The 72089-nt window shown below is 42.1% G+C and overlaps 1 protein-coding gene and 1 non-coding gene across 2 annotated transcripts; one reads left to right on the top strand and one right to left on the bottom strand.

Annotated features, from left to right (window-relative positions):
* Positions 1 to 36507: 36507 nt before the first annotated feature.
* On the top strand, positions 36508 to 36613 carry LOC141654563 (small nucleolar RNA R71). The gene has a single exon (XR_012548119.1). It is a non-coding gene; the product is annotated as a small nucleolar RNA R71 (small nucleolar RNA).
* Positions 36614 to 43127: 6514 nt separating this feature from the next.
* LOC141651806 (uncharacterized) lies at positions 43128 to 44024 on the bottom strand. Its single transcript, XM_074459503.1, has one exon. It carries the CDS (start codon positions 44022 to 44024, stop codon positions 43128 to 43130), a length of 897 nt encoding a protein of 298 aa, XP_074315604.1.
* Between the last annotated feature and the right edge of the window lie 28065 nt (positions 44025 to 72089).

Here is a 72089-nt window from a genome sequence, read left to right as displayed (position 1 = left end):
AACAACTAGTTATTGACCGAGTTCTCCATTCCTTGAATTGCATCAAAGCATTTGTGCGGTTTAGGGTAAACTACAATATGCAAAACATGAAAACCTCTCTCCATGAATTACACAACTTGCTTGTGCAAGCCGAGAAAGACATGGGTCTCAATGTGAGTGCGACTAAGGATGTGCTAAATATTAATGAAAAGAGCAAAGGGAAATTCAAGAAAAGCGCAAGATAAGTGGCACTATGTTGTGAAAGCTATTGGGAATAGCTCTTCCAAGCCGAAAATGGGTGCATCTTCCGAAGATAAGTGTCACTATTGTTGTGGTACGAGCCATTGGAAGAGAAATTGTCCAAAGTATCTTGGAGATGTTAAAGCTGGACGTGTGACTCCAGTAGGTAATAAAGTCTCTAATCTATTATGTTATTGATATAAATCTCAACTATGGTATTTAGATACAGGTTGAGATTCTCACCCCCTTTAAATGTGATATAGGGCATGTGAGCAAAGACAAGGGCAAGGACAAGCAAGCTTGAGGATGATCTTCGACAAGGGATGCTAGAGTAGCAGCCCATAGTAGAGGACCTATGGAAGCTTGGCTTTTTATTTTGTATTGTCTTCTTATTATTGTTGTATTTTAACTAGTTGTTTTAGAACTTCTTCTAATTTCCAAGTTCGACATGGAAATTTGTTTTATTCCATTTTGTAAACAATGGTTGTATGAATTTTTATGACTTGGTTTTCAACCCAAGTCATTCGGTTTATGGAATTTTCTTTGTTCTAAAAACTTGTCATTATCCACCTTTCACATCAACCACATAAATTGATTTGACTTAAATTGATCATAAAAGAATTACAACGATTGGATCATTGTAATAAGTTCATAAGTCATGAATTTGATTCCCTATTATACTTTTATGACCAAATGTGGACATGGCCCACCTGCGGGTCCGGTTCGATCTGCGGACGCGCAGCGGTCTTTTGAAAGCCACGCTCGGCGGCGTAGAAATGCTTTCGACCGGATCGTTTTGGATCGGTCGGTTTCGTCTCGGTAAGGGTCTCGAAACGATTAGAGATGTTCGGAGTCGCCACCAAGCATTTGTGCGTTGCTTGGAACCCGTTCGAAATCTACTTTATACCTCGGTCAAATCGAAGCATAAAGCGGCGTTTGACATAGGTACTAAAGATAAGGAAATCGTCCCTCTTTAGCATCCTATCTCTAGAATGACTCTCGTACGCCCTGGATAAGGTCGTCCACTATCCAAAGTTTCTGAGTAAGAGGTGAAGGTACGTATTGGGAAGCCCTTTAATTAGACACCCAATCCTGCCCGCGGTAGTGGCCTCTACTGATCGATCTTGGTTGGTTGAATGCAAAAGTTGATAAAACGGTTTAAATGCATGCATGCGCATCCAATAATTTAAACCTAACATGTGAGAGCTTTCTAAGTCGGTTGATTTAATCCAAGTATCAAGTATAAGATGTCGAGTTGGATTAATGGTTGATTTGCATGCAATACGAAAATTAAACATCCATTTACCGTATTAGGTTTATGGTGCATAACGTGATCCATTTGTCTTAATGAAGCATTTTGCAAATATGATTTTGAATGAGCAAATAGTCGTCTGATCCGTTCTATATCCGGGCTAACCGGAGTTGGGATCGTCCTAGACTGATGCTGGACAGGGAACAGGCCCTGCACCAGGCGACCACATGATGCGCGAGCCTGTGGGCAGTGTAAGGGGGTCTCCCCTGGTTTTGGAAATAAGAAAGAAGGGGCCTGTTTAGGCGCGGGTCAACTAACGGTTGTATGCCATGTTCTGACCTTTTGAAAAACGTTTATACAACGTATTGAGAAATGGGTATTTGACCCGATTTGGTTTGAAAGAGTCGTTTAGACCGCATTTGTTGATATTCGGTGTCGGGTTCGACTTTGACAAACTTGACATGAATGGTTTTGAAAATAATTATGAACTAATTGTTTTAAGTTCATTTGAATATCATTAGTCGATACTCATCATCGTACCCGGGATAAAATCCGACATGGTATGTAGAACCAAGGATGAGTTTGTGTTGGTGACTAATATGCTTGTTTTGAAAATGTAAAGAAATGATGAAAGGCTTTAAAATACCTCCCAAAAATGAAATAAAAGGCTTTAAAATACCTTTTAAATGTTATTAACCAAATATTATCACCGAAACACGGATTTAACCGTCATGGTATGAGGAACCAAGGGTGAAAAATGTTTTATGGTTAAAACAAATGAAATAAAATAAAAAAGGGTTTGAAAATATTTGAAATGGTAAAAACCGATTACAAATATGAAAATGAATTAAAAGGGAAAGACGAGAACAAACACGGTTGAGTTCTGACCTGGGCACCCCATTGAGGCACGAGCCTTTGTGCACAATAAGGGGCTTCTGCCTCAGGCCAAAACTCAGTTTTGGCTCTTTTATCCCATGTTTTGAATCATGTTATGCATGTTTTAGCATGTTATAGTCATGAAACAAATGAAGACATGATAAAAGAAGGATTTTTACACCCTCATACTTACATGTTTGGTTATGGCGAAAAACCGACGTAAGTGTAACAATTCGTTTGGTCGGAAAAGACTCGGTTTAAAACCGTTTTGGTAAGTAAAAAGAGTGTTTTATTAAGATTAGCGACGGTGTAGTGGTCGAAGTGGTCGGTCAAGTGATTTAATGCACGATGACGGTACCAAACAATGTGTAAGGCTTGTATTTACGATCGGTAGGTCGTAAATACGCGTCGGATTGTGACTTAAGAAGTCGAGTCGAGAATTTTAAAGGAGAAAAGAGGGGGCGGACACTCACGTAAGTTCTCAAATAGGGGCATTTGAGGGGTATTTATAGGAAAAAGAGTTGTTGTGTGAGTTTTGAGCGACGTGGCCACCTGGGCTGCTCAAAGAGGCGCGAGCCACGTCGCGGGTCTTCGAGTTGTCCTGTCACTTTCACACAAGTGCAATCATGATTTGTTCTATCCTAGGATTTGTAGTCACATGTTTAGTACTTGACCATTCATGAATCCGGGAAATCTTAGTATAGAACATTTGAAATGGTTTGTTTTTTTGTGGTTGACTCGGTTTGACTCGTTGTTGGAGTCGGGATTTGAATTTTTTAGTCGGTTTTTGGTCTGGTGTCGGTTTTGACTCTAGTCAGTGTCATTGCGACCCCACCGTCGTGCATTAAACACTCTAGGTACTTTTGAAAAGTTTTGAAATTTTTTATTTTCGAAATCGTTTTAAGTTTTCCGACTTAAAGTTGTACACAAACTGTCGATCAAACACCGCAATTCCAAAACATGTTATAGTCCGATAATCATCGGGTGTTTGTTGGAGTCTCAGCAGATACTGGGTATCTACAGAGCCCCAACTTTGACTGAGGCTTGGACAGGGCGAAAGTCAAAGTAGAGTCCCCAGGTCAATCAAAGATTACAACCTGGAGACCTAAGCGACGTCGAGGCGGCTCGAAAGGATTCGGGCCCAGGACCTGCCGTCGGGAAGGGCAACGCCAAGGTGACTCGAGGGTACGAGCCAAGGACCTGTCGTCGGGAACAGTTTAGAGTCTGTCGACTGTTTGTGCGGGTCGTTTAAAGTCCGTTAGACTACGTACAAAGGCTCGCCAGCCACAAGAAGGAGTCATACCTGAGGCATCTTCGGATACGTCCTTGCATGTTTGCGGATAAAGGCTCGCCAGCTGTGGTGCATATCTGAGGAGGGTTCGCCAGCCGCGACGCGTTGTAAGGCTCACCAGCCATGGTGCGTATATGAGGAGGGCTCTCCAGCCGCGATGCGTAGTAAGGCTCGCCAGCCATGATGCGTATATGAGGAGGGCTCGCCAGATGCGATGCGTTGTAAGATTCGCCAGCCATGGTGCGTCGGTTAATTGACCGTGAGAATAGCCGCGTCGAATGGGCTTGTTTTGAAAGTAGCGGACTCATGATGCCGCCGTGAAAATAGTGAATTTTGAATTTCACTATCAATGTTGTTGAAATAAGCGGGTTCCGCGAGGAAGCCCCCTGTTGACATTTGAAGGAATAGTGAATTTGAACTTCCACTACTCGTTTGTTTGAATTTTTGAACGAAATAGCAAATTTTAAATTTCGCTATTACGACTGAGGTGACGGTTTATGTGCCACCGTTGACATGTGATATAAATAGTGAATTTGGAATCTTCACTATTATGTTTGAAGTGACGGTTTATGTGCCACCGTTGACATGTGAAGGAAATAGTGAATTGGGAATCTTCACTATTACGTTTGAAGTGACGGTTTATGTGCCGTCGTTGACATGTGAAGGAAATAGCGAATTTGGAATCTTCACTATTGTGTTTGAAGTGACGGTTTATGTGCCGTCGTTGACCTGTGTGGTGAAAATAGTCAAATTTGAATTTCCACTATTATTTCGAAAATGACGGTTTTAATCGTCATCGTTTGAATTTTGACGAAATAGTGAATTTTGAATTTTTCACTATTATTCTCGCAATTGAAAATAGAAGAAATAGTAAATTTTGAATTTTCCACTATTATTTTGAAGGAAAATGGCGGTTTTGATCGCCGTTTGTTTGAAATTTGAAGAAATTGTGAACTTTGAATTCACTATTATTTTTGAAATGACGGTTTTCATTGCCGTCGTTGAATTTTGAAGAATTTGCGTAGGAAATTGGGCCAAAGCCCAAATTTCGCTGAATAAAGCAAAGGGAAGCCTCGTTGAGGCGCGAGCCCTTTGGCGATAGAAGGGGGCTCCCCTATTTTTCTGTAAAAGACGCGAGGCTTGGCTGCTCGTCATTCATCATTCATTGCCTTCAACCTTTCGCAAAAATCCGCCATTGAAGAACCTTTGTTTGCTTCCATTCGTGCTATCAACAATAATGGCATCTCAAGGTATGTATTTCCTCTTGAATCCATTTGAATTTGTTGATTTTTTCAGCTGAATTGAATTAGGGCGAGATGTTTACCCTAGAAAATCGATTTGGGCGCGTTTTTGATTGAGCCCATTTCGAGTGAAATTGATGATTGCATTAGGTTAGAAACTTGTTTAGGAGTATAGGGGTGCTTTTAGTTTGCATTTTGGTCCCCGTTCCCGCTCCTTATACTCGAAAAACGTGAGTGAGGTGGAGAAACTGTCTCATCTCACAAGGCCAAGTTTATTTGCTTGGGTAATGGGTCCCACTAGGTTGCATTGTAGTCGGGAAAGACCGTATTTGCCATTGTGGACCTTTTGTTGGGTATTGTGGGCAAAATTGGAATTTTTGCCTTTTGTGACGGTCTTATATCTGACAAAATAAGCGCCTGTTTGGGCTTGAATTGAGTCAGTTTGCCTTGAAATAGACCTTATTGGTAGTTTAGGTCGCTTTGAGGCGTGATAATATCACGTTGTCTCGTCGTGGTCGTATTTTGAATTTTTGACCGGTTTGTACTCAAATTGGCATATAAATTGCCTTTTTGAGCCGTAGAAAAATTCCCCATTGCATTGGAAATGCACTTTGGTTTGTTGGCGGACCTTTTGTGGGTCTTGGGGTGCCGTTTTTTGTTGTGGTTGTTTTGACTCGTCTTTTGCTTGAAAAGAAGGGCGAGTCATTTTTTTTTTGTGCGTTTTTTGTGAACTGTTTTTTTTGTTTGGTTGGATTCGGGCGGGGTTGCGCTTGCTTTGCTTTGCAGGTTGTTTGTTTGTTCTAGGTTTTTCCGATTTACGCCGTCATAATGCCGAAATTTCAGCTGACGTTTTTTGTTCAACCTTGATCGCATGGGACCATGTGGGACCTATGGGGTCCATTGTTGAGGAATTGGAGGAGGATGATCCCGGAGGAGGAGAGGCGACTGTTTTTTGTTACAGGCTTGGTTTATTTCTCCCTGGCGGCCTTTGCCCGGCCAATGATCGGTATCGGTCGTTGGTCGTTGTCTGCAGAGGTTCGGATGCCCGATGAGTGGGGTTCAATACGGGCGTGTTATCCCATGTTGCCACTTTTGCTCGTTGTCGAATTCTGGTGATTAGAGGTCAACATCGAGGTAGTGTCCATTGTCATGGTCCTCACTCTTGAATTCTGCTGATTGGAGGCCAACGTCGGGGTAATGTGGTGAGTTATGATCCTCGGTTATAGTGTCGTCCGAAGTCTGCCAGGCATCATTTTTCTTTTTGTCGTGGAGCAGGAACGAGGTGTTACCGTTATGGTAACCACCTCTGCTTCCGTTGTTGCTCCTCTGTTTCTTGTGTTGCTCCCTCTCTTTTCCGTTTGAGAGAATAGAGAGTGCTTAGTTCGGTAGGTGGCGGATAGCCCCCAGTTCGTTGACTTAGGCCAGTGTCTGTATGATAGATGGTTGTTTTAGGCCAGTGTCTGTATGATAGATGTCTGTACTGGATCCTGTTTGTACGGTCAGTTGTCCGTATTAAACGTGTGTCGATGTATTTTGCGTGAGGCGGTTTGTATATATGTGTTTTTGGATTGTGGCTCATTTTGTGATTTTTGGCTTTTTTTTGTGTTGTGTTTCAGAGGAGCGCTGTCAGCTGTCAATTCTCCTTTTGCTTTGCACTGGTTCCTGCATCGTTAGTGTAGAAAATAGGCAACAGGTAGCACGTACGCATAAACGTAAACACGTAAAAGCATTTGATTGAAAACAAAATTAACCAAGATGACTTGAAGTTAAAATTGAATTTTGAAAATTGAAATGAATTTTGAAAATTTTTGCGACAAGTCGTCACGTTTGGATTCCCAAAGGGAATTAATTTGAAAATTGAGAAATTAACTCGTGTCGTGAATTAAATTGCGTGAAATTGATTTTTGACTCGAAAAATTCAAATTCAATCCGCCGGGGAAGAATTCTAGAAAAGATCTTTACGAGTGTATTTGATTTGATTTTTTGAGGTCAAGACTCGAATTTGTGAGTGCTTGAATTTTGAGGAAAACTGATGTCGTTTTATCAATTTTCGATTTTTATTTTGATGGAAAATTGTGAAAAGGCGAAAAATTTTCGGAGAAAAAGCGTAAAATTTTCGGAATTTTGATTGACATGGGAACGATCCGTCGCGGATCGGGCGACTAGCCCCCCCCCCCCCGTAATAAAAGAAAGAAAAATCCGTATGTTTAAAGCTGCGTCATGGAAACCGTGTCGGATTTCGTAAAACGCGAAAACAAGGAAATGTGAGTGTGAGAAAACACAAAATGTCCCGGATCATCCCAAAGAGGCGCGGGCGTTCTGGCGGGAGGTTTGAGGTGTCAGGAGAAAACACAAGTTGAAAGAGACAAGTCAAAGCGGGAATCCTGGGAGAGGGCCTAAAGAGGCGCGAGCAGCTTGGCGATGGGAGCCAGCTTTCCCCTTTTACTGAAAAACGCGCTGATTGTTTTTGTATAAATAGTGATGTTTGCGCTTCATTGTTTCATCATCCGAAACACAAAAACATCTCTATAAAACCTCTTCTTCTTCTTCCACAAAAATATTTCATGGATGCCTTTGAGAATGCATTGCGACAATGGTGTCGGGATTTGTCACCTCCCGAAAAGTATCAACTCATTTGCATGGGAGTTGGTCAATTGTTGGTGCTCCGTCAAGTCAAGGTAAAATCCTCATTTCTCGAAGCATGTTCTTGGTTTTGGGAATCGAAACACCATATTTTCGTTTTCCCGAAAGGTGAAATTTGTCCACTTGCCGAAGAAGTTGGAGCCATTGGTGGGTGGCCGGGTTGTGTTCCGATGCTTCCTCTGACTCGGTTGTGCTACAAGGAGAAATTCCGTTCCATGTTGGGTTTGTCGACAAGTCAAGTCAACTTCCCTCTTGCTCCACATGGTGTGGATATGTTGGCTCTTATCAACATCTTTTCCAACCGATTAGATGCCAATGTTTCGGAGGTGGCTAGGAGAAGGGCTCATGCCTTTTGCCTTATCCATGTGTACCTCTTTGTTAATGTTTTGAATAAGGAGGGGCCGAAATGCTATGGTAGCATGACCCTTGTTCATGTGGTCGAGCAAATGGAGCATGATAGAGATCCATCGTGGTTGGTGCTTGGAGAGATCATCCAAGCTTTGGACAAGGAAGGTTCTTGTGGAGAAGCTCCCTCATTCGGATCCCCAAGGATCCTCCAAGTGTGGCTATTGGAGAGGCTAAGGTATGTAGAGCCTCCGTTTGATTCTTCTTCTTATTCCTTCCGTCACCTTACCATGAGGAAGAAGTTGTACTCGGATAGTTTTGCTTCTACTGAGGGTTATTGGGCCGCAAGATTGGCGGAGGAGGGTTGTCCTCACATCCGTTGGGTGGTGCCATGGTGGCAGTTGAGGTCCTTCACGGGGTTGCCCGTTTCGGGTGCTAGTCCTCGTTCTTTGATGGTGGTGGGTTTGAAGGTTGCTTCCTTCATTTATCCCGAAAGGCTTATGAGGCAAATGGGGCGTCAGCAAAAGGTGCCCGCTCAAGATACCCTTATCCAAGAGAATGTTTTCCGGAACTCCGAGCTTGTGGAGGTCTTCGAAAGATGGTGGGCCACTCGGTCGCTTTGGGAGGTACCAAATCCCGTTGCCACGACATGGGTGACTTCCGCTTATGTCAAGTGGTCAAGAGCTCCGTCCTTGGAAGAGAGGTCCAAATTCCGTAAGGACGAGGTCGTCGACTTGAAGTATCGAGAGGTTGGCAAGGACAACCGTGCCTTCTTCGAGGAGTATGTTGATGGAGCTATCCCGGATGTGATGAGACCACCAAAGAGGAGAAGCTCGGGTCCCAAGAACATGGTGGGCCGTGCATTGGCTCGTTTCGGGTCGAACATGGGGTCTTGTGCTAGACCGGAGGCCGTCGCCATCTTAGATCCGTTGAGGATCCATTCCGAGGAGGAAATCCATGCTAGGCGGGCCAACAAGAAGAACAAGGGGAAGATGTACCCCGAGGGAAAAGGCAAGGGTAGAATGGAAGATTGCAGACCTCCATTACCCACTTTATTATTATGTTGTATTAGTGTTGTGAGTTGTTATTATGTTGTACTAGCTAGTTATTGTGTGTTTTGTTCTAGTTTTATTATGTGAGGTGTTTTAGTCGACACCTTAGCTTTGACAAGTTGTAGACTCGTCGAGCTTTATTTGTTGTTGAAATTGTAATCCCTCCCATTATTAATTAAATAAGAGGATTACTCGTGTCGAAATTGTGAACGCTTGTTTCTTCCATCCATTTTGTAAAGGCAATTCGATTTGAATCGTCCTAAACGTTTGCACTTGGGAAAGTGGGATTTTTGTAGGAAGGGAGAAAGGCTTAATTTTTTATTTTTGTTGGAAAGGGAATGGTTTTCCCTTTTCTCCTTTTTTGATGGGGATGTTTTTTTTTGTATGTGGGTGATGTTTTTTTATTATGGGGATGGTTGTATCCTTCTTGTGTAAGAAAGTACTGCCTACGTATCCACCTGAAGAGGTGAAATCAAACTATGATCGTAGTTCGAAATGTTTTGTAAATTTTGATTGGGTTTTGTGGTTGTATCCCTCATGTATAAGAGGAACTGCCTACGTATCCACCTGAAGAGGTGAAATCGAACCATGCTCGTAGTTCAGGGGTTTTTGGTTATTTTAGTGATAATGGACGTTGCCTTTGACAGATCAAAGGACATTCAAAACGGGCAAGGTGCCGCAACTTAGACTCGATAAAACATGCAATTTCAAATCAGAACGCGTTTGAGGAACTTAACTTGAAAAGGGTTAAGGTGGACGCTAGTTGTAAAACTAGGCTTGGATCGTTAGTTACTATGGTTCAAGGGTATTATTTTTTAAGTTGGTCTACGTTGGTCGGGTTTGTAAAATCTTCCCCGTCTAGGTCACTCAGTCTCACTGCGCCCCCCGAAAGTATTTTCTTGACCAGGTATGGGCCGACCCAGTTGGGTTTGAATTTTCCCCTCGGATCGATGGGTAGTGGTGCTCGGACCGACTTGAGGACCAAGTCGCCTCCTTAATGTTCCTGGGTTTGACCCTCTTGTTGAATGCCCGTTGTATACGTTGTTGGTATAGCTGGACGTTGTGCAAGGCGTTGAGTCGCCGTTCGTCTAGAAAAGTGCGTTGTTCGTACCTTCGACGGGTCCATTCCGCCTCGGGGACTTGACTCTCCAGTAGGATGCGTAGAGAAGGGACCTATAACTCTACCGGTTGAACCGCCTCCATACCGTGTGCTAGGTAGAAGGGTGTGGCGCCTGTCTGTGTTCGAATGGAGGTTCGGTATCCCCAGAGTGCGAATGGGAGCTTGCTCGGCCAATCGCGGTAGTTATCTTGCATTTTCTTGATAATGGTGACAAGAGTTTTGTTCGCTGCCTCCACCGCTCCATTAGTTTGGGGACGGTAGGGGGATGATCGATGTCGTTTGATCTTGTATTTGTCCAGCAAGGTCTAAGCTTCCGCCCGGAAGTGAGAGCCTTGATCGCTGATGATTTCATGGGGTACCCCATATCTGCAGATGATGTTGTTCTGGATGAACTTGGCCACTTGTTTGGCGGTCAAGACTGCATATGTCTGCGCTTCCACCCATTTGGTGATGTAGTCGATAGCGACGAGGACGAAACAATGTCCCTTGGTGCCCACCGGGTTAACTTTCACGATGATGTCGATGCCCCAGGTCGAGAAAGACCAGGGTGACGTCATAGTGTACAAAAGGGATGATGGTATATGTTGTATGTTGGCGAAGATTTGACAATTGTGGCAATGTTTGATGTAGTTATGGCAATCGGCTTCCATGGTGGTCCAGTAGTAACATAGCCGCATGATTTTTCAGGTAAGCATCATTGCGCTCATGTGAAGGCCACATTCTCCGTCGTGGACCTCTCGCATGACTTTTTTGGCTTTGTGATGGTCAATGCAAAGGAGGAGAATTCCCTGGGTGTTCTTTTGTATAGTTGATTTTGGTTTATCACGAATTTGGATGCAAGTAAACGGATGGCTCTTTGTCCTCTTTGGTCAGAGTTAGGAGGGAATTCGTTTTTGGTTTTGTAGTTGAGGATGGCTTGGTACCAAGGTTCGTCATGGTTTTCCTCGTCGTTGTTGATGGCACCAATGTGAGCTGGCTCGCTCCTTCTCTCGACACATAGGGGCATCGATGTCATGTCGTCAGGTATGTTGACAAGCGCGGCAAGTTTTTCCAGGGCGTCAGCAAATTGATTTTCTTCTCGTGGCCAGTGGAAGTAGTCGACTTGGTCGAAGAACTCGGCCTCTTGATTGATCTTTGCTCGGTAGGGAGCTAAGCTGTCACTTCGGATTTTCTATGATCCGGACACCTGATTGATGATGAGCGAGGAATCGCCGTGGACCCTCTGTCTCTTGATACCAAGTGTGATGGCTGCTTGTAGGCGGATGAGACATGCTTCACATTCAGCGGCATTGTTGGTGACGGCGAAGTCCAGTTTGACCGAGATCAGAACATGTTCTCCCTCTGGTGATATTAGAAGGATTCCTACCCCGAAGCCTCTCAGATTAGATGCACCATCGAAGTATAGGTCCCATGCGTCGGATTCGGCACAAAGCATGTCTTCGTCAGGAAGTGACCAGGTGTCGGTCGTTAGATCCTCATTGACGGGATTCTCTGCCAGGAAATCGGCGACTGCTCTTCCCTTGATAACCTTGAGGGGTACAAACTTGAGATCGAACTCGGACAGCATGAGCGTCCACCTAGACAGCCTTCCGTTTAGTACGGGTTTTTCGAAGATGTATTTGACCGGGTCCATCTTGGAGTAGATGTGGACCGTGTAGCTGAGCATATAATGCCGCAGCTTCTTTGTTGACCATACTAGGGCAAGGCATGTCTTTTCCAGTTGGGTGTACCTTGTCTCGTATTCGATGAACTTTTTGCTGATGTAGTAGATGGATCGTTCCTCGCCGTCGATTGTTTGTGCTAGCATTGATTCCATGGCTGTGTCGGTAACAGTCAGGTATAGAGATAAAGGAATCCCCGCTTGAGGTGGCATGAGGACAGGAGGTTTGGATAGGATTTCATTTATCCTGTCGAAGGCTTTTTGGCAGTCGTCGTCCCAATCGGTGTGATCGGAGGCGCGAAGCTTCTTGAATATTGGTTCACAAATCATGGTGAGCTTGGCAATGAAGCGGCTGATGTATTGGACCTGACCGAGAAATCCCCGAATCTCCTTCTCGTTCCTAGGTCGTGGCATTTGTTGAAGGGCTTTGATTTTGGTTGGATCAATCTCAATGCCTCTTTTGCTGATGACATGTCCCAAGAGTTTTCCGGAGGTGACCCCCGAATGCACACTTCTAAGGATTTAGTCTCATGTTATATTTCCGCAGACGAGCGAAGAATTTTCGAAGGGCGCTGATGTGGCCGCCCGTTCTCTTGACTTGACAATCATGTCATCGACATAAACCTCTACCTCATTGTGCATCATATCATGTAGGAGAGTGGTAGCGGTTCTTTGATAGGTAGCCCCGGCGTTGATGAGTCCGAAAGGCATGACTGTGTAGCAATATGTACTCCACTGTGTAGTGAAAGTAGTCTTGTGCATGTCTTCCTCAGCCATTTTAATCTGGTTGTATCCGACATACCCATCCATGAATGATAGGAGAGCATATTCAGCACTGTTGTCTACCAGAATGTCAACATGTGGCAAAGGGAAGTCGTCCTTTGGACTCGCCTTGTTCAGATCCCTGAAGTCGACGCAAACCCGAATTATCCCGTCTTTCTTCGGTACAGGAACAACGTTGGCCACCTAGTCAGAGTATTCAGACACTTTGATGAAACAAGCCTTGAATTGTTTATCCACTTCTTCCTTGATTTTTAGGGCCCATTCAGGACGCATCCGGCGTAACTTCTGCTTCACAGGTTTAGCTCCGTGCTTAATGGGTATCCGGTGCTCTGCAATTTACCTGTAAATCCCAGGCATGTCTCTGTAGGACCAAGCGAATACGTCTTTGTATTCGTGGAGGAGGTCAATGAACTGTTGTCTTTCCGAGGGGTCCAGGGTTGTCCCTATCCTAAGTTCTTGAGGTGCGTTATTGGTCCCTACGTTAATAGGTTCGTTCTCCTCAATGATGGGGGTTATGGTTTCCCGTTTGTCAAGTTCTTTGGCTAGGTGAGGTGGGTAGTCACTCAAGTCAAATTCCTCATAGTCATTCAGAATTGCATTGCAGTTAAATTGAGACGAGTCATAAGCAAACTTAGCGTTCATTAAGTGGACACGAGCAAAAAGCTCAGAGAGGACAGACATCTCATGGTCGGTCAGAGGCGACACAGCAGAGGAGGTGGCCCCTGGAACAGGCTCCAGGTTGTCACCTTTTATGGGAGTGGGGGTGACCCTAGTAGACTCAGCCTCTGAATCAGCCACGACCTTGTGATAAAATAGCGGGAAGGGGACCTTGACTGGGACATCGGGATTGTTAGGAGCTATGACAGACTCTGACTCTGACTCAGACTCAGATTCAGATTCTTCGCCACTTCCTTCTTTGAACATAGGGGCTTCTCCAGTTGTGATCTTGAGAATGCGGCCTCGACGATCGGTCCACTTGACGGTTTTCCTCCAGCCTTGTGCGGCTTTCTCCGGGTCAGTGTCGGAGATCAAAGCAGTTGGGTCAAATCGGTTGTCCTTCAGGGCGATGTTGATAATGTCCTCATAGTCGAGGTGCTTGATGTTATCCTCTCCAAAGAGGAGGGTGACAGCTTGTCCATCGAGGCATGACGACGGCTTAGACTCAGTTGATGCATCTTCGGTGTTGTCGAGGATGAAGTAGCAATCCTGGAAGACTTCCATACCCGGGTACCTGGCCTTGGCTACAGAGTCATAGATCGGCTCCGGAAAGCCATGGTAGAGCTCTGATTCTCCCTCGGGGATAAAGTATCCGTTGAGGGTCAAATGATAGGGACGGAGGATAACACCGTGCTTCTTGCGTTTTCGAACTAGGAGGTTCATCTCCTGGATATCTTCATTGGTAGGCTCATATCCCAGTCCGAAGGGAATGTTGGGGACCTTAGCCTGTTTCAAGGGAGGTAAGGTGCTCTTCAGTGGATTGAGAGGCAAGCCCGGGAAGTAACCCTGACGCATCATGATGCGGTTGACTGTGAGGTTGGCGAACGGGTCACAATCAAAGAGTGTTGATTCATCAGTTATGGCATTCACAGCTTGGAATCCCCACATTTCATTATCGTCTTCCTCAATGGTCTGGGAGGTTATTCCCTTCCTCATGGCAGCTTTGATCGGGGAAGCAGGAATTGTGATCGTTTTCCCGTTGAAGGGGACCCTGATCTTCTGGTGGAGAGTTGAGGTAACTGCCTTGACGGCGTGAATCCAAGGACGTCCCAGGAGCATATTGAAGGAGGCGTCGATGTCGACCACCTGAAAATTGGTTTGCCTTTCCAGTGGTCCGGTTGCGACAGTCAGAGTGATGAGCCCCGCGACCTTGCGACGAGTGCCGTCGTAGGCGCGTACTCCTTGATTTGTTGGGACCAAATTAGCTTCCTTAATACCCAGCTGGTGAGCAATCTTGAGGGGAATGACATTTATCGCGGATCCGTCATCTACAAGGACCGTGGGTACATTCTTCTTAAGACATTGTACGGTAATGTACAGGGCAAGGTTATGATTAGCTCCGAAGGGAGGGATGTCTTCGTCAGAGAAGACGACTGGGTTGTTCAAGTCAGGGGCGTCCCTCGTCACATGTGTCACTATTTCTTCAGGGGAAGAGGTTGAGGGCACAGTTAATTTTCCCAAGGCCTGTAGCAAAACCTGTCGATGCTCAAAGGATGTCGCGATCAGTTGCCAGATCGAGATCTCGGCTTTTTCCTTCTGAAGCTGCTTGAGGATCGAATTCTCAGGAGCTCTTGGTTGAGTGTCTACTTCCAGGATGACTTGGTCGTTTGGAGCGACTGCTGAATTGTTCGGGTTCTGATAGGGGCGTCCAGACCGGGTAAGGTGACCGATCTCTTTCGCCCGTTTCTCTTTCCCTGGGACAATATAGACATCTTCAACATCATCTCTCCAGATGCCAATGATTTCAGGATCTCGAAGGCGCCTTGGAGGGGTATTCTTTGGTAGGCAATTTTTGTGAAGGATATTTCTGTGAGGGTAGTTTTTGTGGGGTTGATTATTGTGAAGGAGATTATTGTGAGGATGATTATTGTGAGGTGCATGCCAGAATGGTCGCGGGAGCAATCCGTCCTGGTGAGGGTAGTTTTGGGCGCTCGGGAGACTCTCCCTCGGGCGTGGTAGTGGAGGATTGAAGATAAGCCGGCGGTAGGCATCGTCAAGTCGGGTAATCCTCTCGAAGAGGTCAAGCTATGGCTTCCTCAACCTGTTGGAACATGGTGAGCATAGTTGCGGCACTAAACACAAATACCCCGTCCGAGGGATCTTTCTCCAAGGTGTTCACCTCATCATCAATTGGCAGGATGAGGTGAGAGCAGTCCAGAGTTGGTTCATCATTGGAGATAGCGTGGATTCCGAGAGAATTTGTTTTGTTGTTCGGCTTAGTTGGTGGGGGTAAAGGCAATTCCCCTTTCTCAATCATGTCTTGGATGATGTGTTTGAGTTTGAAGCAGGTTTCTGTATCATGCCCTTTCGACAATAGGCATTGGGGTTCCGGAAGCGGGATTTCTTAGCATCGGTCGGATCCGGGGTGGGTCCGATTGGTTGTAACTTACCCGGGTCCATGAGCCTCTTCAGGGGACTTGCATAAGTTGACCCTATATTTGTGAACACTCTCTGGGGGCGCTCAGCTCTCTTAGCAGATGGTTCAACGAGGTTGACCTCATCGATCTTATCCATTTGACCATAAGGGCGACATCCTCCGAGGTGGATCCTTGGTAGCTTCTGCTAGTGGTCTTGGCCAAGACACTCTTTCGGAGGTCATCTTCAATGCGTGTCCCCATTTCCGATCCTGGAAGGTCTTAATATTTTGATACCTCGAAGTTGGCATACACTTTGGGGAGATTGTTGACGAACTTTTCCACCAAAGTTGATTCACTCGGCTTGGCCGACCACCGATTACTTACCCTCCTCCAATGGGTTAAGAACTCGGTGAATCCCTCCTTGTCGTTCTGGGTTAGGACCTCAAGGGTACGGGTATTGGCTTGGATTTCAACATAGGGGCTTCTCCAGTTGTGATCTTGAGAATGCGGCCTCGACGATCGGTCCACTTGACGGTTTTCCTCCAGCCTTGTGCGGCTTTCTCCGGGTCAGTGTCGGAGATCAAAGCAGTTGGGTCAAATCGGTTGTCCTTCAGGGCGATGTTGATAATGTCCTCATAGTCGAGGTGCTTGATGTTATCCTCTCCAAAGAGGAGGGTGACAGCTTGTCCATCGAGGCATGACGACGGCTTAGACTCAGTTGATGCATCTTCGGTGTTGTCGAGGATGAAGTAGCAATCCTGGAAGACTTCCATACCCGGGTACCTGGCCTTGGCTACAGAGTCATAGATCGGCTCCGGAAAGCCATGGTAGAGCTCTGATTCTCCCTCGGGGATAAAGTATCCGTTGAGGGTCAAATGATAGGGACGGAGGATAACACCGTGCTTCTTGCGTTTTTGAACTAGGAGGTTCATCTCCTGGATATCTTCATTGGTAGGCTCATATCCCAGTCCGAAGGGAATGTTGGGGACCTTAGCCTGTTTCAAGGGGAGGTAAGGTGCTCTTCAGTGGATTGAGAGGCAAGCCCGGGAAGTAACCCTGACGCATCATGATGCGGTTGACTGTGAGGTTGGCGAACGGGTCACAATCAAAGAGTGTTGATTCATCAGTTATGGCATTCACAGCTTGGAATCCCCACATTTCATTATCGTCTTCCTCAATGGTCTGGGAGGTTATTCCCTTCCTCATGGCAGCTTTGATCGGGGAAGCAGGAATTGTGATCGTTTTCCCGTTGAAGGGGACCCTGATCTTCTGGTGGAGAGTTGAGGTAACTGCCTTGACGGCGTGAATCCAAGGACGTCCCAGGAGCATATTGAAGGAGGCGTCGATGTCGACCACCTGAAAATTGGTTTGCCTTTCCAGTGGTCCGGTTGCGACAGTCAGAGTGATGAGCCCCGCGACCTTGCGACGAGTGCCGTCGTAGGCGCGTACTCCTTGATTTGTTGGGACCAAATTAGCTTCCTTAATACCCAGCTGGTGAGCAATCTTGAGGGGAATGACATTTATCGCGGATCCGTCATCTACAAGGACCGTGGGTACATTCTTCTTAAGACATTGTACGGTAATGTACAGGGCAAGGTTATGATTAGCTCCGAAGGGAGGGATGTCTTCGTCAGAGAAGACGACTGGGTTGTTCAAGTCAGGGGCGTCCCTCGTCACATGTGTCACTATTTCTTCAGGGGAAGAGGTTGAGGGCACAGTTAATTTTCCCAAGGCCTGTAGCAAAACCTGTCGATGCTCAAAGGATGTCGCGATCAGTTGCCAGATCGAGATCTCGGCTTTTTCCTTCTGAAGCTGCTTGAGGATCGAATTCTCAGGAGCTCTTGGTTGAGTGTCTACTTCCAGGATGACTTGGTCGTTTGGAGCGACTGCTGAATTGTTCGGGTTCTGATAGGGGCGTCCAGACCGGGTAAGGTGACCGATCTCTTTCGCCCGTTTCTCTTTCCCTGGGACAATATAGACATCTTCAACATCATCTCTCCAGATGCCAATGATTTCAGGATCTCGAAGGCGCCTTGGAGGGGTATTCTTTGGTAGGCAATTTTTGTGAAGGATATTTCTGTGAGGGTAGTTTTTGTGGGGTTGATTATTGTGAGGGAGATTATTGTGAGGATGATTATTGTGAGGTGCATGCCAGAATGGTCGCGGGAGCAATCCGTCCTGGTGAGGGTAGTTTTGGGCGCTCGGGAGACTCTCCCTCGGGCGTGGTAGTGGAGGATTGAAGATAAGCTGGCGGTAGGCATCGTCAAGTCGGGTAATCCTCTCGAAGAGGCTGGCTATGGCTTCCTCAACCTGTTGGAACATGGTGAGCATAGTTGCGGCACTAAACACAAATACCCCGTCCGAGGGATCTTTCTCCAAGGTGTTCACCTCATCATCAATTGGCAGGATGAGGTGAGAGCAGTCCAGAGTTGGTTCATCATTGGAGATAGCGTGGATTCCGAGAGAATTTGTTTTGTTGTTCGGCTTAGTTGGTGGGGGTAAAGGCAATTCCCCTTTCTCAATCATGTCTTGGATGATGTGTTTGAGTTTGAAGCAGGTTTCTGTATCATGCCCTTTCTGACCATAGGCATTGGGGTTCCAGAAGCGGGATTTCTTAGCATCGGTCGGATCCGGGGTGGGTCCGATTGGTTGTAACTTACCCTGGTCCATGAGCCTCTTCAGGGGACTTGCATAAGTTGACCCTATATTTGTGAACACTCTCTGGGGGCGCTCAGCTCTCTTAGCAGATGGTTCAACGAGGTTGACCTCATCGATCTTATCCATTTGACCATAAGGGCGACATCCGGTTGAGGTGGATCCTTGGTAGCTTCTGCTAGTGGTCTTGGCCAAGACACTCTTTCGGAGGTCATCTTCAATGCGTGTCCCCAGAATTTGCAGATCCTGGAAGGTCTTAATATTTTGATACCTCAGTAAGTTGGCATACACTGGGCGGAGATTGTTGACGAACTTTTCCACCAAAGTTGATTCACTCGGCTTGCTGACCAGCTGATTACTTACCCTCCTCCAATGGGTTAAGAACTCGGTGAATCCCTCCTTGTCGTTCTGGGTTAGGACCTCAAGGGTACGGGTATTGGCTTGGATTTCAACATTGTCAGCGTATTGCATAGCAAATTCAACCGCGACCTCATCCCAGGTATTAAGGTTTTTCGGGTCAAGGGAGTAGTACCATTGGCGAGGGATCGGTTCCAAGGATGATGAGAAGATCCGGGTGAAGATCTCCTATTTGACCCCTTTTATGGCCATGTAGTCTTTGAAGGCACGGATATTATTGAGCGGGTCCTCCACTCCTTTGAACTTAGGTACATCAGTCAGGGTAAAGTTGTCAGGTAATTGATCTCCAACAGGTTCAAACCTTCGGTTGTTCTCAAGATGGATATTGTTACCTCGGGCTAGGAGCTATTCTTCCAAAAGCTTTAGCCTCTTCTCAGTTTCAGTCAGAGGTGGAATATTATGTTCTCTAGCTTCTTTGTTTTCCAGGGTGTCGATACGGGTCTCGACACGATCCAGGGTGACCTTAAGAGCGGTGAGCAGGCTGGCTAGCTGAGCAGTCGTGACATCTCTGTTGTTATCATTGTTGTTGCTGATGACAGACGAAGTTGAAGACGGGGCCATCACTCTGAAGCAGAAAAATGGCTCACATTACAACTCAATCCGACACGGTTCGAAGACTGAACGGAGACAACACAAAGGACGAGACAAAGATCAGACTCAACAAAACGAGGATGACCGTGTGTGGTTCCTCGGTACTTACCCGATTTATGACGTGACGGTGTTGACCGAACCTTTGACACGTGTCCAATGTAACGGCGTGACGCCATTGGACAAGTCTCGTGGTGAGACGACTCATAAGTAAAGACCCATAAGTACGTTTGCTTCGACTCGATAGACACGAGGCGGAATTGGAATGGTGGACTGAAGTTTTCGAAAATCAAAATTTTCAAAAAGATTCATTCGTCGCTTTGTGGACGGCTTCGGAAGATAGAGATCTCCTCAAGTCGGTCAGTTGAAAGGGTTGTCTTAAGTTTATTTGTAAAAGACGGTTTGAGTTTGAATCGGCTCGAAAACAAGGCACTGCCTCCCAATACGGTTTTTTGAAATTCAAAATTGTATGTTTTGAAAATCAAGTTTGAAATGTTTGAAGAGGTCTCGGGGACGGTGCATGGTCCTCGAGATCTCGAAAGTGTCTCGAGAAGAGGGTGTGTGCTTTTCTCAGGTTTTCAAAGAGCCATTGTCGGCGCGAGACGGGTTAAAATCCGTGTCTAGACGCGGCGAGTATAACGGCGTAAAAAGGTGATTTGAAATGGTTGTAGGAAACCGAGTTTGAAAATCGTCATTACGACGGCCTAGAAAGGCGTGTTGAAATGGTTATAAAAACCGGGTTTGAAAATTGTCATTACGACGGCCTAGAAAGGCGTGTTAAAATGGTTATAAAAATCGGGTTTGAAAATCGTCATTACGACGGCCTAGAAAGGCGTGTTGAAATGGTTATAAAAACCGGGTTTGAAAATCATCATTACGACGGCCTAGAAAGGCGTGTTGAAATGGTTATAAAAACCGGGTTTGAAAATCGTCATTACGACGACCTAGAAAGGCGTGTTGAAATGGTTATAAAAACCGGGTTTGAAAATCGTCATTACGACGGCCTAGAAAGGCGTGTTGAAATGGTTATAAAAACCAGGTTTGAAAATCGTCATTACGACGGCCTAGAAAGGCGTGTTGAAATGGTTATAAAAACCGGGTTTGAAAATCGTCATTACGACGGCCTAGAAAGGAGTGTTAAAATGGTTATAAAAAACGGGTTTGAAAATCGTCATTATGACGGCCTAGAAAGGCGTGTTGAAATGGTTATAAAAACCGGGTTTGAAAATCGTCATTACGACAGCCTAGAAAGGCGTGTTGAAATGGTCTTAAAAACCGGGTTTGAAAATCGTCATTACGACGGCCTAGAAAGGCGTGTTAAAATGCAATGGTTGGCAAAAGACCGAGGTTTCAAAGGGCCATTATAACGGCATAAAAAGGTGTTTTGAAACGGTCTTAAAAGTCGAGTTTGAAAATCGTCATTACGACGGCCTAGAAAGGCGTGTTAAAATGCAACGGTTGGCAAAAGACCAAGATTTGAAATGGCCATTATAACGGCGCAAAAAGGTGATTTTGGAAGTTTGAAAATGACGCGGAAGGACTTATGATCAAGTAGCACATAAGCACTCACAGTTCATTATATTATGCATAATGCTGACACGGAGTTTGGCTTAAAAGGGTGGGTTACACACCAAGCAATCAAACCCCGATTTTCGAGAGGGATACCAATCCAAAAAAAATGTGTAAGGAGGGTGCCCTAGCCTCGTGCTCAAAAGTGATGAAAGCTCTTTGACGAAACAGAAATGTGTAACGTCAATGGTATGCTTGACTCAATCGGGATTCAAAATGCGGGGATGAGAAAACTCACGCCGACGAGACGAGCCAATTGGTCGATAAAGGTTTGGTTGTGGGCCCGGACAAGGAACCCGACTTATGACCGTAATATCAATTAATGCACTTTAACCACGACCTGGTTCGAGTTTCACCTCTAAGGATCACAAAGACACAAGTGTCCTAGTTCTCCCCAGCGGAGTCGCCAATCTGTGGACATGGCCCACCTGCGGGTCCGGTTCGATCTGCGGACGCGCAGCGGTCTTTTGAAAGCCACGCTCGGCAAGGGTAAGGGTCTCGAAACGATTAAAGATGTTCGGAGTCGCCACCAAGCATTTGTGGGATGCTTGGAACCCGTTCGAAATCCACTTTATACCTCGGTCAAATCGAAGCACAAAGCAGCGTTTGACAAAGGTACTAAAGATAAGGAAATCGTCCCTCTTTAGCATCCTATCTCTAGAATGACTCTCGTACGCCCTGGATAAGGTCGCGTCCACTATCCAAAGTTTCTGAGTAAGAGGTGAAGGTACGTATTGGGAAGCCCTTTAATCAGACACCCAATCCCGCCCGCGGTAGCGGCCTCTACTGATCGATCTTGGTTGGTTGAATGCAAAAGTTGATAAAACGGTTTAAATGCATGCATGCGCATCCAATAATTTAAACCTAACATGTGAGAGCTTTCTAAGTCGGTTGATTTAATCCAAGTATCAAGTATAAGATGTCGAGTTGGATTAATGGTTGATTTGTATGCAAGACTAAAATTAAACATCCATTTACCGTATTAGGTTTATGGTGCATAACGTGATCCATTTGTCTTAATGAAGCATTTTGCAAATATGATTTTGAATGAGCAAATAGTCGTCTGATCCGTCCTATATCCGGGCTAACCTGAGTCGGGATCGTCCTAGACTGATGCTGGAAAGGGAACAGGCCCTGCACCAGGCGACCACATGAGGCGCGAGCCTGTGGGCAGTGTAAGGGGGTCTCCCCTGGTTTTGGAAATAAGAAAGAAGGGGCCTGTTTAGGCGCGAGTCAACTAACGGTTGTATGCCGTGTTCTGACCTTTTGAAAAACGTTTATAAAACGTATTGAGAAATGGGTATTTGACCCGATTTGGTTTGAAAGAGTCATTTAGACCGCATTTGGTGATCTGAGGAACGAGACTCGAATAATCATCATTATTTTGATGATATTCGGTGTCAGGTTCGACTTTGACAAACTTGACATGAATGGTTTTGAAAATAATTATGAACTAATTGTTTTAAGTTCATTTGAATATCATTAGTCGATACTCATCATCGTACCCGGGTTAAAATCCGGCATGGTATGTAGAACCAAGGATGACTTTGTGTTGGTGACTAATATGCTTGTTTTGAAAATGTAAAGAAATGATGAAAGGCTTGAAAATACCTCCCAAAAATGAAATAAAAGACTTTAAAATACCTTTTAAATGTTATTAACCAAATATTATCACCGAAACACGGATTTAACCGTCATGGTATGAGGAACCAAGGGTGAAAAATGTTTTATGGTTAAAACAAATGAAATAAAATAAAAAAGGGTTTGAAAATATTTGAAATGGTAAAAACCGATTACAAATATGAAAATGAATTAAAGGGGAAAGACGAGAACAAACATGGTTGAGTTCTGACCTGGGCACCCCATTGAGGCGCGAGCCTTTGTGCACAATAAGGGGCTTCTGCCTCAGGCCAAAACTCAGTTTTGGCTCGTTTATCCCATGTTTTGAATCATGTTATGCATGTTTTAGCATGTTATAGTCATGAAACAAATGAAGACATGATAAAAGAAGGATTTTTACACCCTTATACTTACATGTTTGGTTATGGCGAGAAACCGACGTAAGTGTAACAACTCGTTTGGTCGGAAAAGACTCGGTTTAAAACCGTTTTGGTAAGTAAAAAGAGTGTTTTATTAAGATTAGTGACGGTGTAGTGGTCGAAGTGGTCGGTCAAGTGATTTAATGCACGATGACGGTACCAAACAATGTGTAAGGCTTGTATTTACGATCGGTAGGTCGTAAATACGCATCGGATTGTGACTTAAGAAGTCGAGTCGAGAATTTTAAGGGATAAAAGAGGGGGCGGACAATCGCGTAAGTTCTCAAATGGGGGCATTTGAGGGGTATTTATAGGAAAATGAGTGGTTGTGTGAGTTTTGAGCGACGTGGCCACCTGGGCTGCTCAAAGAGGCGCGAGCCACGTCGCGGGTCTTCGAGTTGTCCTGTCACTTTCACACAAGTGCAATCATGATTTGTTCTATCCTAGGATTTATAGTCACATGTTTGGTACTTGACCATTCATGAATCCGGGAAATCTTAGTATAGAACGTTTGAAATGGTTTGTTTTTTGTGGTTGACTCGGTTTGACTCGTTGTTGGAGTCGGGATTTGAATTTTTGAGTCGGTTTTTGGTCTGGTGTCGGTTTTGACTCTAGTTAGGGTCATTGCGACCCCGTCGTCGTGCATTAAACACTCCAGGTACTTTTGAAAAGTTTTGAAATGTTTTATTTTCGAAATCGTTTTAAGTTTTCCGACTTAAAGTTGTACACAAAATGTCGATCAAACGTCGCGATTCCAAAACATGTTATAGTACGATAATCATCGGGTGTTTGTTGGAGTCTCAGCAGATACTGGGTATCTACACCAAATATGACATCTTATTTGAGATAAGATAGAATGATTAAAAAGGCAAATAGAGTTGTTTGAACTCTAGGTAGAGAATTTTAGAAACCAATTGAGAACACCACTTATAAGACTCCATACGAGTTATGCGACGTCTTAAGACCCTTAAATTGTACTAGACATGGATATGAGTCCAATCCTTCATCTTATGGAGGTTTGTCTATCTTACTACGAGATTACAATGTCATTACAAGAGGGTCATCGATTAAGGTCATAATGTGCGACATTTACTCTTGAGAATTGTTTGTTGCTTACATTGCTATATTTCGATAAAATAGGCGTATTTTTCAAAAGATAGAGTGGGAGAAAATTAGCAACAAACTCAAGACCAGTGAGGAGACCAAAAGAAAGCTTCTTAGGTCAAACTCAAGACCAGTAAGGAGACCAAAAGAAATCTTCTTAGGTTAATCTCAAGACTAGTGAGGAGACCAAAAGAAAGTGTTCTACAATAAATATTATGAAGTGTTTATATTTAGTAATTTCAAGTTTTAATTTAGTTAAGAGCCTAACGAACCAATGTGAAGTCTATGCATAAAAGTTGCATAGATAGACATTAAATTGTCCACAAAGCTAAGTTAAAGGATAACTACGCTAAGATCCATATCATCATTGCTACATCTCAAAGTGTAAATAATCAAGTTAGATGTTAAGACCTATTTCTAAATAGGTAATTATAAAGGGTGTGAGTGTGTGACATTAACACAAGGTTTTAATCAACACTTAGAAATTGCAATGATCATCTCAAGTTATGTGATAAGAAAATGGTTTTACTCGAGTTGTCGAGAATCCGTAAGTATACATGGATTTAAGTGGGAGTCAATATTGTCATGTTTAGACATGGAGATCAGTGGGAAAAATTGTCTTTCATATTAATATCATTGAGGATGACATGCTAACACTACCGTTAATGAAGGAGTGTTTTCTGTTTTCAATTCTCGATAAAAGAAGACATGTTGCATTTTTAAAATTCCAAATCTATCATTGTATAGGGATTTAAGTTGGCACGTAGATAAGTATCTTATGTTGATAAGATACATTATCTATTTAATATCAACATAGGTTGAGGAGGTTATTCATTTAGATGAAAGTTGAATTACTATGATAGAGTCATAGTCATTCACTGAACCCCATGAGTTGTTGATCACATGAGAACGATTGCTAATGTTTCCGCCATTAGAACGATCAATTATGTCAATGTATGCACATGTCATGATAAATCAATGTGCTTGGAGCATAATGAGTAAATGACAAGTTATTTTGTATAAAAGTCATTTGAAAGCCTTCAAGAACATCCATTATAATTCTTGAGAAAAATTGAGGATCCGTTCTTGTGTTTGGATGACATACTAAGTTGTGTGTTGAAGGGTTACATAAACTTTAGTTTCCAAACCTATAAGGATTTAACGAAATCCTAGGCTAATATTATTGACTCAGGAGTAAGTGACTAGAAAAATGTCTAGTATCAATCATTGCAAGTTCTACAAATGGAGTCTAAGTACGTTGTGATATGGTGATTAATAAAGGAACTATGGGTAAATCCTTTCGCCAAGAATTTTATCACATGTTATATGATAACAGTGGGAGCATTTTACGAGTTAAAAGGCCCAAGTCTATGAAGAAAAATGACATTGAATAGAAGGAAAGAGTGATTCATAAAGTTGGACTAAATGGATACATGGTATATCCACTAACCAAGCTTTTATTGCACCTTGATAAGTATATATACACTTTAGATTATAAGGTATGAAGTAGTAATATGGTATTGACTATTCATATGTGATAATCGCATTTATCGTTTGAGTTTCTTAAACTCATTTTTACCTTGTTATATCCGAATAGGTTGTTAAGACAACATTGAACCCTATTAAAGTGACCTAGATTAACATAGTAATTGCCCCTGGTTACTTACATGAGGTGACGTCTCCAAGTAACTAGAATGTGAGTCGATTGATGGCAAGTTCAAGTGCCATAGGGTCAAAAGAGATGACTAGTCGATCGCATAGGCAGACTGTAAGGGACACTCTCTCGGGCAGTGACCGCTTATAGAATTCTGGTAATTCATATAGCCTGGTCGTGGCAAGAGCTACTATAGTATTCTTTTGAGTCAATTCTTTGACTAGAGACTGTTCGCCCCAGTTGGCACAGTTTCTGAGTAACTTTAAATTATGCTCTACGACTTTCGTAAATGAGGTCTAATGGGCATCTTTTGGGTTATGATGAGTTGTGGCTGTACAAAAGGAATAGTACAATAGGAATTGTCCATCCCCTTGTCAGGGTTATTTAAAAATCTCAGGGCTACTAGAGGAGTAGTAAACTGAAAATGCGTGGCCACGCTCGGAAGGTATCTACGGTAGATAATTCCAGCCAGACAGTTACTCTCCAGATCGAGGAAACCACTCTTGATATGATCACTTGCAAAAATGACATGCAAGACACATTGCATTGAGTGGGAGATTGTAATAGGACAAGAGAATTGGTGACGCACACTTGTCTCGGACAAGTGGGAGATTGTTGGAGGATGTGTCCTCGACAATAGTGCGATCACATTATTAAAACTCATAACAAGAATACGTAAAGGGATGATTCATTTTTATAACTGATCAATATTAATCGGTAATGATTTGATGACTAGAGTTTGACATTACTGTCGTTTGACGATAGTGATCAGTTGATCCCTTAAGGTCACACCTAAAGGACAATTCCCTTAATAGATAAAATTAATTAATTGTATAATGATACGGTTAATTAATTCCTTAAAATAGAACAATTCACGAATGTGAGTAAGAATATGAATCTTATTGTAATTCGATTAAATGAGATTCATTTTAGTAAGTAAGATGTTATATTACTAAAATTTTGTTTATGAAACAATTAAATTAAGAATGAACTGTTAATTATAATTGCAATATGTTATAGATTATATTAACATGGACCATTTTATTTACATGTAATTGGGAATTACTAATCAATTATTGTATATAATTAAATTAATATATGTAATGATATTTAATTGTTAAATATGCATTAATATTATTAATAACATGTTACATATTACATGTTACACATTATATGACAAAGTGACAATTGACAAAAAAATAAAATGGACTCCATATTATAAGGGCCACCGGTTTTTAGAAGGGAAATGGGTGATTTGGTTAAGTTGTTTTAATTAGTGGAAAATATAATCATTACAATACTTAACCTAATCTACACCCTATTTTATTTTGAGAAGAACCATCTAAAAAGGAAAGGAGCATGCATTGGCTCCTCTTTTCTCCCTCCTAAAACCGGTTTCCCCCTCCCCCTTTACAATGAGAATTGTTCCTATTTTGATAAAAAATTCTTACACAACTCAACTTCTTACTCTTCTTTCCTTTTCTCTCTAAAATAGTGTTTTAGAAAAGAAAATCAAATTGTTCAAAATCTTATATTTAGATTACTAAAAGTAGTAATAGAAATAATAACAAGATTACATATATCTAGTTAATATATTAATTAGTATTAAGGGTTGTCTTGGTGCAATTGAAAGGAGGATCTCATAATATTGGTACAAGGAGGATCATCCAAATAATTTAAGCTCAAGAACAAGTAAGAAAGGAGTTCTTACTTGTGACCTTATAAACCGTTTTTCTTAAGTAAGGCACATTTTCTTTACTTATCTAGTTACATATTGTTATGCATGCATAAGATCATCACAATTAATTAATGAATAATTAAATATAAAATTAAAAGAGTTTAATTTGAGGGTTAATGAATTCTTTCAATCAGTACCCATTCGAACAATTGATGAAAGTTTACAAGGATTACACATCTAATAGGTATCCTCCAGAGGGGTGTATTGATGAGCCTCTCCTTGGATGAGTTAATTGGAGCTCCTACGAATCGTCATAGTGACTGGATGAATGGAAAAGGTGTAAGGGATCGTGTTTCTAAGGATATGTCATCTGACATGCGACATAGAGCTCATACATATGTTCTATTTAATGATGCTCATGTCCAGCCTTACAGTATGGAACACCAGAGGTACCTTAAGGGAAAACACCCTCATAGGAACGAAAGGTTGTATGCAAATTAGCATTACAAGCAATTTAGTGACTGGTTTAAGGATACTATTTATGATGATGACAACCCAATTTATGATTGCTCAACCAGCCTACGACATCTCGCTTTCGGTCCTGATGCTCGTGCAACTTTTTATAGCGGGTATGCGATTAATGGGTACTAACAGGGCTGTCGTATACCTATCAAAAATAACTAACTAAACTAACAATATAGCTAGGGAAGTCAGATCGATCTCCTCAGGGACGTAAGATATCTATAAAGGTCCGTCTATTTGGTCACAAATGGGGGGGTTTTGTAATTGGTTTCCTAACCTAAAGGTGTAAAAGGAAGAGAAGCAAGGAAAGAGCAATAAAGACAGAAAATGAGATTAAACTATCAATAGAGAAGGGACATGTAAGGATTTCGGTTCACTACGGTAGTCTAGTGACTCAACTGTAAACAACTTAGATAAATTACTGCGAGACGGATATGGAAAGGTCCTTCCGGTCCACTTTCTATCCTAAATTACCACTAACTTAACTTCCGTCCTCGTCAGGGTAGTCTACTGTTCATAGCATGTCTATTTAGTCTAATCTTTCAATCCAGGATTAAATTTAACCAGATTAAAAAGGTGACTCAGAAGCGTGCACTCAACTAAGTCGGTAAATACAGTTATATTGCTATGGGGACAGAATCTCACAATTAATTCATCTAACCTATTTACTACATCGTCACATTTCTACCGTAGATCCCCTAATCCCAACATGAAATGATTTAGCTACTCATATCGCTAATGTTGTCAATAATAACAATATTGAAATAACTAATAATAAGCATAATGAAATAATAATTAAAATGCATAAACAAAGATTAGGGAAGAAATTAAGAAAGAGCAAAACAAGCAGTTAAGATGAACAAATGAAAGATTAATATTAAAAAGGGAGAAAGATATTACAATCGCAAGAATCCGGCGTAAAGAACAAACAAATCCGAGCTAAATAACCCCGAAAACAAAGTTACAGTGAAAGGAAAAGAGAAGCGCAGTCTTTACTGTGAAAGATGAAAAGTAGGATAAAACTTGACTAATGAATAGAATAGATGATAATGACCTAGTTATGCTGCGTTTAAATAGAAAATTAACTAAGTCCAAAATCTAAAACACACTCACGGACTAATTAAAGCCCATGACAGCCAAAATCACTCGATCGAGTAGTCTGAAACAACTCGATCGAGTAACTCTCCAAAACATCTACTCGATCGACCAAAATTGTTACTCGATCGAGTAACTCCTAATTCCAGCTCCTCTTGATCGAGTATAATACTACTCGATCGACCAACCAATGCCATAGAAACCACTCGATCGAGTGATAAAACAGCTCGATCGAGTATTCTTCCTCCAAAACAGCTCAAACTCGTGACCGACTGCTCCGTAGACCGTTTCTTCACGCATCCCAATTCAAGATCTCACTCTGAACAATATCGTCTCCTCGAAATGAATGCAAAAAGGGACGAAAATGGTACGATTCCACTACTTCCGCGTTCATTTCTACAAAATGGACAAAACGAACCAAAGTAGCCAATTCGGGGCATAATACTATATAAACAGTACAAAAGTCCATGGAAATACGTGCTGAAATAGGCTAAAAAGACTATACAAAATGCACGTATCAAATCTCCCCAAACCGAACCTTTACTCGTCCTCGAGTAAACAAAAATGCAACTAATGGAATGGAAATGAAAACTCAGAGCTAACTTAACTTGTCTACTTGAACCAATTTAATGCAACAAAAATTAACAGTTATAGCTATGCAGTCAATACGCAAACGAGTTATAAGTTGTTTAGAAACATAGCCGACCTATCGACCTTGCATGACCAACAAAATCGGACTCTCTCGTGGTCACTCTTCTCTCATGAAGCAAAGGGTGAATAATATATGTGAAAGAGAGAGAGAAAGACAATCACTCACCTAACTGCGACCTACATAGCATGCATGCAACAAAAATGAAAGACGATTCAAGTACTAATGCACACACTCCAACCAATAATGTCCGTCACAGCCGAGGGCTTACAAATAATATGGGAATAGTGAGACTCAGGTGAGAGAAGGCAAAACAAGTTATGGTAATGTGGAGGTAAAAGCGCCAAGCTATCTCCTAAACAGGACCATATAAGACCGTTTGAATCTCAACTGACTGAGAAATAAAGTACAAGTGCCCTTCATTTGGCACACAGCTCACTAATCATATACACTATCTCCTTAAAAATATGGAATAAAACGGAGGAGTGAGACCGTCACAATATAAAAACGAATACAGACGGACTCAAAAGGCAAACCAGCTCAAATTTTTTGAAACTTTTCTCTCAGGTTCTTCACTGTAAACGTGATTTCTTCTTTTTTTTTCATATATTTTTTTTCTTTTTCTCTTTTCACATTTTTCTTTTATTTTCAATTTCAATTTTTTTCAATTTTTTTTTTTTCATTCTCATTCTCCCTTCCTTTATTTACACCAACTCCAATCAAAATGATACGGGCCGAACTGCAGACGGAAAATCATACCACAAAATACATGCTAAACTAGATTGACTAGGCAGACTCAGTTTAGGATGCAGTTAATGGGTCAAAAAGGCAAGTTTTGGCTTAAGTGGAGCTAAATGGGTGAAGAATATAAGAAAAGGGGAGAATTTGCAAGCACCTCCCTGCATGTGACACCGACCACAAACCCGAATGTGTGCATTTGACAAGAAATCGAATGTCATAAAAGTGCAAAAATGATGAACATGCTATGCAAGGAGTACTACTCTCAATTCCTAATGAACTGGTCATGAATGTCACCAGTTATGGGCTCTAAAACTCAGAAATTGTAAAGTAGGTTGCCAATTTATCAGGTCAAGTCTAAATAGTCAGCTATATTTGAACAAAAACTCATAGATTATGCGTATGACAAAGCTAATAACCATCAACAAAAGTGCAAGGCTCAAGTAAAATGACAAGTTATAGTGCAATATCATCACGGAAATCAACTGTTCTGACTCAACCTATATGCAAAAATAAACGTGAATTTTTTTGAATTTTTTCAAATTTTTCAAAAAAAATTTTGGTTTTTTTATTTTTAATGAAATAAATAAACAATGCAAACTGAAATAAATAAACGTGAGTGCAAAACAAATGCAAATGCAGACTCAAAAGGATGCAATACCCTCCTCAAACCAAACCGGACAACGCCCTCGTTGTCCTCCAGCATACACCATCAGATATATACAGGGGAACGGGAATATACAACCAATAAAGAATGAAAAACAATAAAATAAAAAGGAGACAAAATAAATAAAAGAGCGAGAATAAACATACAAAACACGAACTTCCCCAAACCAGCCAGAAAACTGGGAAAGTGAGTAGATCAGCAGTTACTCGTCAGCCTCCTCGTCACTGTCACGCACGTCCTCCACTGTCACCGTGAAGTCCGGATCTACCTCCTGCTCTCTCCTCCTCCTCTGCTCAGCTCGAGCTCTCTCCGTCGCCGCCTCCGGGTCCTCGTCCTCCTCCTCCTCCTCACTAGCAGACTCCGGGTACCCCCCAGCTGGCTACCGGTAAAAGGAAAGGTGTGGCCAACCCTCTGAGATCGGACGGTGTTGCCTCAAGTGATACTCGTATAGAGGGAACAAAGTCAAAGCTATGTCCCCCTCCATACGATCCTGTCTCTCTGCAATCTCAACTATCAAACCGTCACGGCGCCCTTGGTCCATGACCAAGGATGCCTCAAAGGGTGGTGGAGGTACAAAATTAGCCGGTAGGACCGGCTGTGTCTGTGTCTGGTCGGCGGATGCGGGACTAGGAGTAGGAGTAGGAGTCGGGATGGGAGTAGCTGTGGAAGGCTGGACACTCCCAGAAGGTGTGGATCCCTCTCCGGTCTCAAGTCTACGCTGCTTCTTAGCGGGGGGTAAGGTAGTAGGTGGGCGGACCTGGAGGTGGTACTGAGGTAGAGGTGGTGGTCAGGCGCCCCGTGCAACAGTGGGCAACGGGGCTAGACGAGGCAAGGTGTCACAAAGAAGGTCAGCGGATAGGGAATCGTCTATCTTCCATGTCCGGTAGTCTGTGGTCTGCCAAGTCTGAGAGTGCATGGCAGCTAGGCTCAGATACCTATCACCGTCTATGTAAGGTAAGTCACGAGGCAAGACGGTGAGGAGAGAACGGGCAAGAAAGGTGGCTATGCCACCGCAGACGATAGTGCCCATGAGCTTCTCTCCCTGAGCCTGGAAGTACCTGGCGGCCAAATAAGCGATGTTGAGGGTAAAGGGACCCTCGCCGTCGATGTTCAGGTAACCACCTAAGATGGAGAGCTCGTTGTTGTTGATGTTGTTTGGCTCCTTTCGGCCAAAAATAGTGCTCCCCATCAGTCTAAGAAAGTAACGGGCGGGGGGTAGGTGGACCTGAGCGAGCTTTCGCTCGTGAAAAGAGGTATGTGCCAAAGAAGACTAATGACCTTCCTAGGGGCAACAGTGGTGCCCGTAAAGCAAAGGCCGAGTCGGGTACCAAACTCCTCAAGTGTCATAGAAAAGGTTCGGTTATACAACCGGAAGGACACAGAAAGACTAGTAGGGACAGCGTCGTGTGCCCCTGAGGAGAAGGTAAAGGAGCTGAAGAACTCAAGGCTCAGCTCCCTGAAAGTGTGGCCACTCATAGTGATGAGTCCGGCCATCCTCGTGCCCCGTAAAAGCTCACAAACTGGCTCGTAGAAGTCGAGCCTCTGAAGTGACGTACGGCAAAGAAAGCGCGTAGGAAGAAAGTCACAGTCAACCAAGTTAAAAAACCTCTCACGATGAATACCATTAATAAAAGTTACCTGCGGGTACTCAGGGTAGGAGTCAAGAGTGTCGTCCGCTCGGATCGTAACACAACCAGCAGCGGGTGTAGCACGACCACGACCGCGACACCGGCCTCTAGAACCTGAAGTAGAAGACCGTCCACTGATGGTACGAGGAACTAGAGCCGCCCGTAAAGCAGCTGCGACTGCGGGTGAGTACGCCACAGGTGTGCTCACCGTGGCTGAAATAGAGGCTGTGGCTGCAGCTGTGACCGCCACTGAGGAAGAAAGGCTAGCAAAGCAGATAGCGTGCGAGTAGTGGTCCGTGGATCGAGGTGGTAGTCAAAACAGGGCTAGCAGCAGTGCTAGCAGCGAAAAAACAAAGCATCGAAGCAGAGACTATGAACACGGGAGCTGCGGTACTAACAGAAGTGGAGGCGGTTGTGATAGCAGGGTCCACCGTCTCAGACAAGGACGAACTAGAAGTCGAGGGCATAGAGCTAGAATCCATCCTAATCAAAAAGGGCAGGGGAAAAGCGATAAGAAATCAGCGTGAAAACAGCATGAAGCTTCCCCTAAACAGTCGAAAAATTCGACTACAACCCAAAAATTCCCAAATTACCTCAAAAAAATTCAATTGATAGCGGGTAAACAACGATAGGGGAAGGGTAGCAGATGACAGAAGCAGAAAATTAAGCAAAAATTGAGGCCAATGAGGCCTAACCAGCAGTAAAGACACTATAACAGTCGAAAATTTCGACTGAAATTACCCTTAATCGCAAATTTCACCAAAAATTTGAATTAAACATGTGAATCATCAATGAGGTAAGGGATTCAGCATCAAGTAAGACAAATTAGCCATTGAATCAAAACAAAAGTCGAAAAATTTCGACCCAAAATGAATTCCGAGACCCTAGTTCCTAATTCACTTCAAGAAAGGCAAAATTAATGAAATTAAAATGCAAGGAAGTGTAGGAATTACTTAATTGATGCTAAAGAACCTACAAAGAGCAATTAATCGACAATCGACAAGCAACAATGGCGATTTTTGATCGAAAAATCGCGAAACCCTAAAACCCTTAATTGACCGTGTAAAGCAACAATGATCAAGGGGAAAATAGAGGGCAAATGACGATTAATTTGCAATAAACAAAATGTAGGTGGTGGATTTGGTAAATGGGCAAGAAAAATGGAGGATTTGGGGGCTTTTTTTTATCGCAAATAAGGGGAAAAGGGGCGAAATAATGAAGAAATAATGAAATAACAAAACAAAGGAAGGAGTTAAAGAGACTCCCTGCGTGTAATTTCCAATTTCACTCGATCGAGTGGTTTAGAACTGCTCGATCGAGAACTTCTTGTATTCATCTACTCGATCGAGTAAAAAGTTACTCGATCGAGAACTCCCCTTTTCAGCTTTAGTCGATCGAGTAACAGGAAACCATTTGATCGAACAAATTCCTCGTGTAAGCTCTTGAATTTGCGTATAATTCCCCAATCCTGTATAAAAACACTCGCAAAAATATCCCAAAATACCAAATACGAATAGTAACAATCTATAGTCTTCTAATCTATGCTAAAAATGTCTAAATTCTAATTGTCCTAAATAAAAGAGATAAACAAGTCCGACGGAAATTAAAATTGTTTATACAAATTGGTACACGGGGCATTTCCCCGCTCATTTCTCAAAGCAATTCAGTAGCCCCTTGGAGGGCTCCTGACTAGAGGACGTCATCTCAACAACATTAATCGTCCTCTTCAATTTCCACGAGCTTGAACTTGAATCGTTAGGAGGAGAATAGTTGACGTCCACATACGTGCGAACTTTTCTCATCCATACTCCTTTCTCACCAGCTTTAACATCATCGCTCCCACTTTAACTGACATTAATTGCACAAAAACCATTGACAGCTCTTTCATTATTTTCATCCGTACCTGCAACAAGGAAAACAGACGAACTTTCCTCCGTTTTGCTCTCACCCTGAGGCGGAGGGGTCACGACAGCAGCACGATGTTCCAAATTTTCATTTGGAGTGTCAATAAGAGGGTCAATAGAAGAGAGGGCATTGCAAGGCTGAGCTCGCATAGGAGCCCTTCGGAACTTAGACTGATGGAATATCAATTCCTCGTCCCCAACCTGAAAAGTCAATGTCTTGCCCCCGACGTCTATCACTACACGGGCAGTAAATAAAAATGGTCTCCCTAAAATTATACGGGTATGGGTATCTTCGGGGATGTCAAGTACAATGAAGTCAACGGGAATAAAGAACCTCCCGATCTTAACAGGTATGTCTTCTATGACACCTAGTGGCCGTGATATGCTACAGTCGGCCATCTGAACAGTCATATTTGTGCAATTAAACTTGGTCAAACCAAGTCTCTTAGCCAGAGACAGCGGTAAGACACTCACGCTAGCGCCAAGATCGCATAACGCGTTATCAATTAAGTGGGTACCAATATGACACGGAATCGAAAAACTATCTGGATCTGACTGTTTGGGAGGTAACTTATTCTGAACTAGGGTCGTCCCTACCTCGGTCAAATCTACCGTCTCATGGTCGTTAATGTGCCTCTTACGCGATAAAATTTCTTTCATAAATTTAAGGTAAGAGGGTACTTGTGTCAGCAATTCGGCGAATGGCACAGTGACTTGCAAGCTTTTCAGGAGTTCGGCAAATTTGCCGAATTGTTGATTAGCCTTAGTACTATGCAAACGCCTCGGGAAGGGCACCGTGATGGGTATCTCGAGCCCTTTGTTCCTTTCTTCCAATGTATCAACCGGATCAAGCTCTAAATCCTTCGAACGAGACTTCTTTCCTCTCGAACGTGGTCTTTCAGGTGACTTTTTACTCGATCGAGCACTAGCAGGCTCTCGATCGAGCTGTTCTTTATCTTCACTACTCGATCGACCAAAAATGTCATTCGATCGAGCAGATTCTTCAGCATATTCACTCGATCGAGCAGTTTATTTACTCGATCGAGCTCTTCTTTTCCTGTTCACTCGATCGACTAGAAATTCCACTCGATCGAGTCCTTTCTTCAGCAGTTTTACTCGATCGACCCCCAGAAATTAGTCGATCGAGTACTTTATTTATCGTGAGCTCTTTTTCTTCGACTTTGCACTATTCATCAGCAGTAATTACCTTCCCCGGGTCTGATTTCGGTCCTTCATATGAATGACCGCTCCTCAAATTAATTAAATTCACCGTCTCATGTGGATTCTTATCGGCTTGTGACGGTAAATGTCCCGGTTTCCTTATGGACTGGTTCGCGGCTAACTGGGCAACTTGAGTTTCAAGTGCCTTGATAGATGCATCTTTTTGTTGATCACTCAGCTGCCACTGCTTTGTCAAAGACTGTAACATCGTCTTCAACTCACCTAGCTCACTTACCCCACCAGAAGATGATGCACCAGGTGTAGCAAAGGAAGGAGGCTTCTGAAAGCCTTGTTGAGCCTAATGAGGAGGGACATATGGTTGTTGCTGCTGCGGAGGAGGGGTAAGATTGAGCACATTTTGACTTGTCCACCTCAAATTGGGATGGACTGCCCCTTGGTTGTTATAATAGGAACCCCCTCCTTGCCTGTATTGTTGAAAAGCAAGGACCTGTTCCTTCTCCGTAAGACAGCCAACAACAGTGTGACCGTCGTTGCTCCCACACCTCTCACATGTGACAGTCTCCCCTCTAGTAAGCAAATGGACCGTCTGAGGCTCCCCAGCAGAATGCAGCTCCAGCTTATCAAACCTAGCATTCATGGCTTCCAGCTGAGCCACAACTTGCTTATCGACTGCTGAACTATTCTAATACCATCCCTCGGGTTTCCATACTCAGCACAGTGGGTCGCCATCTCTTCAATAAGAGCCCAACTCTTATCATCGTCAGTGTTCTTTTGGAATCTTCCGTTAGATGATGCATCAAGTATGGCTCTGTGATCATCGTATAGCCCATTGTAGAACTGATTGGACAGGAACCATGGATCAAAACCATGGTGAGTAATAGACCTCACCAACCTCTTGAAACGACACCATGCTTCATAGAAAGTTTCATCAGGTGCTTGCTTAAAACTAGTAATCTTGGCCCTCAGCTGATTAGTGCGCTGCGGAGGGAAATATCTCTTATAAAAAGCAAGAGCAAGGGTCTCCCAGTCTGTGACCCCCGCGGCTGTATGGTCCAAATCGATCCACCACTCCCCGGGCCGAGTCACCAAAGAAAAAGGAAACATAACCTCCATAATCTTGTCTTGAGTTACCCCCTTTGTGGCGGGGATAGTAGAACAGTAGTCCGTAAAGACCTCCATATGCTTCCTTGGGTCTTCACCTGCCACACCTCTAAAGAGATTTCTCTCCACCAGATTGATATAGGAAGGACGGATGTCAAATGTATTCACATCCTCAGTCTGGAGGTTGAAACCTTTTGGAATAGATGATGTTTTAGGCTCCGAATGACTAGCAATATTCGGCATCTTTACTGGTTGATTTACAGAACTGAAAGTGTCTTCTTCAAAAGATGGATTTTCTGTAAAAAGGAAATGCTGAAGTTCGAGTTCGAAAGTACTCAAGGCTTCCTTTCGTGATTCTCTTTGCAGACAGAGTCTATGCTTGAACAGCCTCTGTGGTTCAGAATCAGCTGAAACTAACTCCAACCTGTGTGACCTGGGCATACACAACACTAAAAGAAAATGAATAAGAACTGCCTCAAGGAATAAAAATTCCATAAGACGGAGAAAATAAACGAAACAAAGACAGATAGGGCAATTGCCTCCCCGGCAACGGCGCCAAAATTTGACAGGACTGTCGTATACCTATCAAAAATAACTAACTAAACTAACTATATAGCTAAGGAAGTCAGGTCGATCTCCTCAGGGAGGCAAGATATCTGTAAAGGCCCGTCTATTTGGTCACAAATGGGGGGTTTTGTAATTGGTTTCCTAAACTAAAGGTGTAAAAGGAAGAGAAGCAAGGAAAGAGCAATAAAGACAGAAAATGTGATTAAACTATCAATAGAGAAGGGACATCTCAGGATTTCGGTTAACTACGGTAGTCTAGTGACTCAACTGTAAACAACTTAGATAAATTACTGCGAGACGGATATGGAAAGGTCCTTCCGGTCCACTTTCTATCCTAAATTACCACTAACTTAACTTACGTCCTCGTCAGGGTAGTCTACTGTTCATAGCAGGTCTATTTAGTCCAATCTTCCGATCCAGGATTAAATTTAACCAGATTAAAAGGGTGACTCAGAAGCATGCACTTAACTAAGCCGGTAAATACCGTTATATTGCTATGGGGACAGAATCTCACAATTAATTCATCTAACCTATTTACTACATCGTCACATTTCTACCGTAGATCCCCTAATCCCAACATGAAATGATTTAGCTACTCATATCGCTAATGTTGTCAATAATAACAATATTGAAATAACTAATAATAAGCATAATGAAATAATAATTAAAATGCATAAACAAAGATTAGGGCATAAATTAACAAAGAGCAAAACAAGCAGTTAAGATGAACAAATGAAAGATTAATATTAAAAAGGGAGAAAGAGATTACAATCGCAAGAAACCGGCATAAAGAACAAACAAATCCGAGCTAAATAACCCTAAAAACAAAGTTACAGTGAAAGGAAAAGAGAAGCGCAGTCTTTACTGTGAAAGATGAAAAGTAGGATAAAACTTGACTAATGAATAGAATAGATGATAATGACCTAGTTATGCTGCGTTTAAATAGAAAATTAACTAAGTCCATAATCTAAAACACACTCACGGACTAGTTAAAGCCCATGACAGCCAAAATCACTCGATCGAGTAGTCTGAAACAACTCGATCGAGTAACTCTCCAAAACATCTACTCGATCGACCGAAATTGTTACTCGATCGAGTAACTCCTAATTCCAGCTCCTCTTGATCGAGTATAATACTACTCGATCGACCAACCAATGCCATAGAAACCACTCGATCGAGTGATAAAACAGCTCAATCGAGTATTCTTCCTCCAAAACAGGTCAAACTCGTGACCGACTGCTCCGTAGACCGTTTCTTCACGCATCCCAATGCAAGATCTCACTCTGAACAATCTCGTCTCCTCGAAATGCATGCAAAAAGGGACGAAAATGGTACGATTCCACTACTTCCGCGTTCATTTCTACAAAATGGACAAAACGAACCAAAGTAGCCAATTCGGGGCATAATACTATATAAACAGTACAAAAGTCCATGGAAATACGTGCTGAAATAGGCTAAAAAGACTATACAAAATGCACGTATCAGGTACACTTTCTACACTCATATTCAAGATGAGGCGAGCACAATGCAAAACAGTGGAGTTTGCATAGATTCTGAGGCAATATACTTTGCTAGTTCAAAGGATAAAATCCTAATTTGGATACAATGCAATATTATGGAGTTATTCAAGAGATATTGGTTTTAGACTACATGGATTTTGGGATACCTCTATTTCGGTGCAGGTGGGTTGATAACAACAATGGCGTTAGAAAGGATGATTTAGGATTGACATTAGTAAATTTTGACAAGGTTGGAAACAAGGACGATCCTTTTATATTAGCGTCACAAGCAAAACAAGTGTTTTATGTTACCGATCCTGTGGATAAGAAGTGGTCAGTTGTTCTATCTTGCCATCGTCGAATTCCAGATGGTGAAGACATCGAATTTGAAGGACTTGATCATAGTGCTATATCGCAATTTGGTAATGATGTTGAAAATGTTAACATTCCAAACATATATACACGAGATGATCATGATGAAGGTATTTGGGTTAATGAAGAGACTAGCAAATCCAAAAAACGTTCCCGACAGCCGTGAAAATATCAGCAATCTAATCAAGATATCTTACGTCATGTGTAATTATTGTCTTGCTATTATATATCAAATTGCTGTTGTAAATTTTTTCTGCTGTTGCAGCAGGAGGGTTAGGAAAAAATCGTATCAAACAAAATGAATTATTAAATAAAACGGTTATACCTAAACCGTTGTTCAGGACGTGTACAGTTATAACGGTTCAGGCCGTTGTTATCTATATGAAAATGATGCTTTATTTCTTGGCGGTAAAATCAAACACAATGAAATATAAAGTAAAACGGTTATACCAAACCGTTATTCAGGACGTGTACAGTTATAACGGTTCAGGTCGTTATTATGTATATAAAAATGATGCTTTATTTCTTGGCGGGAAAATCAAATAACATGAAAATATTATAGACAACGGTTATTTCAAACCCGTTGTAGATTGTACTAATCAATTACGGTTTAAAACAAAACTTTTGTCTGTTTGGGAACAAAATACAACGGTTTTTCTTATACCGTGTTTATTACTTTCCAATAAATAAGGTCTTGCAAGTGTTGTACTATTCACACATATATACTCTGAGCTTCCCCTCCCATGTAGCCTCAAACATTGAGCTTCCCCTCAACCACCAGACTACCCCATCGTCGTCGCAGTCTTCGTCATCATCGCCATTGCCGCCGCCCGATCAATCCGGATTCTCCTCTTTAAATAAGTAATAAACCCTCCTCTCTAGAGATTTATTTGTTATTATAAGTATGCATTGTTATTATTTGTTTATTAATTTCTGCTTTAGATATGGTCCAAAAGCAAGAAAGAAACGATGGAAATGCGTCAGGCGATGACTCAGGTGATGAGAATAATTTGCAACACACTGCGGGTCGAATGCGCCACAGGGTTTCCCTAGAAGCAATAAATTCAAAGATACCTAATCCTTTACAGTGGGATAAAGATACGGGGCTGCCATATGGTGAGTATGTCGGGTATTTTGCGAGAGTGATTGGTTGTTGTGTAAGACAGTATGTGCCTCTCGGTAAGGCGCGTATCAGTGAACTGAGTAAAATACGAAACACCATACTAATAAACAGAATAAAGTTATGTATATACAATAATAAATGTTTTTGCTGAAACTAAGTTACTACTAGATATGTGTATTAGCCGAAACACTTGTACCAACTACGCTCATCATATATGCAGTTAGCTTACGTTGTCCCCGAAATGTATGATAAATACCTAAAAAAAAGACAGGGGAAGCCCTCAAATATTGGAAGTTAAAGATTGCTGAGAACCACTTGTTCAACAAGGAAATCGGGGAGATGAACAAGAACCCACCAAAAAAGAAGTATCAGTATGTCAGTCAGAACCATTGGGATAACTATATCGCTTATGGGTAGTCTGACAAGTTTAAGGTAACTTAATAATAATAATAAGTAAAGAAGTAAACTTAGTTTAGTGTTTGGTCATGCTTACGTTTCTTGATACAATTTATTTAATGAAGGCTATGAGTGGGAAGAACAAGGCGAACATTTCAAAGAAAAAGACCGTCTGTTACGGCTCCCGAGGTGGTTATAGATTGATTAAGAAGAAACTTGTAAGTACATAATTCTTATAGTATTAGACTATTAGGTGTTTTAGTCGGATGTTATATATGTTCATAGTAATCATACATATTTTGAGAGGATACCAATGTGATCAATGAATTGTATGCAAAGCTTGGAAAATTCAGTCGTCACGACGCTTTGGTGGAAGGTCACACTCCTAAGAATGGAAAGACGGAAATTGAATATGATAAGGCCATCTAAGAGAAAATTTTAAGTTTGAATAAATATGTCACTCCTACCACTGGTAGTCGAAGTTATATAATTGTGAGTTGCTTAATGGTTTTATGTGTATGTAGAGGATCTGTGAGAAGGAGGTACATGAAGGAAAATGGAAGCCTGAAGGACGTGATGACATTCTTGCTAGGGCAATCGGCAAAGCAGAGCATCTAGATCGTGTGAGAGGGGTAGGAACGCATGTTGGTATCACTAAGTGTTTTACGAAAACTACTCGACGTGGTGATGAATCCAAGAAGGTAATCTATAAATACTGTATTTGAACCAACGTAATTAATTTATAACTATATATGCTGAAATTAATTTCTACTACAAAGCTACAGAAAATAGCCAGGATGATGGTGAGAATGTTGGAAACTGGGGAAAAGCCATCAGAAAAAGAGTTGGATATGGTTCAACAAGTCATAAAGGAATCAGAGGAGGAGGAGGAGGAGGAGGAGGAGGAGGAGGAGGAGGAGGAGGAGGAGGAGGAGGAGGAAAAAGAGGTAATAATATTTATGTCTTATATACAGTGTATTATATAATTTGGAAAATCAGTATGTGTTATATGGACAAGTGTTAATGTACAGAAGGAAGCCGAGGATGACATAACAAGGGAGAAGGAAATGGGAAAGGAGACTGAAGTGGGAGCCGAGAATCGATATCAGGCAGTTGAATAGGAAGAGGATGCCAGGAAGGCCGTGACACAGATGGAGGTAGTTGATGATCAGATGTTCTTCTCAACACCGATAAAGGTAATAGCTGCTAGTTTATAATTATTCATATCATACACGTTTTTTACTTATGAAATTTATTAAAGGTAGTGAATGTATGTGTACTAATTGATTAAAGCTGACGTGAAGGGCGATTGCAAGGTGGCTTGTCGTCTGTCCTATTTACAGAGGAAACAGAAAGTTGTTGTTTCCAGGGGATACGTGTTCAATTACGACAGGTTTGAGCAAGTTAAGGTTCATGGTATACCCCTTCGTCCCAATTTCAGGAAAGAGGAAGTGTCCCAATTATATAAAGACGAGTATGAGGAAGTAAAAGTACCATTTCCTAATGAGGAGGTCACTTATTTGAAAGAAGCCCTAAGCTCTTATGTGCAATGGCCTGCCAACCGTATCAATGTTGTCATCCCCGAGGTACCTATATGCAGACGTTAATTCTTACTTGTTCTTTAAATAGATTAGGGTACAAATATTAACATATCGTAAGTACTTTAATCTTTACATTTGCAGAACTTAAGCAAAGCCATGATGGCAGTTAAAGCAATTACTACTACGTTAACGAAAGTTGTTGTAGTCAAGCCTGCTTATTATTCTTATTATGAATCATCTGAATATAAGAAAAAGATGAAAACTGCTTCGCTGAAGGCTTTGCACAACCTGACTGTAAAGAGGTCACCTACAGGGGATGTAGTCATGATTAACATTGAAGAGGAAATTATGGGCGCAGCTGATATAGCCATACTGGACCCGAAGCAACTGATGGAATTTGTCGACCTTGACAATTTAGATGTTGTTCACATTTTGATTTGGATGAAATAAGTTTTATTAATAAAACTATTTAGTCATTTCCATTTACAAATAATGATGTTTGTTTAAATTATCAATTACAATAATAATCTTCGTTCCATGTGGCGTAATAGGTACCTCAATAATCAGTTCGCTGAGTGGAAGGTCCCATTTCACGCCTACGGATTCTTGAGTCCTAAGGCGTTCTCTGTGCACAGAATTTCATACGAAGAACAAATCAATAGTATCGCTCGTCGGTTGATGTCGTCCAAAAAACTATGGCTTGCCCCCTACAATGAGAATATGTATGTATAGTACGTGATTATTGTAATGAATCACGGTTCTATAAAATTATTATTATTTTTTGGGTGAAATGTGAAAATTATATTAATAATTAAGAAAGTGTCATACATTCACCAAGCAGCCTACCATAGCATCCCTACACCACAACTACAAAAATAGAAAGTTACATCCAAGGGAACCATCTCATACAATGATACTTAGAAGACCACTGCCAATTTTGAGCTCTAAGTTGCACAATATCCTGCACCTTCTTGACAACAGCTGAAGGGAAAGGAAGGTATCCATCCACCCTGCACACATTACGTACCAGCCACAACTGATAAAGCAAAGCCAATATGGTAGCATTGACAATCCTTTTCTTCATTAATGATCTACATCTCCACGCAGAGCACCATTCAAGAATTCCACTGTCAGGCATATCAACACCCAACCAGACAGTGATCAAAGCCCAACACTGCTTGCTGAAACTGCAATGGTAAAACAAATGGGACTGGTCCTCAGGTTGCACCATACACATGTCATAGGTGCTGTCCTGAATAACCCCAAAAGGCACTAGTCTATCCTTAGTCATGAGTCTGCCTTGGATAGCTAGCCAACCAATAAACGAATGCTTGGGCACATTAAAACGATTCCAAATAATTGGATGCCAAGGAACCGTAGCCTGAACACCTTGCAGCCAAGAGTAGCCTTCAGAAATAGTATACCTCCCTGCATTAGTCCTCCACTGACCATTACAGTAGGCATGTTTAAACTGATCCTTTACCTGACAAAGCTTTCTCCATGTCCAGCTAGAACTAGATGTAGGTTCATAATCCAACCAGTTCTTGTCTTTAATGTACATATGATTTACCCATCGAATCCATAGATGGTCTGCCTTCAAAGCTAGCCACCATACATATTTGCCCAGCATTGCTACATTCCAGAGTTTACAATTTATAATACCCAGACCTCCAACTTTCTTAGCAGTGCAAACTTTAGACCAAGCAACAGGGGACGTTTTCAAAAATTCCTCAGACCCACTCCACAAATAATTCCTACAAATAAGTTCAATCCTATCCATCACAGTTAAAGGAATAATAAAAATACGAGACCAAAATCGTAACAACGGGAAAGAACAGATCGAACTGAACAAGCCTCCCAAAGATAGCTGAGTTTTCTAGCTCCCCAACCACGTATTCTCATAACCACCCTCTCCACAAGCCTGGTGCAATCCCCAATGGCCATTCTCTTATAAGAAATGGGAATCCCAAGATACCTGAAGGGAAAAGTACCTTCTCTGAAGCCTGACACCCTCAGCACATACATCCTATCCTCATTGCTAATGCCATTAAAATAAATATCTGATTTCTCTCTATTCATAACCAGCCCAGAAGCCCGAGAAAATGTAGCAAAAGCTCTCAGAATAGTGCAAATAGTATAAAATTATTATTAACATGCTTAAATGCGTCTAAATGAACTAACAGTTCAATGTCCCAAAATGAATAGGAAGCATTGGGTGCTACTGGCAATCCAAGTAGAAACAAAAACAGTGTACTGGATTGACTCTCGCGAAGGCAAACCCTCTGACAGTTGTGTAAGGTTGATAACTGAGTAAGTTTACAACCTTCAATAATGTCATTTGTTATTGTATGACTTGAGCCATATATATGCAAATAACAATGGCATGTGTGTATATTTATGAATTAGTGTTTTTGAAGCAAAAAAAAGATTATGTCCACTTGGGAAATATGAAAGCAACACCGATCCCAATTTTATTACGCCAATAGTAAGTGTATTCTTAATAATTACTCGTATCATTTAATTAATGTTTATGCAAGCGGTTGATTATCTAATTCAGTTGATTTGTGTGTGATAGATATAATAGTCTCCTAAACCACCAGACGACAAATAATGCGCCTTTTACGTTTGTCAGTCCATTTGGAAGGTTATCGACGGAAAACTTTCTACCGTTCCAATACGGGTTAGTGTGATTTAAAAACTATTTCAGACGTAAATTGAGTTCAATTATGTATACTTCCATGTATTATATCTATTTTGATTATATATATTTTGAATTGTAGTTTCCACTAATACTCAACAAAGCCCCAGAATATTCGCCAGAGGACATCAATCAGATGAGAAATATCTGGGCCAGTTATGTTGTTTCATTAGCGGAGTCTCAATAGTTTGCTCATGCTTTATGTACGTGTGTGTGTGTGTGTGTGTGTGTGTGTGTGTGTGTGTGTGTGTGTGTGTGTGTGTGTGTGTGTGTGTGTGTGTGTGTGTGTGTGTGTGTGTGTGTGTGTGTGTGTGTGTGTGTGTGTGTGTGTGTGTGTGTGTGTGTGTGTGTGTGTGTGTGTGTGTGTGTGTGTGTGTGTGTGTGTGTGTGTGTGTGTGTGTGTGTGTGTGTGTATATATATATATACAGAGAGAGAGAGAGAGAGAGCCATTGTGTGTTGCCTTCTTTTATTTTTTTGAGGAGGTTGTGTTTTATGGCTTTTGATCATCCTGTTTGTACTGTTTTAAAACTAGGTTTAATTGATCACGGGGTGTAATATTTTGATGCAGGATTGAATTTTTGCGAAAGCACAAATTTCTTTGAATGCTATTTTCAAAGATCAATGAAAAATAGCATTCCAACAATGCTACAAACTAAACGTTGAAAAATAACATTTCAAAGAAATTTGCTACAAACAAGCTAAAATCATTTTTTTTAAAAAAAAAATTAAAAACGATAACGGTTAAAAATAACCCGTTGCAAACAATTATTTGACAACGGTTTTATTTAGATAAATAATCGTTGACATCTTTTCCCTCCCATTCAAACCGCCAAAAATATAAGATAACGAACGATAACCGTTGTCGAGTTCAAAATGTTAAAAACGGTTTATTTATGAAGAACCGTTGTCAAAGTTTCATCAACTGATAAATATAACAACGATTTAACACGCAATAAAACCGTTGTTAAATTTTGACATTTAATTAAATAAGATAACGAAATGAATCATTATCATATATAATATTTAACAACGGTTTTTGAACCAAACCGTTGTCAAGAGTAAACTATGACAACGGGTTTGAAACCGTCATTAATATTTAATAACGGTTTCTTAAAAGTATACCCGTTGCCATGAACATATTTAACAACAGTTTTATAACGGTTCTTGAGTTGTGATAACGGTGTTATAGATCCGTTATTGATGTTATATAACGGTGGCGTGTTTGTATACAACCGTGGTATATATTTAACAATAGTTGTTGCAATAACGGTTCCGTGTTTCTATTTATTAACGGTAATTGCATTATTTGACCGTTATTGAAGGTCTTATTTGGTGTAGTGATTTGCCCAACTACCCTCATCAAAACTATCACTCAACAAATTATCTACACGTCTTTACTCATCAAAACTATACGACCTAAAAAGATAAACAACGCAATGATTCATATATAAGCAAAATAACACATTTATTAACAAAGGTTGTAAGCTTGCGGCAAAACAAAACCAACTATTAAGCACAAAATCCAAAATTGAGCATTAACACTATAATTTTCCACACATATCACCGTTAACAAAGGTTGGGGGCACTATGGGACAATTAAGCCATGTTTCAAACATGAAAATCAAAATTTAGTGGTGTACACATGAAGTCTCAAAAAAAATCTTGGTCCACTTTTAAAACGGAAATTTTCGATTTAAACCATGTTATTACAGTGATACTCATAAAGATTATTGCTTTAAAAATAACGTTAAGCCAAGTTTAAGATAAAAGAAGGAAATCAAAATTCGGTCAAGATTTAAGGCGGAATTCTAAACTTAAGACAATACATAGAATTACTAATAGAAATTGAAGTCTTATTACTCAGTAAATTCAAGAAAACTTTTAAAACAAAATTTTCAAATTTTAAGGCTATGCCCAAAGATCAACAAACAATACTTGTAATTTTACGACATAATTAGACAAAGAATGAAGCATGAAAATCAAAATTAGGTCATTTTCGATATAACTAACACACATGTCAAAACTTGAGGTGATTTGTAAGGCAAAATGCCTAGCTTAATACAACACAATGCAACATCAACGAGCATTAAATATCAAGAACAATTGGATCATGTTTTGGTGCAAAGATCAAAATCATTCGTTATAAGATGAAATTTCAAAAGATTTTAGATAGAATTTTAAGGTTAAATTCCGATTCGAAATAATACATGTCGATATTGACAAAGCAAAGTCAAACCTAAGCATGAGAAGATTTTTAGGCCTCATTAGTCAACTAAACTAAGTTTTAAGCATTAGAATAAATCGAAACTCAAACATGAACATCCATGCTTCAAAATTTCGTGACAAAATTTTCAAAAATAACATTTTAAATGTATGATAAGAGTTAGCGATAGCAACCCAACTTTAGTCCTTGTCAAACAATTATTCATGCAACAAACACCAAGTCAAATTATTTACTCAAGAAGACACATATTTTCGAGTTCATAAGAAAAATTTCGGGCAAACTTCAACATGAAAATTTTGCACTTGACATCATAAATGGTGTAAAAGGTGATTAATATAATGAATCAAACAAGGCATGCACTTAATTGGCGAAATTTGGAGGAATCGCATGGATTTAAACGAACTCAAATTGGAACAAATTAAGAGTGATGGGAAAACCATTTACATTGTTTAATTATCAAGAATTAAGAGGATAAAATGGAGTAGAAAACTTAAGTCCAAGCAACAATCATCCACAATGGAGTTTTAGAAAAAAATTTAAAGAGATTTTGGTATTTTTGCCATGAGAAATGATGAATAAATGCAAGAAACAAGGTAATATTACAAATCTTGCGAATTTCACAACCCAGAAAATGGCACTCGGTCGAGTGTTTGGACCACTCGGTCGAGTGACACTCCACTCGGTCGAGTGCCTTCTCCACTCGTCGAGTGACTCACTTCCAGAAATACTCAAGTTTCTGGAAATTGGTCCACTCGGTCGAGTGGTAGGGTTCACTCGGTCGAGTGACTGGTACTCGGTCGAGTACTAGCTCGCACTCGGCTGGGCGCTTCTCTATGGTTTGCAATTTTCGACTAAGGATTACTTTTCTTATACTAGCAACTATTTTACCAACAACCATTACTAATCACACTCTAACTATAGCATTAATGAAATTCAAACATATATACGGTATTGAAATGCTAAAGGACGGGCTAACGCCACTCACACTCTAACAAGTAATTACCATTCACCAAAACACGTTATATATATGAATACTTACATCAAATTTTCACATGATAAGATGCACCACATCATAAATAACGATATCGTGCAAGAAACCTATCGACTTGTTATAGTAAACACGTAATCACGTCACATTTTACATGTTATCATATATCAAATGGATCCAGATATAAAGCAAGGAACTTAACTATGATCTCAACTACATGTAATCACACAACATTTTACTTGAGTAAGTAAATCATGCAAGATGATCAACAAAATCATATCACGCATATAATCATGTAACACTTCACATCACGTTTCCCGATTCATAAGCACCCACATAGTGACCAACCGAAACAATAGGATCTAGTTTTGAAATGAGGGATCCTTCTCACCCAAAACCGACCTCCTATTGCACTCAAGTCGGGTTCATTTTATTAGACACTCCTAGATTCATTTTAGTTCATTTGTTTATGTTCCAAAATCGTCGCTCTGATACCACTTTGTAATACCCCAACTATCCGGCCAAGATAATTGGAGCGTTACCATCTCGGTTTCCTGAGGTAGGATTTCAAAACTTCAATTAAAGAACATTTTATTAATGTAATGTTTAATGATTTACATAAACATAAACAAATGAATAAAAGTACAACTCGTGACATCTATACTCTTCTAGCCAACTAGACTCATCTCGTGACTCATCAAGCTCGTCCCGTCTCCCGCGTGCTATCCAAACAACCTGTACTTAACCTATCCCCATATGACGAAATAATATCATATGGATCGACACAGGCCACCCCAAAAGAGATAGGTAACAACTACACAGACACAACAAACGTCAGTTTCAATAAATAAAGTGTGACACAACTCAAAGTGTGTGAGTATGAAACATGACCATGATACGAATGAGACGCTATCAAATAACCACCACACCGGTACCGGGACACGCCCAGACGTACCCACAACCACCACGGTACCAGGACACGCCCAGACATACCGAAAACCACACTGGTACCGGTGTAACACCCCCATACTCCAAGTGCCTTACCAGGACCACTCAGGTATAAAGATGTTACCATCTCGGTTTCCCGAGGCAATGATAATCATAAGACAATAACGAAACAATGTTTAAATAGTATAAAGTTAAGTGGAAGATTACAATCCGAAAACCAAACTGATAAAATATGAATACATGTTCTCCAAAAACCAAATGTCTAAAAGCTAAACATAATGTCTGACAATAGCGGAAGACTCTTCTAACTGCAAGTGATGACTCATCCCAGCTAGCCCATAAGCACCATATCAAACCTGCTCAACAACTACTCACCATCCCCGAATGGATCACCACAGTTCTTAAAACAATAACCGGGGTCAGTACTAATCACACAATTTATATAATTCAACAACACAACAAACAACACAGCTCAATCGTCACAGGTATACTCCGAACTCCATCATCAACTCCACAATACTGACTACACACTAAAGTGTGTAGCCCTGCCAGAGTGCCCATCGCAACAGGTCACTCCTCGCCGCCAGTGGGGGACCGCAGCCGTTCCCACCTAAGCCTCGCTCATCTCCGTCGAGCGATAAACCCAAATCCATTAATGTGCACATCCCTTCTGTGGCGGGTTCCACAGAAGGCGGATAATGGGCGTGAAGCCACTCCCGCAAGTGACTCCACTCAGCCAGGGACGCACACCGAAGAACACAGACAGATACAAACAATCACAACTACTAATCAGCAATCAAAACCAACAACCGTCACAATACTCGTATGATAACAGTCAACAATCACATATCACCACCAACACATTATGGGACTAATACTGAGTAGAGAAACCCTACCTAGAATGCAATACAGTCAGACGATCTCAACAACTGTTATCAAAAAGCCTCCTCTACGAATCCTCCTCCTAACATAACATCACATATATCACTAACCACATAAAAATAACACAAATCCCCAATTCCCAAAATTAGGGTTTAACAAGACTTAATTAAATATAACAAATTCGGTACGTAGATCTTACCCTCGACGCAAGGATCACAAAGATGTAAAGAAAGATGAATTCCGACCTTCCAAGCTCCGAGATTTGTCAATAATGCGATGAATGCGAAGTACGTAGATTTAAATCTCTTTTGAAATTAATTAGGTTTGTAAAAGCGTATTATCAAAGTGACGGAAGTGTTTATATATTAATTCGCATTATTAACAAAACCCGACAAAACATTACCCGTAAACCGGGTTACTCGATCGAGTAACTGACGTACTCGATCGAGTACCCTACAGGTCAGAAACTATTTTAAATCGCAAAACACCCTTACTCGAAAGAGTAAGGCCCACTCGATAGAGTACCCAGAGACTCATAAAACCGTAGTATTACAGTCTTCCCTCCTTAAAAAGAACTTCGTCCCCGAAGTTCAAACCACAACAAAACAAAGACATACTACTACACCCCCGACACAACAACCAAAACAAAACTCAACATAAAAACGTGCTACTAACCAAACTCAACCCGACTCAAACCATTACTAACCATACCGACACACACAAAAAGATGAAAACTCTTAAAAACTCTTTGCGATCATCTCCTACCCCCCTAAAAGAAACAAGGTTACGTCCCCGTAACCATACATACCTTATCAAAAAGGAAAGGGTAACGCTCTCTCATGGCCTCCTCTGCCTCCCATGTAGCTTCCTCAGTCTCGTGATTAGACCAAAGGATTTTGAGCAAAACTGTCTCACCACTCCTAGTCTTCCTAACCATCCGGTCAAGAATCTGCTTAGGTACCTCAAGATAGGACAAGGACTCATCTAGCTCTATGCTTTATGCATCTAACACATGTGACGGATCACTCACATACTTGCGCAACTGAGATACATGAAACACATTATGCACCCTCTCCAACGCAGCTGGTAAAGCCAAACGATAAGCAACCTCTCCAACCCGTTCTAAGATCTCATAAGGCCCTATGAAATTCTGACTCAGCTTGCCTTTCTTCCCAAATTTCATAACCCCACGCAGAGGAGACACTTTCAGAAGAACCTTGTCCCCAACCTGAAACTCTATATCCCGGCGATGTAGATCTGCAAAACTCTTTTGCCTATCCTGAGCCGCTCTCATCCTTTCCCTGATCATCTTAATCTGCTCAACCATCTCATGTACCATCTCTGGTCCTAGAACCACTGCCTCAAGATCTGTCGTCCCAACAAATCGGACTCCTGCATCTCCTCCCATATAAAGCCTCAAACGGTGCCATGCCAATACTAGTGTGATAGCTGTTGTTGTAATAAAACTCTATCAAATCCAACCTCTGTTCCCAGCTACCACCAAAGTCCATCACACAAGCTCGTAACATATCCTCAAGAGTCTTGATTGTTCTCTCAGTCTGACCGTCTGTCGCAGGATGAAATGTTGTACTCATCTTCAAAGTCGTTCCCAAAGATTCCTGCAACTCTTTCCAAAACTTTGAGATAAATCTCGCATCTCTATCAGATACTATGTCCTTAGGAACTCCATGCAACTTTAGCACATTCTTCCGATAAGTCATAGCTAATTGTGCCTTAGTCCATGTATCTTTTACTGGCACAAAATGAGCTGACTTGGTCAGTCGATCCACTATTACCCATATCATGTTGTTACCCTGTTGACTCTTTGGCAAACCAACGATAAAATCCATGGAAATGGATTCCCACTTCCACTCAGGTACCTCTAAAGACTGAATCTTACCTTGTGGTCGTCGCTGTTCCCCTTTAACTCTCTAGCATGTCAAACAACGGGCCACAAACTCAGCTGTTTCTTTCTTCATCTCAGGCCACCAGAACGTGTTTTTTAAATCCTTGTATAGTTTGTCACCGCCTGGATGTACTGAATATGGTGTACAATGTGCCTCTGTCATGATTGTCTTTTTCAGCTCCTCATCATTAGGGACACACCACCTCCCATCAAACCTCAAACTACCATCTGAATGAATAGAGAATCTAGACACTGTCCCTTTTCTCTACTCCAACTCTCCACTCCACCATCTAAGAATCTAAAGCCTGTTTACCTCGAATATCATCATAAAGATCAGGCTGCACTGTCAAATCTCCCATGGCATCCCCTCTCTGCATCATATGTATCCCAAACTTCCCCACCTCATCTCTCAACCTGATCAAAGATAAAGCTGTACACAAAGAATGTACACTCTTCCTACTCAAAGCATCTGCAACAACATTGGCTTTCCCTTCCTGGTAGATAATATCCATGTCATAATCGCCAATCAGCTCCATCCACCTCCTCTGTCTCATGTTCAACTCCTTTTGAGTGAAGATGTACTTGAGACTCTTGTGATCAGAAAATACCTTAAAGGTCGCCCCATAAAGGTAATGTCTCCAAATCTTGAGAGCAAACACCACTGCACCCAACTCTAGATCGTGTGTAGGATAGTTCTCCTCATAAGGCTTCAATTGCCTAGAAGCATAGGCAATCACTTTACCGTTCTGCATCAACACACATCCTAACCCATTATTTGAGGCATCTGTATAAACCTCAAAGTTCTCAATCCCTTCAGGCAATGCTAAGATAGGAGTTGTGGTCAAACGCTCCTTTAATGTTTGGAACGCCGTCTCACAACTCTCATCCCAACGAAACCTGTTCTCTTTCCTCATCAAAGTTGTCATAGGTCTAGCAATCTTGGAGAAATCCTTCACGAACCGTCTGTAATATCCAGCTAAACCCAAGAAACTCCTGATCTCAGCAACATTCTTTGGTGCTTCCCACTTTGTCACTGCCTCAATCTTTGCTTCTGGATCCACACTACCCCATCCTTAGAGATCACATGCCCCGAAAAGCAACTATCTCTAACCGAACTCACACTTGGACAAATTAGCATATAACTCATGCTCCCTCAAGGTCTCGCAACACATTCCTCAGATGCTCCTCATGCTCCTCCTTAGTCTTGGAATAGACTAAGATGTCATCGATAAACACCACCACAAACTTGTCCAAAAACTGTCTGAAGATTCTGTTCATCAAATCCATAAACACAGCCGGTGCATTAGATAACCCAAAAGGCATCACCATATACTCATAATGGCCATACCTCGACGTGAAAGCTGTCTTTAGTATGTCCACCTCTCTAATCTTCACCTGATGGTACCCCGACCTCAAATAAATCTTGGAAAAGACAGATGCACCACTCAACCGATCAAACAGGTCATCTATCCTTGGCAAAGGATACTTGTTCTTCACCGTCACTCGGTTCGGCTCCCCCCCCGTAATCTATGCACAACCTCAAGCTCCCATCTTTCTTCTTCACAAAAAGAACCTAGGTTGCTCCCATGGTGATACACTAGGTCTAATGTATCCCTTCTCTATCGGATCATCCAACTGTTTCTGAGCTCCTCCATCTCCTTAGGACCCATCCGGTGCACGGTACCTTAGAGATTGGCCCCGTCCCCTGGTTTCAACTCAACTCGTGAAATCTATCTCCCTCTTCGGTGGCAACCCCCGGAATCTCCTCTGGAAAGACATCTCGCAAACTCACCCACCATCGGTATCCGATCAACTGTCGGACTCTCTATCCGGTCATCTCTCACATGGCACAAGATCAAAGGGCATCCCTTCCTCGGATAGGACTTCAAGGTCACAACAAGCAATCAACTTAACTTTGGGTTTGACCACAAACCCACGATAAGACACACTAACACCCTTAGGACCTCTCAAAGACACTTTATTTTGATGACAGTCTATCTTAGCTTTGTACTTTCCCAACCAATCCATCCCGACTATCATCTCAAAACCGTATAAAGGAAACTCTATCAAGTCTATAGGTAGGTCAACTTGCCCAACTATCATAGATACATTCCTAAACAACCTCCCACATGATACAGACTCACCTGAAGGTATAAAAACTTTCTCACTTACAGACTCATATACCCTCAAACCCAACCGTTTAACATGACTCGAAGATACAAACGACTGAGATGCCCCCAAATCAAACAAAACAAAGGTATGAATATCGTTAACAAGAAAGGTACCAGTGATAACATGTGCATCGTCCTAAGCTGCTTTCTTGTCCATCACAAACAGCTTTCCACTGGTCTTCTATCCACCTCCCTGGACAGTACTGGCTGATATGGTCGGCTTAGCACCCGACCCCTGATTGTTGTTGTTGCTCGTAGCTGGTTTCTGATAAGAATTACCACCATTGCGGTTATCTCCACCCTGGTTGCTCTGACCTCCCCGGTTAGACCATGACCCAGTCGGTTTGTTGCTCGCATAACTCTGTGCTGGCCCCTGAGAATAGCTCCTCTGAGCCGATCTCTAAAAAGCTCCAGGTACACTCGTGCACTCATGTCTCTTGTGGCCTACACCGCCACAGCCAAAGTAGGTCATCCCCCAACTACCACTACCGCTCATACGGCCACGCCCAAAAGAAGCCCCAGCACTGAACCCTGAACCAGAAGAAAACGCTCTAGCCTAACTGTGGTTGCCTTTCTTGTAGTTAGATTGGCCACCACCTTCACTCTCAGCCTTCCTTTTCTCACCTCTCTCCCGGGCCATCTCCACCAACCTCTCAGCTCTCCCAGCCCTCTCATAAGCTTCCTTAACATCAGTAAGGACTCCCACGGGTAACTTGTCCATGATCCTGGAGGGTCAACCCCCTCTCAAATCTCAGCGCTAGGTTCTCCTTACTCAAACCCATGTCCTCGGCATATCTAGATTTCTCATTAAACTGCTTGTAATACTCAGCAACTGACATATCTGACGTCATCCTAAACCCATCAAACTCCTCCCTCAGCTTACTCCTCACATGCTCAGGTACAAACTCTTTCCTCATAGCCCTCCGGAAATCTTCCCAAGGTATAGCAGATAAGCCCTGCTTCGTATACATCTCTCTAGCACTCACTTTCACCTTGTCCCACCACTCACCAGCCGCCTCCCTCAAGTAAAGCGCAGCTTGCTCTACTTTCATCTCATCAGGACAATGTACCAGGCCCAGTATGTTCTCCATCTCACGATGCTAATTGTCAAGAAGAATTGGCTCCCCGGTCCCCTTGTACTCTTTTGGGTTAAACCTCGCTATATAAAGACTGATCTTAGAGTGATCAACCTCCTTATCCTTTCCGACTCTCTTTAGGGCCTCCGTAAGAGCATCTTGATGCTCCAACATCTTAAATATATCGTCGATGTTCATGCTCTCAGCTCTCGCATACAAGGTGGTTTTTTTGGGCGGCATCTTGAAACTATATAAGAAAAGGTAGATATAAACATACGTACTATAACCCCAAAACACGAAAACAAACTGCCCAGAACCCACTCGATCGAGTGCCTAAACCTACTCGATCGAGTAGAGGCTACTCGATCGAGTGCCCACCATACTCGATCGAGTGCCCCGACTTCAGACCCAAAATAGACCTTCTGATCTTTAACATACTCGACCGAGTAGCATAGCCACTCGATCGAGTGCCCCTATGTACTCGATCGAGTACCCAAAAACACGCTTATGATCATAAAACATCAAAATACCCACTCGATCGAGTCAGACCCACTCGATCGAGTACCTCACCTACTCGATCGAGTGCCCCCTACTCGATCGAGTCATGCTGACTCGTACATACTACCCGCATGTTATCTCTCATAACCCAACATACTATTCAACTTCATAGACTCAACATTATAATCTAAATACGCATGCAATTCTACACAACTCCTCATACAATCAACAAATGAACTACTTCATGTTATCAAATGCCACATAATAAACAACCATCATGCTTCTTTATTCAAACAACATATATACACACCCCACCAACTTTTCAATCACAATTTCAGTTCTCTACTCCTAACATCCAACAATTCACAACTTATATAGTTACATTCACATACAAGCTAACAAACACCACACCGGTACCGGGACACGCCCAGACGTACCCACAACCACCAGGGTACCAGGACACGCCCAGACATACCGAAAACCACACTGGTACCGGTGTAACACCCCCATACTCCAAGTGCCTTACCAGGACCACTCAGGTATAAAGATGTTACCATCTCAGTTTCCCGAGGCAATGATAATCATAAGACAATAACGAAAAAATGTTTAAATAGTATAAAGTTAAGTGGAAGATTACAATCCGAAAACCAAACTGATAAAATATGAATACATGTTCTCCAAAAACCAAATGTCTAAAAGCTAAACATAATGTCTGACAACAGCGGAAGACTCTTCTAACTGCAAGTGATGACTCATCCCAGCTAGCCCATAAGCACCATATCAAACCTGCTCAACAACTACTCACCATCCCCCGAATGGATCACCACAGTTTTAAAACAATAACCGGGTCGATCTAATCACACAATTTATATAATTCAACAACACAACAAACAACATAGCTCAATCGTCATAGGTATACTTCGAACTCCATCACAACTCCACAATCACGACTACACACTAAAGTGTGTAGCCCCGCTAGAGTGCCCATCGCAACAGTCACTCCTCACCGCCATGGGGACCGCACCGTTCCCACCTAAGCCTCGCTCATCTCCGTCGACCGATAAACCCAAATCCATTAATGTGCACATCCCTTATGTGGCGGGTTCCACAGAAGGTGAATAATAGGCGTGAAGCCACTCTCGCAAGTGACTCCACTCAGCCAGGGACGCACCCCGAATAACACAGACAGATACAAACAATCATAACTACTAATCGAATCAAAACCAACAACCGTCACAATACTCGTATGATAACAATCAACAATCACAAATCACCACCAACACATTATGGGACTAATACGAGTAGGGAAACCCTACCTGGAATGCAATACAGTCAGACGATCTTAACAGCTGTTATCAAAAAGCCTCCTCTATGAATCCTCCTCCTAACATAACATCACATATATCACTAACCACATAAAACTAGCACAAATCCCAAATTCCCTAAATTAGGGTTTAACAAGACTTAATTAAATATAACAAATTCGGTACGTAGATCTTACCCTCGACGCAAGGATCACAAAGATGTAAAGAAAGATGAATTCCGACCTTCCAAGCTCCGGGATTTGTCAATAATGCGATGAATGCGAAGTACGTAGATTAAAATCTCTTTTGAAAGTAATTAGGTTTGTAAAAGCGTATTATGAAAGTGACGGAAGTGTTTATATATTAATTCGCATTATTAACAAAACCCGACAAAACATTATCCGTAAACCGGGCTACTCGATCGAGTAACTGACGTACTCGATCGAGTGCCGCCTAGTCGATCGAGTACCAAGGCTACTCGATCGAGTACCCTACAGGTCAGAAACTATTTTAAATCGCAAAACACCCTTACTCGACAGAGTAAGGCCCACTCGATAGAGTACCTAGAGACTCATAAAACCGTATTATTACATCCGGGACACGCCCAGACATACCAACAACTACAAATAGGTACCGGGACATGCCCAGACGTACCGGGTCCGGAAGCCAACCAGATCCCTTGCCAGACGTCGTGTCTCAACCACACGAGTCTCTCTGTAACTCAAGCCATTAATGTGCACATCCTTCTTGGAGTGGGAAGCTCCAAGAGGCGATTTAAGCGTAAGACGGACTCCAAACCGCCTTACGTCTCCACGATAACCAAGTAAAACCACCAATGATCTCCAACACAACACAACAATGACCATACATGGGAAATGCAACACAACATCAATTATATGACTCATCATGAACTCAATCCCAACATATCATGGATAAAACTTCCTCAAATACCAACATGATATCCTATTGACTCATACTCGAAATGATGATGAAAGACACACAAATAAGCACATAAAAATATTGAAACCGAGTAGGATAAACCTACATTTTAGCATTCTTTATGAGCTACTCGAATCCCCTACGATTCCATCTCGCAAGACTGTCATAATCCTATATAAATCATGTAATACCATCACAAATACATCCTACACTATTATAAACTACAAAACCCCTTATTAATACCCACTAATTACCCATATTATATATACTAATTACTAATTAATCACCCAACACAAAATCCCCAAAAGTTAGGGTTTAAACTAATTAAACAAGGGTAGATCTTAACTTACAAATGTTGAGGGAGGAAGGAAAGAGGATGAACAATCCATGAAAGTAAGCTTGAATCCCATGTAAGAGTGTTTGTGAGGGTTTTAGAGAGAAGGGAGAGCATATGGAGTGAGAAGGAAGAAGATAGAATGAATAAGGATAAGGGGATAATATTTCCTTATCCCGTGTTCTGATTCACCGCCACTCGGTCTAGTGGTGAGTCCACTCGGTCGAGTGTCACTCACTCGATCGAGTGCCGAGTCCACTCGGTCGAGTGAACCTCACTCGGTCGAGTGCGACACAGTTCTCATTAATGACCAGTTTTCGTAAAACAGTCATATCTCACTCGTTTCTTGGTCATTTAGGGTGTGTGACCTACCGTTGGAATATTAAGAGAACAAGCTATCACCTCCAATTTGAATGACATCAATACCATGTCGAGATCTCAGGTTATGACAGTTTTAAGACGAGCCTTCTATAGCTGTACATTAAGTCCATCAACAAAATTTACCTCAACAACTATCCAACCTTTATCCTTGATTATATAATCACCTAACTCACCACCATAGTCTCCTACCGTACAAACACTCTACCAACTTCCTACTTCTTTAAATCCTCAAACTCAGGTCTGACAAGTCGTCCTGCAATTTATATATATACTCCTTTAACTCACGCCCTCATGGTAGCATCACACAATTCCATGATGCCTGACTTTCATGTCCCCTAATTCCTGTTAACGTTCAATCAACTTACCATCATCCCCCTCTTTCCATTACTTCCAAAAATCAAATTCTATTACCCTATGTCATTATTTCTCATTCATTTCTTATCAACAATCCTTCCCATCACACTTTTCACTCATACTCTCCACCGATAGATCCACCCACTCAATGATTTCTCCTTAATTCATTACATCTTCTTCTAATAGTCCTAGATAACCAAGCTTCACTTCATCCCGTGACCTCCCAAATGATTATACAGTAGGCTCACCTTCTAGTAATAGAAATCTCCATAACGACTACTATCTACAAATCCTTATTGCGGCATCCCTCGATCTAAGCTCTCTAGAAACCATTTTCATCTCCTTACCCAACATCGTCATAATCGTCTCTCTCCAAAAATCACTATATATCCCAAATTACCATAATTTTCACATTCCTCATTTCAACTTTTATTTCTAACATTCCTCGAATTTACATTACTGCTGTAATACCCAGGATATTTAAGAACGCTGTTGACCGATCTTGTTGACCAAACAGACCTTAGGGATGAGTGGGTGAGGGATCAGGCTTGTAACATAAGTTTTATAGGATTATTTACTCGACCTAGCTGAGGCTACTCGGCCGAGTATCACATATACTCGACCGAGTAGAGCCTACTCGGCCGAGTATAGTTGTACTCGACCGAGTATGGCTGCTGTCGACACGTTAATATAAACGCAAGTTCGCGAGATTCATTTCATTTCTCATTTCCTCGACAGTTTCTCTTTCTCTAACCCTAGCCTACCTCCCTCCCCTATCACCCCATAGCTTCACACTCTAATGTATTTAGCCTAAACCTCCACCATGGGCATGACGGGATTCGCTGAGGAAGGATGACGTGGGTGGTGGTCGTCTATGTCACCGTCGATGCGTAATGCTAGGTAAGTTTCTGCCTTGTGTTCATTTGAGTGATTCTTTGAGTATAGTTGTGTAATAGGAGATGGTTATCATGGTTAGGATGCTTATTAGAGTCGTGCGTGGCTGTGTATGGAGGTCTTACGTGCTTAGCGACGAGGTAGGGTTTCCCTACTCAGTTTACTGTAATTGATTTAAGATTGTGATTGTATTGTATTATAATTGTTGTTATCTGCTTATCATCGGAATATGGGTGCTGTGGTGACGGTGGTGATGTGGTTGTGTTTTGACGGTTGTGGTGTTGTGACAGCTGTGATGCTGTGGTGTGGTGATGATTGTGTTGATTGTGGTGGAGTCACTTGCGGGAGTGGCTTCACGCCCTAGTTCACCCTCCGTGGAACCCGTCACGGGAGGGGATGTGCACATTAAGGGACAGGGATTGTTAGTCGCTCGTTGATGAACTGGACTAGGTGGGATGGGCTGCGGTCACCCACTGGCGGCGAGGATTACCTGTTGCGATGGGTAATCTGGCAGGGCTACACCTTTGGGGTGTAGTCGGTTACTGTGCGAGGTCGTGAGACTGGGATAGAGGATGATCAGGTGTTTACATTGTTATTCTGTCTTACATTTGATTAGTCGATCGACCCCGTTGTTGTTGTTTTGTAAAACTGCGGTGATCCATTCGGGGATGGTGAGCGATTGGCTTAGCGGTATTGTTGATTGTGGGTCGCTAGGATTGGAGGGATCGAGTCATCACGCTACCGGTCTAGAGAGCAAAGTGTCATGAGTGTTATGGTTGTACCTTTATTATAAAGACGTTGTATTGAGTTATATTGTATAAGATATATTATTATTTACAATTGTTCTTTTATTGTCTAATTTGATCTACCTCCTCGGGAAACCGAGATGGTGACACCATCATACACTGGGATGGTCCTTAGTAAGGCATTCTGGCGTACGGGGGTGTTACAAAGTGGTATCAGAGCCGACGATTTTGGAACCCGAACCAATGAATCTAATGAATATAGGGTGTCAATTAAAATGAACCTGGTGTATGTACGTTGGGAGCCCCAGCCGATGCTAGATTTTGGGTGAGTAGGCGCCCTCATTTCAAAATCATGGCCCCATCGGACTTAAGCCAGACACGGGAAAAAGGGTAGCTAGTGAGAGTCGTTGATTGCTTAGTGATGATTGTTGTGTGTATCTATTATTAGGGTGATATGTGTTTTGATGTATGTGTGGAAGAGTTGGAGTGAGTGATGGAATTGTTGCAATGTGCGACCAGTGGTAAGTTAACCAATTTGTTTCACGATGAATGTGTTGTGTGTTGAATTGTTGCTTTGCAAATGTGATTAAGGTGTATGGCTGGTGATTAGTAGCATTAGAGATGATGTGACATAAGAGCTAAACCTTGCAAGTACCGTAATTAGATTGTTGAAGTATGCTATAAGGGTAAGGGATAATAGTTTCATGGCATAGGGAGGAATGAAGGTAGGAGTGATGATTGTTCTGATGATGGATGTACATATATACGTGTTGTTATGTGTTTATGTGGTAGAAATCAGCTTTAATAGTGACGAGCCGGTTGCACGGAACTCCGAACGATATTATTTAATTTTGCAGGAACAATGAAAAGTTATGACTTCCTCTTCACTTTCGGAAAACTCGACCGAGTAGGTGACTGTACTCGACCGAGTAGACCATACTCGGCCGAGTATCAAGCTACACAACCGAGTATCGTTTTGTGAAAATAAATATCGCTTCTGTTCTTCAAAATTCGACCGAGTAAGAAGGGTACTCGACCGAGTAGTCCACACTCGGCCGAGTATTCCTAAGCACTCGACCAAGTAATCGACACTCGGCCGAGTATTCCCAATACTCGACCGAGTATTACTATAGCAGGACTTATACGGGTTATAGAAAAACCCTATTTTCGTTCCTTTCTTTCTTATTTCCACCTCCCATCTTCACATTCCCTTCTCTCTAAAAACTCCATATCCTTCCTTCCTCAAGCTTTTGGGTGAAACTTTGGTGTTCTACTTGTTCTTGCTTGCCTCAAACCAGTTTAAGGTAAGATTTAAACTCAATATTTTTCATTTGTTTTCAAAGTTATGGTATAATATCATGCTAGATTTCGAAATTCTTTGTAAAACAACTGAAACTTAGTCTTCAACTTATTGATTCTTGGATTCAACTGTACATAGATCTTGTGTATGCCTTGTTTAATTAATTTCATGGCTTAAAATTCAATTTCTGAATTCTAGGGTTACAAAAAAAAAACGAAAATCTTTTTGATGTTGATGATTATTCTTTAATTTGAAACAATTTAAAGCTTATAATCGTATAAGTTGTAAGGTAATTGGTGATTTTCTGATAATTTGTCTTAAAAAGATTTGAAAATAGTCCGTCTTTTGCACTAAGAATTTTTGTGCCAAACCCCTGTTAAAGTTTGTGTTCTTGCAGTATGGTGAAAACCAGAGGCTTACCCAACAAAAGAACTCGTGATAATGTCCAGCTTGAGGCTGGTCAGTCAAGCAGTGGACCCGTAGTTCCGCCGGTGGAGGCACATCCATCGGTAATATTCTCTGATTTCAATCATCGTAAGGATTTTGTGGCTCTTATGCGTCGCCCTTTTCGCCTCACCCGCTGTGTTAACCCTGGTATCCTTGAGACTTTAGGGATCAAAGAGGACATATTTCATATCTTTCAGATTTTGGGTATGGAGGGGTTGTATCATCTGAGAAAGAAATCCTACCCCCACTTGACCTTAGAGTTTTTAAGCTCTTTTGTTTATGATAAGAAGGGAAAGACTGTTTCTTTTCGTCTCATGAATGAAGATCATGAGCTTACCCTAGACGAGTTGGCTGAACATTTGGGTTTAGAGGCCGAGGGGGATGATTACCTTAGTGATGTGGCCAAGAACAGTGGTGCACCTCTGTACCTTCCATATTTGACTGGCAGACCCGCCCCTAGTGCCAGTGCCATGCACATTAATGATGTTCAGCACATTTCCCTTCGTATGTTTCTGAGGATGATGACCTGTTTGTTGTACTCGAGAGATGATGTGAGCAAGCTTAATTCTGACGAGGTCATGTTACTTATGTCTTACCTCAACCTACACCGTCAGAAACCATTCTACTACAGTGCCCCTGGTGTAGTGTGCTCTAGTCTTGAGCGCATGGCCTAGTCAGATACCCGACACATTGCTTGCGGGGCCATAGTGACCCGCCTAGCTCAGCGCCTGACAGATTTTGAGGCCCCACCTCCTGAGGGGAATGAGTATGTAGAGATTGTGCCTACCATGGACGCTCGGTACTGACGTCAGAACAGGTGGTTGAGGAAGATGGATGACGGGTCTTATGCCTGGAGAGTGAGGGGAACTATGTGGATGGTACTTCCGGACCCAGATCATCTCCCTGTTGTTGATCATTTGGCTGAGTGGGAGACTTGTGCCATTCCGAGACCTGAGCCCCAATCCTACCTGTTTGACCCACGGATTCTCTTGGACCTACCTGAGCCTGTCACCGTGCCTGAGGGACAGCAGCAGGCACCTCCCCCACCTTGGGAGCGCCGTGGAGTGAGGCAGTCTAGGGCAGACCCGGTTGTACCTGAGCCCTCTTACTCTGCCCCTGACTCCTATCCTTACGACCCTTACCAGTATTCGCCCTACCCCACAGTGCATGATCCCAGGATACAGTCGCATGACCTGGCTGAGCGGATCTCCTCTACTCTGGTGCTCCGCAACCTGCATGAGATGACCCTTAACCAGGGTATAGAGACACAGTTAGCACAGCCTGTCTGGTGGAGGGGACCGGGAATGGATACGGGAGTATTTCACGGCTATGGAGTTGACCCGAGTTACTGGAGACCTCCGGAGGAGACCGAGTTTGGCTACCTTGCGGGACCGTGGGGGCCAACTCGCGATCGCTAGGAGGGGATTACTCGGCGCGCAGCTTTCCGGAGCGGGGAGTTCAGTGCGAGTACTTCGGCGCAGTGGCGATGATGACATGGAAGAGGGTCCCCGTTATTGATCTTGTGTTATTAGACTGTTTGGTTTGATTTCTTTGATGTTGGATTTATTTGGTTGTGATGGATTTGTTTTGTTGTGTTGGATTTATTACTTCTACTTTGGAGGTTGCTTTCGGAATTTGGTATCTTCTGTTGGATGACTGTACTTGGCCATAAGGCCGTTATTTACTTTATTTAGCATGAGGAGACGAATGTATTTGGTTATGTTAGGCATTAGCTGTGGTTGATGTGGTGGTGAAAAGTTGAGTACAGGTTATTTAGTGAATGCTTTATGTGTGTCGTCAAAACGCCCACTGACTGTCTTAACTCGACTGAGTATAGCCACTACTCGACCGAGTAGAGCTTACTCGGCCGAGTATATATATGTACTCGACCGAGTAGAGCTCATTCGACCAAGTAAGCACTCCTACTCGGCCGAATACAGCTGAAACAGAGACCCTGATGTATAATAACGATGTGAATTGCATGAGTTATGTGAATAATTATATGTGGAGTTGGTTAGTCCTTATTTCGCCAGTTTATACAATAAGATTGATTATGATTATGTCACAGGTACATGATTGTTGAGATAACCTATTAATTTAGGAATGTTTCGTTATATAACATTGGTCGGTAGACAGAAATTTAATTGTCAAGGGGAGGAATACCCGAGTCTTTAAATGATGTAGAAAGATAATACAATACCATACAGTGCTGTAACTGTTACCAGTCTTATGCGTGGATATGTTTGGTGACGGTTATAATCGCCCCAGCTGTTCACGAATTAAGTTGCTATCTTGTGTTAACCCCATAATTCTTTGTATATGCTACTTAGTTGCGGAAATATTCGGTTTGTACAAGTTGCAAGCGTATAATGTCATAAAGTAAGTTGTGCTACGAGAGTTTATGAGTAATGTCATGTGTGTAGTAGCTTTGGGCACGGGAAGTGGCTAGTGGTGAACTTCGGGGACGAAGTTCCTTTAAGAGGGGAAGAGTAATGTCGCGGAAATAAGTATTTATTTATGCATTTATGCCTGAAATACGTATTTAATTATACATATAATATTTGGAATCACATGTATGTTATGCATGTTAGCATTGGAATTTCATTTATGTTTCCTTGAAGTTGTATCCATGTTGTACTCAAGTAGTATGAAGATTATACTTTGCACGGGTGTCTTAATTCAATTCATGTGATACTTGGTATAGGTGTACGGAATGTGGTGGTTGAGTACTGTTTTTGAGTATTGTTTTGCAATTGTGTATGTTTGCTAGTCGTTGTATCGCTTTTAACAAGAGAGTGCATATGAATTCATTAATTCCTGTAAGTATATGTGAAAATTGGTGATTAGTATTGTTTGGAAGAGTAGCCATGAGGGGTGTTTGTTGTTTGAGTAATGTGGTATGACGGTAATGTCAGGATGGTTTGAGTTTGTGTGGAACGCCTTCGTGTAGGTGGTTAGTGTCACACTGTGTAACCCTGAAGGGAGTGCGGGCTGAACTTCGGGGACGAAGTTCTTTTTAAGGGAGGAAGACTGTAATACCCAGGACATTTAAGAACGCTGTTGACCGATCTTGTTGACCAAACAGACCTTAGGGATGCGTGGGTGAGGGATCAGGCTTGTAACATGAGTTTTATAGGATTATTTACTCGACCTAGCTGAGGCTACTCGACCGAGTATCACCTATACTCGACCGAGTAGAGCCTACTCGGCCGAGTATAGGTGTACTCGACCGAGTATGGCTGCTGTCGACACGTTAATATAAACGCAAGTTCGCGAGATTCATTTCATTTCTCATTTCCTCGACAGTTTCTCTTTCTCTAACCCTAGCCTACCTCCCTCCCCTATCACCCCATACCTTCACACTCTAATATATTTAGCCTAAACCTCCACCATGGGCATGACGGGATTCGCTGAGGAAGGATGACGTGGGTGGTGGTCGTCTATGTCACCGTCGATGCGTAATGCTAGGTAAGTTTCTGCCTTGTGTTCATTTGAGTGATTCTTTGAGTATAGTTGTGTAATAGGAGATGGTTATCATGGTTAGGATGCTTATTGGAGTCGTGCGTGGCTGTGTATGGAGGTCTTACGTGCTTAGTGACGAGGTAGGGTTTCCCTACTCAGTTTACTGTAATTGATTTAAGATTGTGATTGTATTGTATTGTAATTGTTGTTATCTGCTGATCATCGGAATATGGGTGCTGTGGTGACGGTGGTGATGTGGTTGTGTTGTGACGGTTGTGGTGTTGTGACAGCTGTGATGCTGTGGTGTGGTGATGATTGTGTTGATTGTGGTGGAGTCACTTGCGGGAGTGGCTTCACACCCTATTTCGCCCTCCGTGGAACCCGTCACGGGAACGGATGTGCACATTAAGGGACAGGGATTGTTAGTCGCTCGTTGATGAGCTGGACTAGGTGGGATGGGCTGCGGTCACCCACTGGCGGCGAGGATTACCTGTTGCGATGGGTAATCTGGCAGGGCTACACCTTCGGGGTGTAGTCGGTTACTGTGCGAGGTCGTGAGACTGGGATAGAGGATGATCAGGTGTTTACATTGTTATTCTGTCTTACATTTGATTAGTCAGTACTGACCCCGTTGTTGTTGTTTTGTAAAACCTGCGGTGATCCATTCGGGGATGGTGAGCAGTTGGCTTAGCAGGTATTGTTAATTGTGGCTGCTAGGATTGGAGGGATCGAGTCATCACGCTACCGGTCTAGAGAGGCAATGTCATGGGTGTTATGGTTGTACCTTTATTATAAAGACGTTGTATTGAGTTATATTGTATAAGATATATTATTATTTACAATTGTTCTTTTATTGTCTAATTTGATCTACCTCCTCGGGAAACCGAGATGGTGACACCGTCATACACTGGGATGGTCCTTAGTAAGGCATTCTGGCGTACGGGGGTGTTACAACTGCTCTATCTTCACTTGACCATATACGATCATCACTACGCCACCTAAGTCAACGACTAATTCACTCACCATAGCTCCCTGAATGTGCTCCTCATCTCAATAACACATCAACTTCACTTATTCTTTCCACTATCCATCACAATCTCGTATACTCATGCCCTCTCTACCCCATACATATCCTTCATAAGCCGGCATTCTTCACATCATACTAGCTGGTAACTTACGTATCAAGACCGTCACATACATAAAGAATGTTTTAAGACCCAAAACATACGTGTGAACATACCCCACGACTCAAAACAAATGTAAGAACATAGCCACCGACTCAAAATGACCGCCCAACGAGGTACTCGGTCGAGTACATGGCAAAGTCGGTCGAGTACGGGATACTCGGTCGAGTAACTATATTACTCGAGTAACTATATTACTCGGCCGAGTTTTCGACTCCAGAAGCTGACCTAATTGTCAAAGAAGGATTACTCGGTCGATTATTGGGAATACTCGGCCGAGTAGCCCTTACTCGGTCGAGTATTACCTTACTCGGCCGAGTACCGGCACAGTTCTCAGCAACGTCCAATTTTTGTAAAACAGTCATATCTCACTCGTTACTTAGTCATTTTGGGCGTGTGACCTATCGTTAGAATCGTAAGAGGACAAGCTATCACCTCCAATTGGAATTACAGCAATATCATTTCTATAACTCGACTTACGACAGTTTTAAGACAGCCCTACCATAATCGGTCTTCATACAAATCAAATTTTTCTTAACAAAACAACTTGAACATGAATAAGGCAAACAATAACAACTCAATACTTCTAAAAACCAGTACATAGGTGAACTTTTATCATATCCACATGTACATTAAACACAACATAAACTTACGATAACATACTTAAACAGGCAATTCTATATACTATACTTCGCTACCCTTTCGAAAGCAAAGTAATAAATCACATATCATGCTCAAAATCTATCATGTTCAATTATACGATTCATCTTCTCATTTCATCCAAACTTCAAAAAACTACAAGTACCACACACGTTACTCCAAACACATAATAACTCCCAAGACATTCCCATGTTGGCCGGCTAGAAATTGTAAGGGCCTCAATGTGACTTCGGGACGTCTCCCTAATCTTTGCGGTAGCTCCAAACAACTCTCCCCGGGTTCATTTTATTTACTCCCTACGTTCATTAGGTTCATTGGTTTTAGGTGCCAGAATCATCGCTCAGATACCACTTTGTGACACCCCCACATACCAAGGTGCCTTACCAAGACCACTCTAGCATGAGAGACCATCACCATCTTGGCTGCCCGAGGTTAGTATATCAAAGTTACCAATCCAAAACACAATTATTAAAGTATAAATAGTTAAATGTTACATGTTCCAAACTCCAAAAACCAAAGTAAATGTTACTAATGTTTAACAACCAAAACTGAATGCTAAATCTCTTGACAACGGAAGCTAGACTCGAGTGATGACTCCCCCTAACAGCCCCATAGCTAGTGAACATCATCACCTATCACAATATGCTCATCATCCCCGAATGGATCACCACAGATTTTATAAAACAACAACGGGGTCAGCTACTGTATAATCAAAATAAGACAAGTACAAAAGACAAACTGCTGATCATCATCCACCGGCCAACTCCCGATCTCACATAATAACTGACTACACACTAAAGTGTGTAGCCCTGCCAGATTACCCATCGTAACAGATAATCCTCACCGCCAGTGGGGGACCGCAACCAATCCCGACCTAAGCCCCGCTTATCAACAAGCGATAACCCTGTTCATTAATGTGCATATCCCCTTCTGTAGCAGGTTCCACAGAGGGCGAAACTAGGGCGTGAAGCCACTCCCGCAAGTGACTCCACTCAGCCGAGGACACACCTCGCGAACATCATCAACAACCACACCAACTCCAACACACCAACAACGATCAGCAGATAATCAAACGCACAACAATTACCACATAATCTTATAACAATTAAACAGTAAACCGAGTAGGGAAACCCTACCTTTTCGCAATCCGCTACGCTGCAATCAATCATACAAATGCATAACGAATACCACATCGTCACCTACAACAATGATAATCAACAATCAACACACATATGATGACCAAACCCTAAACCCCCAAATTAACCCAAAACTAGGGTTTACCATAACTCAATCTAATCCAAACTAGAAGAACTAGAGACTTACAACAACGATAGATGCAACGTTAGACAAATCCGGAATTACAAAGGCTTGATCCTTGCTTGGAAAATGATTAAGAGAGTTGAGAGGGAGTCGTAGTAAACTTTTAAGGATTATAAAATGATTTAGAAACTGACGAAATATAATAAATACCCCTCAACTCTTTTAATCGAATCTCCGAAAATTACCCGTAACTGACCGGGTACTCGGTCGAGTACAGGGAGTACTCGATCGAGTACGCCCAACTCGACCAAGTATCTTCATACTCGATCGAGTATTGACTCACCAGAACCCAAACTCATAACACCCAACACCTTACTCGACCGAGTAAGGCCCACTCGGTCGAGTAACCCCTATACCGAAACCTGTGGTATTACAGTCTTCCCTCCTTAAAAACGAACATCATCCCCGACGTTCACACCTATATCTACATAGCATGCACACATACCACTTTACCAATCAACGCCACTCATCACTCATCCTCCAACCTTGACACTAACTCACCCAACAAGACCCCTACCTCAACAACGCCACTCAACCTAGCATCAACCGTAGAATAGCCTCTCTAACTTCATAATACCATCGAATGCCAACAACACAACAGCCACCAACTCACTAGCAATTCAAATACCAACACAATCCGTCAAGAGAGAGAGAACGACTACCAAAACCCAAAACGGAATGTTACACATAAGGGGCAAATCAAGGGCGTGAAGCCACTCCTGCAAGTGACTCCACTCAGCTGAGGGCGCATCTCGCGAACCACAGAGAATTATCAACAACGAATTACAATATCAACAATACCAACACCAACTACGAGATAATCACATGTCAATCAATCATCAACCATCTTATAATCATTTACACAATAACTGAGTAGGGAAACCCTACCTGGAATGCAATCAACAAAATCAACACACGCAGCAGATCAAAAGCACTCCTCTACGAAATCACCTCCTATAAACACATAATCATACAATTACAATCTATCATAAACAATACTCCCAATAATCCCCAATTCACCCAATTAGGGTTTAAATAAAACTAATGAATCGACATAAAAACGGTACAAGGATCTTACCCACAATACGACGATCTCAACTGTAGAACAAACTCAGAAATCCGACAACTCTAGCCTCTTGGATTTGATAGCAATGCGAGATAAGAACTTACGTTGTTTTGTTTTCTTTTGTAAAAGGTTTAGAATAAGGTAAAAAGATAAAAGAAACTGACGATTCCACTTTATATAACTTTCACGCGTTGCTATCAAATCCGGCCAAAAACACGTATAACCCGACTTACTCGATCGAGTAACTAAGGTACTCGATCGAGTACCGCCTACTCGATCGAGTTGCCCTTACTAGATCGAGTACCCATCAGGCAGAACCCACTCCAGAATGCAAAACTAACTTACTCGATAGAGTAAGCCCTACTTGATAGAGTACCCAATAGCTCATAAATCTGAGGTATTACAGTCTTCCCTCCTTAAAAACGAACTTCGTCCCCGAAGTTCAAACCCAACCTATAAAACATGAACTCCTAACACTAACTCCACCAACTATGCCTACCTCCACAACATGGCTCACAATCGTATCAACTACATTATAGCCTCTCGACACTAACTCCATACACTACCGAATACCATCCATAAACGCCGCTAGCTCTGTCTCACTAACATATTATCCACTAGAAAATCCAAGATCAAGACAATCCACCAAGCGAGATCAACCACCAAACGGAATGTTACATTCTAGCACCCTTAAAATGAACTTCGTCCTCGAAGTTTACTCATACTCATAAACATCATCACCCAAACTATCAACACTATCGAAATTTACTCACACCCATAAACATTATACTACTACCTCATACTCATAAACATCATCACCCAAACTATCAACACTATCGAAGTTTACTCACACCCATAAACATTATACTACTACCAGCACTGCCATGACCTTTAATAATATCAACCACAATACAAATCCATCCTTTATTCTCCACCAAGACTCAAACTTCCAAATATATCAAACTTCCAAATATACTGCAACATGTACAATCATCAAACTCTCTTTGTCATATCCTACTCCTCTTAAGATAAATGTTATGTCCTCGTAACCCACTAATACTAGATCCTTAGCTATATCTTCTCATTATCTTCATCACCACCACATGTCAATGATAACCGCTTATAACCTCAACACCTACAGCCATGCCTATATTCAGGGCTCTCTTTCTCTAACAGTTCTCGTACCTCAAATCATTCGGCACACCACCTAACCTATACCACAAAATCCTTAGCATAACTAATACTCCAACTCTTCCACAATACTGTAAGGCGACATACTCTTCTATACATGCGCTTATCTCCATAATCATAACTAACGATCCACAATTGTTACACACTCTCACTAGATCCTCAAGTTCTCCATTTTATTGCCGCAAAACTCATCCATAACTTAACATGATACTAATTCCCAACACCTTATACCCACTGTCCCGATAAATATTACGAACTACTTGCCGCTTCCAGCTCAGCATACACACGTACTATAATTCTCTTGCCACAACTATGTCAACCAATGCCTCACCTAAAACAAGATCAAAAGTACTCTAACAACCTCTCAAAACAGTGTCCCATTAACAGGATATCACTATACCATGACAACAACGACCACATGCGCAACTCTCTTCCATATCATACTCTAACCTCACTCCCAAGCCAAAACTGGTAAGAAACATCAATAAACAAAACAACAATCTATATGCCCAGACCGACACTAACAGGAAACAGCAGTTATTCAGCTCTTTGTAATCTATACACAATCTCATACTCCCATCCTTCTTCTTAATAAATAAAACTGGCGCACCCCAGGGCGACACACTTGGTCTTACATATCCCTTTTTTAGCAATGCCTCCAACTGCTTTATTAACTCCTCCAACTCCTTTGGTCCCATCCTGTAAGGTGCTTTAGAAATAGGTCTTGTCCCTGGTTTCAACTCAATATTAAAATCCACCTTTCTCTTTGGAGGCAAACCCAAAATCTCCTCTAGAAACACATCCTGAAACTCACTCACCACTGGAATTTCGTCTGCGCCCTTTACCGCCTCGCGTGTGTCCCTTACATGGC

Source organism: Silene latifolia, chromosome 4 (genome assembly GCF_048544455.1).
Source record: "Silene latifolia isolate original U9 population chromosome 4, ASM4854445v1, whole genome shotgun sequence".
NCBI lineage: Eukaryota > Viridiplantae > Streptophyta > Magnoliopsida > Caryophyllales > Caryophyllaceae > Silene > Silene latifolia.
This window is presented reverse-complemented; position numbering and strand designations above follow the sequence as displayed.

What these genes read in the sequence shown, in the direction of transcription:
- LOC141651806 (XM_074459503.1), bottom strand. Translation starts at nt 44,024, where the DNA reads ATGGATAGGATTGAACTTATTTGTAGGAATTATTTGTGGAGTGGGTCT.